General features: G+C 46.3%; 2 protein-coding genes across 2 annotated transcripts; one reads left to right on the forward strand and one right to left on the reverse strand.

Annotated features, from left to right (window-relative positions):
- Positions 1–2,696: 2,696 nt before the first annotated feature.
- On the reverse strand, positions 2,697–24,792 carry LOC137315149 (probable G-protein coupled receptor 139). The gene is made up of 2 exons (XM_067980042.1): positions 24,648–24,792; positions 2,697–3,831 (listed from the first exon to the last, which is right to left on the reverse strand). The coding sequence occupies exons 1-2, from the start codon at positions 24,790–24,792 to the stop codon at positions 2,933–2,935; spliced, it is 1,044 nt and encodes a 347-aa protein (XP_067836143.1). The 3' UTR covers positions 2,697–2,932.
- A 10,997-nt stretch (positions 24,793–35,789) lies between these two features.
- LOC137315146 (immunoglobulin gamma-1 heavy chain-like) lies at positions 35,790–55,029 on the forward strand. Its single transcript, XM_067980039.1, has 9 exons — positions 35,790–35,915; positions 36,039–36,343; positions 37,807–37,858; positions 46,246–46,572; positions 47,413–47,718; positions 50,710–51,012; positions 51,103–51,420; positions 52,411–52,731; positions 54,288–55,029. The coding sequence occupies exons 1-9, from the start codon at positions 35,870–35,872 to the stop codon at positions 54,671–54,673; spliced, it is 2,364 nt and encodes a 787-aa protein (XP_067836140.1). The 5' UTR covers positions 35,790–35,869; the 3' UTR covers positions 54,674–55,029.
- The last annotated feature ends 10,915 nt before the right edge of the window (positions 55,030–65,944 follow it).

The raw sequence follows: 65,944 nt of genomic DNA on the forward strand, positions 1-65,944 counted from the left end.
AGGGATAGGGGGAGAGAGAGAGAGAGATTGGGGGATAGAGAGAGAGAGAGATTGGGGGATAGAGAGAGAGAGAGATTGGGGATAGAGAGAGAGAGAGATGGGGGATAGAGAGAGAGAGAGATTGGGGGATAGAGAGAGGGGGATAGAGAGAGGGGGATAGAGAGAGGGGGATAGAGAGAGGGGGATAGAGAGAGGGGGATAGAGAGAGGGGGATAGAGAGAGGGGGATAGAGAGAGGGGGATAGAGAGAGGGGGATGGAGAGAGAGGGGATAGAGAGAGAGATAGGGCGTCAGAGAGATCGGGGGAGACGGGGATGGAGGGACCCAGTCCTCAAGGTGCAGATTGAATGAGGTTTGTTTTTTTTAATCTCAAAATTTACATTATTTCATAAAATTTAATGATACCCACAGTTCAATGTAAATACACAATTACAATTCAAACAAGACAATACAGATCGGACACAATTTAAAACACAGAGCATATTTCCGAATGCATTCTGTACGATACAGGGTGGGGTGGCCTCACACGGTGACCTCTCCCCGTGCAGCCTTTGCGTCGGCCGCACCTCGCCTCAGTGCGTCCCGCAGCACGGACTCCTGGACCTTGGAGTGTGCCCGTCGGCAACACTCGGTCATGGACAGCTCCTTCAGCTGGAAGACCAGCAGGTTTCGGACGGGCCAAAGGGCCTCCTTCACCGAGTTAATGGTCTTCCAGCCACAGGTGATATCTGTCTCGGTGTGCGTCCTGGGAACAGCCCGTAGAGCACGGCGTCCTGTGTTACCGAACTGTTGGGGATGAACCGGGACAGATACCAACACATCTCTCTCCACACCCTCTGTGCGAAGGGGCAGTCCATCAGGAGGTGGACGACGGTCTCCTCCCCGCCGGAGCCTCGAGGGAGCTCGGGGTGGTGCTGAGATTCTGTGCGTGTTGGAAGGACCGCACTGGGAGGGTCCTTCTCACCACCATCCAGGCTCCATCCTGGTGTCTGTTGGTCAGTTCTGGTGATGAGACGTTCTGCCAAATGGATTCGACCGTCTGGTCAGGAAACTGCCCAATCGCATCATCATCACAGTGCTGTTTGTGGGATCTTGCTGTGCTCATATTGGCTGTTGCGTTTCCAACAACAGCGACGACACTTCAAAACTATTTCATTGGATGTCAAGCACTTTGGGACGTCATGATGTTCTGAAAGGTGCTGCAGAAATGCAAGTCTCTCTTTCCTTCAATTCACCCAGACGGCAATCTCCCTCTGTTGGTGTCTCTCTCTCTCTATCACTGTGCTCAGTCTCACCTTGATCAATCTCCCTCTGTTGGTGTCTCTCTCTCTCTATCACTGTTCTCAGTCTCACCTTTATCAATCTCCCTCTGTTGGTGTCCCTCTCTCTCTCCATCACTGCACTCAGTCTCACCTTTTTCAATCTCCCTCTGTTGGTGTGTGTCTCTCTCTCTGCACTCAGTCTTACCTTTATCAATCTCCCTCTGTTGGTGTCTCTCTCTCTCTCTCTCTCCATCACTGCACTCAGTCTCACCTTGATCAATCTCCCTCTGCTGGTGTCTTTCTCTGTCTCTCTCTCACTGCACTCAGTCTTACCTTTATCAATCTCACTCTGTTGGTGTCTCTCTCTCTCCATCACTGCACTCAGTCTCACCTTTATCAATCTCCCTCTGTTGGTGTCTCTCTCTCTCTCCATCACTGCACTCAGTCTCACCTTTATCAATCTCCCTCTGTTGGTGTCTCTCTCTCTCTCCATCACTGCACTCAGTCTCACCTTTATCAATCTCCCTCTGTTGGTGTGTGTCTCTCTCTCCATCACTGCACTCAGTCTCACCTTGATCAATCTCCCTCTGTTGGTGTGTGTGTCTCTCTCTCTCTCTGCACTCAGTCTAACCTTTATCAATCTCCCTCTGTTGGTGTCTCTCTCTCTCTCCATCACTGCACTCAGTCTCACCTTGATCAACCTCCCTCTGTTGGTGTCTCTCTCTCTCCATCACTACACTCAGTCTCACCTTTATCAATCTCCCTCTGTTGGTGTCTTTCTCTCTCTCTCTCTCACTGCACTCAGTCTTACCTTTATCAATCTCACTCTGTTGGTCTCTCTCTCTCTCTCTCTCTCCCATGGGGGGGTCGGAGATCAATGACACAGACAGTCCTGGGATCTCCTCTCCCTCCCGTCCCATTAACACACTGATCACCGACACCTGCAGTCCTGGGATCTCCTCCACCTCCCGTCCCATTAACACACTGATCACCGACACCAACAGTCTGGATCTCCTCTACCTCCCGTCCCATTAACACACTGATCACCGACACTGACAGTCCTGGGATCTCCTCTTCCTCCCGTCCCATTAACACACTGATCACCGACACTGACAGTCCTGGGATCTCCTCTACCTCCCGCCCCATTAACACACTGATCACCGACACCTACATTCCTGGGATCTCCTCTACCTCCCGCCCCATTAACACACTGATCACCGACACCTACATTCCTGGGATCTCCTCTACCTCCCGCCCCATTAACACACTGATCACCGACACCTACATTCCTGGGATCTCCTCTACCTCCCGCCCCATTAACACACTGATCACCGACACCTACAGTCCTGGGATCTCCTCGACCTCCCGTCCCATTAACACACTGATCACCGATTGCTTGTATTTAGTTTATTTTATTAACATTTTATTTCTCCAATATGGTCAAACTTTTGGTGCGATCAGGAGCCACATATTATTTTACAACTTGTCCTTTCATGAGATATAAACTTTGAGAAACTCTGTAAAATGAGTTGATAAATAGCCTCCGTTTATAAAGGTTTCAGTGATTGCAGAATAGACGGTGTTTCCAGCACCGCGGCCTGGTGGAGAGAGAATCAGACACCGTACGACACAGAACTGACTCTGCTCTTAGAAAGTCTTCAGATCCTCTCATTATTTAATGAATTTCACAATGACAGTAAAAGGATATTTCACCACATTCTTCAACTGCTCTCTGAATTTAGTCTGTGTCACGGCATAAATACAAGTGTTTGTGCAGCAACTCAAGAGCTGGAGCATGAACCCCATTTCTTGTATAACGTTAGGTAGAATTACAGACCTAAACCCCAACCACAACATCCGATTCCACATCGAATACACCATAAACAGGGCCCATAACAGGATAAAGTTCCCTGATATAACAAACAGTAAAATGATGGATTTCCTTCGGCTTTCCATCTCTGGGTCACTGGGGCTCTCCCCACTGCTGTGGCCCCGGAGTCTCCTGCGGGCTCTGTTGGCCTCGAAAATGTGTCTGACGGTGAAAGCATTGAGCAGCAGAACCAGAATAAATGGGACACACGGGGTGAGGATATTATGGAGGAGTTCGAATACTCCCCATATCGGTGAAATCATAACACTGGGTGTTACAGCACAGAACCAGGGCTCATTGATTAGTGTATACCAACGTGTAAACATAAAATACCAGGGAATACTCTTCAAACAGCTCAGCACAGTCACTGTTCCCAGAACCACAGAGGCCGTCCTCTCGGAGCAATATTTAGTTTTCAGCTTCTGGCAACAAATGGCCACAAATCGATCAAAGGTGAAAGAGACGGTGAACCAGACAGAACAGTCAGTGGCTGCGAAAAGTAGGACAGCGTGGATATTACACACGGGGATGGACCAGAGGAAGTAGAAATAAATGTAAAACACAATCGGAATCTGCCTGAGGATCAGATCGGTGATAACGACCAGTAGATCCCCCGCTGCCATGGCAACCAGGTAGAGAGTGACACATTTGGAGAGTCCGCACTTTCCCCGAGACAAGATCACAATCGTCAATAAGTTCACTGGAAGGAAAGGAAAGAAGCAGAAAATTATACATTAGGCTGGATCCCCTGTAAATATTAGTACAATCTCTGGGTCACCTGCAAATATTAGTACAATCACTGGATCATCCCTCAATATTAGTACAATCTCTGGATCCCCTGTCAATATTAGTACAATCTCTCGATCCCCTGTAAAGATTAGTACAATCTCTGGATCCCCTGTCAATATTAGTACAATCTCTCGATCCCCTGTAAAGATTAGTGCAATCACTGGATCACCTGTAAATATTAGTACAATCTCTGGATCCTCTGTAAATATTAGTACAATCACTGGGTCCCCTGTAAATATTCGTACAATCTCTGGATCCCCTGTAAATATTAGTGCAATCTCTGGATCCCCTGCAAATATTAGTACAATCTCTGGATCCCCTGTAAATATTAGTAAAATCTCTGGAACCCCTGTTGTATTCATACAATCTCTGGATCCCCTTTAAATATTAGTACAATCTCTGGATCCCCTCTAAATATAAGTACAATCTCTGGATCCCCTGTAAATATTAGTACAATCTCTGGATCCCCTGTTGTATTAATAAAATCTCTGGATCCCCTGTAAATATGAGTACAATCTCTGAATCCCATGTAAATATCAGTACAATCTCTGGATCCCATCTAAATATTTGTACAATCTCTGGATCCCCTGTTGTACTAATAAAATCGCTGGATCCCCTGTAAATATTTGTACAATCTCTGGAACTCCTGTAAACATTAGTACAATCTCTGGATCCCCAGGAAATATTCGTACAATCTCTGGATCCCCTGTCAATATTAGTACAATCTCTGGATCCCCTGTAAATATGAGTACAATCTCTGGATCCCCTGCTGTATCAATAAAATCTCTGGATCCCCTGTAAATATTAGTACAATCTCTGGATCCCCTATTGTATTAATAAAATCTCTGGATCCCCTGTTAATATTATTACAATCTCTGGCTCCCCTGTAATTATTAGTACAATCTCTGGATCCCCTGTAAATATTCATACAATCTCTGGATCCTGTGTAAATATCAGTACAATCACTGGATGCCCTGTAAATATGAAGTCAATCTCTGGATCACCTGTTAATATTTGTACAATCTCTGGATCAACTGTAAATATTGCTATAATCTCTGGATCCCCTGTAAATATTAGTACAATCACTGGAACTCTCTGTAAATATTAGTACAATCTCTGGCTCCCCTGTAAATATTAGTACAATCTCTGGATCCTCTGAAAATATTAATGCAATCTCTGGCTCCCATGTAAATATTGGTACAATCTCTGGATCCACTGTAAATATTATTACAATCTCTGGATCCCCTGTAAATATTGGCACAATCTCTGGATCCCCTGTAAATATTAGTACAATCTCTGGATCCGCTGTCAATATTAGTACAATCTCTGGATTACCTGCAAATATTAGAACAATCTCTGGATCCCCTCTACATATCAGTACAATCACTGGACCTCTGTAAACATTAGTACAATCTCTGGATCCTCCTTAAATATTAGTACAATCTCTGGATCCCCTGGAAATATTAGTACAATCTCTGGATCCCCTGTTAATATTAGTACAATCTCAGGATCCTCTGTAAATATTAGTACAATCTCTGGAACCCCTGTAAATATTAGCACAATCTCTGGATCCCCTGTTAATATTCGAAAAATCTCTGGATCCCCTGTAAATATTAGTCCAATCTCTGGATCCCCTGTCAAAATTAGTATAAGCTCTGGATCCTCTGTAAATATTAGTATAATCTGTGGATCCTCTGTAAATATTAGTGCAATCTCTGGATCTCCTGGAAATATTAGTACAATCTCTGGATCCCCTGTAAATATTAGTACAATCTCTGGATCCCCTGTAAATATTTGTACAATCTCTGGATCCGCTGTAAACATTAGTACAATCTCTGGATCCCCTGAAAATATCACAACAATCACCGGACCTCTCTGCAAATATTAGTGCATTCTCTGGATCCCCTGGAATATTAGTAGAATCACTGGATACCCTGTAAATATTAATTCAATCTCTGGATCCCCTGTGAATATTAGTACAATCTCTGGATCCCCTGTAAATATTAGTACAATTTCTGGATCCACTGTAAATATTAGTACAATCTCTGGAACTCCTGTAAATATTAGTACATTCTCTGGATCCCCTGTAAATATTAGTACAATCACTGGATCCCCTGTAAATATTAGTACAATCTTTGGATCACTTGTAAAGATGAGTACAATCTCTGGATCACCTGTAAATATTAGTACAATCACTGGAACTCTCTGTAAATATTAGTACAATGTCTGGATCCACTGTAAATATTCGTACAATCTCTGGATCTCCTGTAAATATTAGCACAATCTCTGGATCCCCTGTTAATATTAGTAAAATCTCTGGATCCCCTGTAAATATTAGTCCAATCTCTGGATCCCCTGTCATATTCGTACAATGTCTGGATCCTCTGTCAAAATTAGTATAAGCTCTGGATCCTCTGTATATATTAGTATAATCTGTGGATCCTCTGTAAATATTAGTGCAATCTCTGGATCTCCTGGAAATATTAGTACAATCTCTGGATCCCCTGAAAATATTAATGCAATCTCTGGCTCCCCTGTAAATATTAGTACAATCTCTGGATCCGCTGTAAATATTAGTACAATCTCTGGATCCCCTGTAAATATTAGTACAATCTCTGGATCCTCTGTAAATTTTAGTACAAACTCTGGATCCCCTGTAATATTCGTACAATCTCTGGATCCCCTGTCAAAATTAGTATAATCTCTGGATCCTATGTAAATATTAGTGTAATCTCTGGATCCCCTGTAAATATTAGTGCAATCTCTGGATCTCCTGTAAATATTAGTACAATTTCTGGATCCCCTGTAAATATCAATAAAATCTCTGGATCCACTGTAAATATTAGTACAATCTCTGGATCACCTGTTAATATTTGTACAATCTCTGGATCAACTGTAAATATTGGTACAATCTCTGGATCCCCTGTAAATATCAATAAAATCTCTGGAGCCACTGTAAATATTGGTACAATCTCTGGATCCACTGTAAATATTAGTGCAATCTCTGGATCTTGAGTAAATATTAGGACAATCACTGGAACTCTCTGTAAATATTAGTACAATCTCTGGATCCCCTGTCAAAATTGGTATAATCTCTGGATCCTCTGTAAATATTAGTACAATCTCTGGATCCCCTGAAAATATTAATGCAATCTCTGGCTCCCCTTTAAGTATTGGTACAATCTCCGGATCCCCTGTAAATATTGGTACAATCTCTGGATCCCCTGTAAATATTAGTACAATCTCTGGATCCTCTGTAAATATTAGTACAATATCGGGATCCCCAGAAAATATTAATGCAATCTCTGGCTCCCCTGCAAATATTACTACAATCTCTGGATCCCCTGTAAATATCAGTACAATCTCTGGATCCTCTTAAAATATTAATGCAATCTCTAGCTCCCATGTAAATATTGGTACAATCTCTGGATCCACTGCAAATATTATTACAATCTCTGGATCCCCTGTAAATATTGGCACAATCGCTGGATCCCCTGTAAATATTAGTACAATCTCTGGATCCCCTGTAAATATTGGCACAATCTCTGGATCCCCTGCAAATATTAGTACAATCTCTGGATCCGCTGTCAATATTAGTACAATCTCTGGATTACCTGCAAATATTAGTACAATCTCTGGATCCCCTCTAAATATCAGTACAATCACTGGACCTCTTAAAATATTAATGCAATCTCTGGATCCTCCTTAAATATTAGTACAATCTCTGGATCCCCTGGAAATATTAGTACAATCTCTGGATCCCCTGTTAATATTAGTACAATCTCTGGATCCTCTGTAAATATCAGTACAATCTCTGGAACCCCTGTAAATATTAGCACAATCTCTGGATCCCCTGTTAATATTTGTAAAATCTCTGGATCCCCTGTAAATATTAGTCCAATCTCTGGATCCCCTGTAATATTCGTACAATGTCTGGATCCCCTGTCAAAATTAGTATAAGCTCTGGATCCTCTGTAAATATTAGTATAATCTGTGGATCCTCTGTAAATATTAGTGCAATCTCTGGATCTCCTGGAAATATTGGTACAATCTCTGGATCCTCTGTAAATATTAGTACAATCTCTGGATCCCCTGAAAATATTACTGCAATCTCTGGCTTCCCTGTAAATATTGGTACAATCTCTGGATCCTCTGTAAATATTAGTGTAATCTCTGGATCCCCTGTCATAATTAGTACAATCTCTAGATCCTCTGTGAATATTAGTATAATCTCTGGATCCCCTGTCAATATTAGTACAATCTCTAGATCCTCTGTAAATATTAGTACAATCTCTGGATCCCCTGTCAATATTAGTAGAATCTCTGGATCCCCTGTAATTATTAGTACAATCTCTGGATCCCCTGTAAATATTAGTACAATCTCTGGATCCCCTGAAAATATTAATGCAATCTCTGGATCCCCTGTAAATATTAGTACAATCTCTGGATCCCCTGTAAATATTAGTACAATCTCTGGATCCCCTGTGAACGTTAATACAATCTCTGGATCCCCTGTTAATATTAGTACAATCTCTGGATCCTCTGTAAATATTAGTACAATCTCTGGATCCTCTGTAAATATTAGTGCAATCTCTGGATCCCCTGTAATATTCGTACAATCTCTGGATCCCCTGTCAAAATAAGTATAATCTCTGGATCCTCTTTAAATATTAGTATAATCTCTGGATCCACTGTAATTATAAGTGCAATCTCTGGATCTCCTGTAAATATTAGTACAATCTCTGGATCCTCTGTAAATATTGGTACAATCTCTGGATCGCCTGAAAATTTTTATGCAATCTCTGGCTCCCCTCTAAATATTAGTACAATCTCTGGATCCCCTGCCAATATTAGAACAATCTCTGCATCCTCTGTAAATATTTGTACAATCTCTGGATCCCCTGTCAATATTAGTACAATCTCTGGAACCCCAGTAAATATTAATACAATCTCTGGAACTCTCGGTAAATATTAGTACAATCACTAGATCCCCTGTAAATATTAATGCAATCTCTGGATCCCCTGTAAATATTAGTACAATCTCTGGATCCTCTGTAAATATTCGTACAATCTCTGGATCCCCTGTCAATATTAGTACAATCTCTGGAACCCCAGTAAATATTAATACAATCTCTGGAACTCTCTGTAAATATTAGTACAATCACTAGATCCCCTGTAAATATTAATACAATCTCTGGATCACCTGTTAATATTAGTACAATCTCTGGATCCCCTGTAAATATTCGTACAATCTCTGGCTCCCCTGTAAATATTAGTACAATCTCTGGATCCCCTCTAAATATCAGTACAATCACTGGACCTCTCTGTAAATATTTGTACAATCTCTGGGTCACCTCTAAAAATTAGTACAATCTCTGGATCCCCTGTATTTATTCGTACAATCTCTGGATCTCCTGTAAATATTAGTACAATCTCGGGATTCCCTGTCAATATTAGTACAATCTCTGGGTCACCTTTAAATATTAGTGCAATCTCTGGATCCCCTGTAAATATTAGTACAATCTCTGAATCAGCTATTACTATTCGTACAATCTCTGTAACCCCTGTCAATATTAGTACAATCTCTGGATCCCCTGTAAATGTTAGAAGAATCTCAACATCACCGGTTAATATCTGTACAATCTCTGGATCCCCTGTAAATATTAGTACATTCTCTGGATCCCCTGTAAATATTAGTACAATCTCTGGATCCACTGTAAATATTAGTACAATCTCTGGATCCCTATTAATATTAGTACAATCTCTGGATCCCCTGTAAATATTAGTACATTCTCTGGATCCCTATTAATATTAGTACAATCTCTGGATCCACTGTAAATATTAGTACAATCTCTGGATCCCCTGTAAATATTAGTACATTCTCTGGATCCCTATTAATATTAGTACAATCACTGCATCCCCTGTAAATATTAATGCAATCTCTGGCTCCCCTGTAAATATTAGTACAATCTCTGGATCCTCTGTAAATATTAGTGTAATCTCTGGATCCCCTGTAAATATTAGTACATTCTTTGGATCCCCTGTAAATATTAGCACAATCTCTGGATCCCCTGCAACTATTCGTACAATCTCTGGATCACCTGTAAATATTAGTACAATCTCTGGATCCCCTGTAAATATTGGTACAATCTCTGGATCCCCTATAAATATTCGTACAATCTCTGGATCTCCTGTAAATATTAGTACAATCTCTGGATCCCCTGTAAATATTAGTACAATCTCTGGATCCCCTGTAAATATTAGTACAATCTCTGAATCAGCTATTAATATTAGTACAATCTCTGGAACCCCTGTAAATATTAGTACAATCTCTGAATCAGCTATTAATATTAGTGCAATCTCTGGAACCCCTGTAAATATTAATACAATCTCTGGATCCCCTGTAAATATTAGTATAATCTCTGGATCCCCTGTCAAAATAAGTATAATCTCTGGATCCTCTTTAAATATTAGTATAATCTCTGGATCCACTGTAATTATAAGTGCAATCTCTGGATCTCCTGTAAATATTAGTACAATCTCTGGATCCTCTGTAAATATTGGTACAATCTCTGGATCGCCTGAAAATTTTTATGCAATCTCTGGCTCCCCTCTAAATATTAGTACAATCTCTGGATCCCCTGCCAATATTAGAACAATCTCTGCATCCTCTGTAAATATTTGTACAATCTCTGGATCCCCTGTCAATATTAGTACAATCTCTGGAACCCCAGTAAATATTAATACAATCTCTGGAACTCTCGGTAAATATTAGTACAATCACTAGATCCCCTGTAAATATTAATGCAATCTCTGGATCCCCTGTAAATATTAGTACAATCTCTGGATCCTCTGTAAATATTCGTACAATCTCTGGATCCCCTGTCAATATTAGTACAATCTCTGGAACCCCAGTAAATATTAATACAATCTCTGGAACTCTCTGTAAATATTAGTACAATCACTAGATCCCCTGTAAATATTAATACAATCTCTGGATCACCTGTTAATATTAGTACAATCTCTGGATCCCCTGTAAATATTCGTACAATCTCTGGCTCCCCTGTAAATATTAGTACAATCTCTGGATCCCCTCTAAATATCAGTACAATCACTGGACCTCTCTGTAAATATTTGTACAATCTCTGGGTCACCTCTAAAAATTAGTACAATCTCTGGATCCCCTGTATTTATTCGTACAATCTCTGGATCTCCTGTAAATATTAGTACAATCTCGGGATTCCCTGTCAATATTAGTACAATCTCTGGGTCACCTTTAAATATTAGTGCAATCTCTGGATCCCCTGTAAATATTAGTACAATCTCTGAATCAGCTATTACTATTCGTACAATCTCTGTAACCCCTGTCAATATTAGTACAATCTCTGGATCCCCTGTAAATGTTAGAAGAATCTCAACATCACCGGTTAATATCTGTACAATCTCTGGATCCCCTGTAAATATTGGTACATTCTCTGGATCCCCTGTAAATATTAGTACAATCTCTGGATCCACTGTAAATATTAGTACAATCTCTGGATCCCTATTAATATTAGTACAATCTCTGGATCCCCTGTAAATATTAGTACATTCTCTGGATCCCTATTAATATTAGTACAATCTCTGGATCCACTGTAAATATTAGTACAATCTCTGGATCCCCTGTAAATATTAGTACATTCTCTGGATCCCTATTAATATTAGTACAATCACTGCATCCCCTGTAAATATTAATGCAATCTCTGGCTCCCCTGTAAATATTAGTACAATCTCTGGATCCTCTGTAAATATTAGTGTAATCTCTGGATCCCCTGTAAATATTAGTACATTCTTTGGATCCCCTGTAAATATTAGTACAATCTCTGGATCCCCTGCAACTATTCGTACAATCTCTGGATCACCTGTAAATATTAGTACAATCTCTGGATCCCCTGTAAATATTAGTACAATCTCTGGATCCCCTATAAATATTCGTACAATCTCTGGATCTCCTGTAAATATTAGTACAATCTCTGGATCCCCTGTAAATATTAGTACAATCTCTGGATCCCCTGTAAATATTAGTACAATCTCTGAATCAGCTATTAATATTAGTACAATCTCTGGAACCCCTGTAAATATTAGTACAATCTCTGAATCAGCTATTAATATTAGTACAATCTCTGGAACCCCTGTAAATATTAATACAATCTCTGGATCCCCTGTAAATATTAGTATAATCTCTGGATCCCCTGTAAATATTCGTACAATCTCTGGATCCCCTGTAAATATTAGTACAATCTCTGAATCAGCTATTAATATTAGTACAATCTCTGGAACCCCTGTAAATATTAGTACAATCTCTGTAACCCCTGTCAATATTAGTACAATCTCTGGATCACCTGTAAATATTCGTGCAATCTGTGGCTCCCCCATAAATATTCGTACAATTTCTGAATCCCCTGTAAATGTTAGAAGAATCTCAACATCACCGGTTAATATCTGTACAATCTCTGGATCCACTGTAAATATTAGTACAATCTCTGGATCCCCTGTAAATATTAGTACAATCTCTGGATCCCCTGTAAATATTACTACATTCTCTGGAACCCCTATTAATATTAGTACAATCTCTGGATCCACTGTAAATATTGGTACAATCACTGCATCCCCTGTAAATATTAATGCAATCTCTGGCTCCCCTGTAAATATTAGTACAATCTCTGGATCCACTGTAAATATTGGTACAATCACTGCATCCCCTGTAAATATTAATGCAATCTCTGGCTCCCCTGTAAATATTAGTACAATCTCTGGATCCTCTGTAAATATTGGTGTAATCTCTGGATCTCCTGTAAATATTAGTACAGTCTCTGGATCCCCTGTAAATATTGGTACAATCTCTGGATCCCCTGTAAATATTAGTACATTCTCTGGATCCCCTGTAAATATTAGTACACTCTGTCGATACTCTGTAAATATTAATACAATCTCTGGATCCCCTGTAAATATTAGTACAATCTCTGGATCCCCTGTAACTATTCGTACAATCTCTGGATCACCTGTAAATATTAGTACAATTTCTGGATCCCCTGTAAATATTAGTACAATCTCTGGATCCCCTGTAAATATTAGTGCAGTCTCTGGATCACCTGTAAATATTAGTACAATCTCTGGATCTCCTGTAAATATTAGTGCAGTCTCTGGATCACCTGTAAATATTAGGACAATCTCTGGATCCCCTGTAAATATTAGTACAATCTCTGGATCCCCTGTAAATATTAGTGCAGTCTCTGGATCACCTTTAAATATTAGTACAATCTCTGGATCCCCTGTAAATATTAGTACAATCTCTGGATTACCTGTAAATATTATTACAATCTCTGGATCCCTTTTAAATATGAGTACAATCTCTAGATCTCTCTGTGAACATTAGTACCTTCTCTGGAACTCCTCTAAATCTTAAATCTCACAAACTGAAGATTCCCATGAACATATTTTTACCATCCCCGGTCCCCCTATAATTTTATCTCCCATCCCGGGGATCCCCTCTAATTTTTAAGCTGAATATAGAGACTTACAATCAACTCGAACAGCAGCGAGTGTGGGTCAGGAAATGACCAGGGCAGTAATACACTGAAATATGGTTTATAGAATTAATAACTGGATATGGAGACTTCCCAGGATCTCCAACAGAGGCAAGTGTGGGACCTTAAAATAACAAGAATAATAATACAGTGAAATATGGTTTATAGAATTAATAACTGGAGATTGAGACTTCCCAGGATCTCCAACAGAGGCAAGTGTGGGACTTTTAAATGACAAGAATAATAATCCATTGAAATATGCTTTCTAGAATTAATAACTGGAAATAGAGACTTACCAGGATCTCCAACAGAGGCAAGTGTGGGACTTTTAAATGACAAGAATAATAATCAATTGAAATATGCTTTATAGAATTAATAACTGGGTTTTGAGGCTTACCAGTGACACCGACAGCAGCGAGGAGGGGATAGTAAATTACTTGTATCCCCATAAGCACATAACTTATCCGATTGCTTAATGGTATTGAATCATAATCTTCAAACAGATATTGAATCATCCAGAATGGACTGCGGTGAACTATCCTTCCCAGGTTACGACCCAGTGTTGTAACATTACAATCTATCCTTCCCAGATTACGACCCAGTGTTGTAACGTTACAATCTATCCTTCCCAGATTACGACCCAGTGTTGTAACATTCCAATCTATCCTTCCCAGATTCTGATCCATTGCCGATCCCGATCTATTCTTTCCCTCTCTCTGATCCCTGTTAGTGCCGGAGGTGATGCTCCCACTGACACTCTGTGATAACACGGTGAAAGGAGTCGCTTATTTCTAGCAGAGAGAAACACTCCAGTGACACAATTAGGGCCCATGGAGACTGACATTAATTACAGTCACTGAACAAACAGATTCAGTTTGAACAACTTTAAACCCCACACTTTTTATATCACAACATATATTTAACCAAATATTACACAGATTGAAAGCCCAAAGCCCAGTGTATTATTTTAATAAATATTTGGAAGAGCAGAAACTATGAGACCCTCAGTCTGACAGCACTGATGTGAAGGGAGAACAGTTTCATTTACAGACTGCAGATTTTTTTGTTCAAAAAAAATACTTCATTCATAAAATTTGCTGCAATACATACAATACAGTTGTCATATCACATTCCAAACGTACACAATACAGATCATACAATTTACAGGTTACATCAAGTACAGTTCAATGAAGACATTGGACATAATTACAGTTCATGACACTCGAGGGTGCCTCATTGCATTCCACTCAATACAGATTATTGATAACAGGTACGCTACAGATTATTTCTGAGTGAAATCCTTTAATTTCAGAGAGTTTCTCCCCACTTCTCAAGGGTTGGGTTTACGATCAGAGATGGAAACTGAACCATTTTACAAGTCAGTGTGGAGACCACCCTGTGAATATTGGGGCAATCTCTGGATACCCCGGTCAATATTGGCAAGTCTATGGGTCCTCCTGGAAATATTGGGCCAGTCTCTGGATCTCCCTGTAAATATTCTTACATACTGCAGAAGCCACACTAAAGGCAGCTGGTTCCTTGTGATAATAACCGTGGGCCACTGGGTGTCGGTGTAACAGCACCAGATGTCGAGGGGCTGCTGGGGGTGTCAGTGAAATGACAGCACAGGAGGAGCCCCCTGCGACAGAGGGGCCTGAGCCAGTGGGAGCTCTTCAACTGGGTCTGTCTGCCTCGAAAAGAGGCGGACAGAGGAAGGCCAGGGAATGGGTTAAACAGTTTGTAACTCATTGACAGTGAGGAGCTTTCCGACATCGAGAGAATGTGAAGGGGATTTTATAAATATCGTACTGTCTCTCCCTCTGTCTGCCGATGTTTGTCTCTTTCTCTCACTCTCTCTGTCTCTCTCACTCTCACAATCTCTCACACTCTCTCTTTGTATCTTTGTCTCACTCTCTCTGTTTCCCAATCTCTCTTAGTCTCTTTCTCACCCTCTCTGTCTCCCTCACTCTCTTGGTCTCTCTCCATCTCTCTCTCATTCTCTCACTCCCTCTGTCTCTCTCACTCTCTCCATCATTTTCATTCTGTCCCCCTCACTGTCTGCTTCTGTCTCTCTCACACTCTCGCTCTCTCTCCTGCTGCATCTCTCACTCTAATTCTCTCTCTGTCTGTGGGTATCCAAAAAAATTTATGAAATAAAGTAAAATTTGGGAGAAAAATCAACCTCATTCATTCTACACGTTGAGGACTGGGTCCAGTTCTGGTCAGACTGCACCTTGAGGACTGGGTCCAGTTCTGGTCAGACTGCACCTTGAGGACTGGGTCCAGTTCTGGTCAGACTGCACCTTGAGGACTGGGTCCAGTTCTGGTCAGACTGCACCTTGAGGACTGGGCCCAGTTCTGGTCAGACTGCACCTTGAGGACTGGGTCCAGTTCTGGTCAGACTGCACCTTGAGGACTGGGTCCAGTTCTGGTCAGACTGCACCTTGAGGACTGGGTCCAGTTCTGGTCAGACTGCACCTTGAGGACTGGGTCCAGTTCTGGTCAGACTGCACCTTGAGGACTGGGTCCAGTTCTGGTCAGACTGCACCTTGAGGACTGGGTCCAGTTCTGGTCAGACTGCACCTTGAGAACTGGGTCCAGTTCTGGTGGGACTGCACCTTGAGGACTGGGTCCAGTTCTGGTGGGACTGCACCTTGAGGACTGGGTCCAGTTCTGGTCAGACTGCACCTTGAGGACTGGGTCCAGTTCTGGTGGGACTGCACCTTGAGGACTGGGTCCAGTTCTGGTTGGACTGCACCTTGAGGACTGGGTCCAGTTCTGGTTGGACTACATCTTGAGGACTGGGTCCAGTTCTGGTGGGACTGCACCTTGAGGACTGGGTCCAGTTCTGGTCGGACTACATCTTGAGGACTGGGTCCAGTTCTGGTCAGACTGCACCTTGAGGACTGGGTCCAGTTCTGGTCGGACTACATCTTGAGGACTGGGTCCAGTTCTGGTCAGACTGCACCTTGAGGACTGGGTCCAGTTCTGGTGGGACTGCACCTTGAGGACTGGGTCCAGTTCTGGTGGGACTGCACCTTGAGGACTGGGTCCAGTTCTGGTCGGACTACATCTTGAGGACTGGGTCCAGTTCTGGTCAGACTGCACCTTGAGGACTGGGTCCAGTTCTGGTGGGACTGCACCTTGAGGACTGGGTCCAGTTCTGGTCGGACTACATCTTGAGGACTGGGTCCAGTTCTGGTCAGACTGCACCTTGAGGACTGGGTCCAGTTCTGGTGGGACTGCACCTTGAGGACTGGGTCCAGTTCTGGTCAGACTGCACCTTGAGGACTGGGTCCAGTTCTGGTCAGACTGCACCTTGAGGACTGGGTCCATGTACTGGGAAGACTGCAACTTGAGGACTGGAGAGAGTGGAGCAGTGGGATTGGTGTGAGATTGATACAGGACTATGGGGAGAGAGTGGGGCAGTGGGAATAGTGTGAGATTGATACAGGACTATGGGGAGAGAGTGGGGCAGTGGGATTAGTGTGAGATTGATACAGGACTATGAGCAAAGAGTGGGGCAGTGGGATTAGTGTGAGATTGATACAGGACTGTGGGGATATAATGGGGCAGTGGGATTAGTGTGAGATTGATACAGGACTATGGGGAGATTGTGGGGAATTGGGATCAGTTTGAGATTGACACAGGACTATGGGGAGAGAGTGGGTCAGTGGGATCAGAGTGAGATTGATACAGGATTATGGGGAGAGAGTGGGGCAGTGGGATTATTGTGAGATTGATACAGGACTATGGGGAGAGAGTGGGGCAGTGGGATTAAGGTGAGATTGATTCTGGACTATGGGGAGAGAGTGGGGCAGTGGGATTATTGTGAGATTGATACAGGACTATGGGGAGAGAGTGGGGCAGTGGGATTAGTGTGAGATTGATACAGGGCTATGGGGAGAGAGTGGGGCAGTGGGAATAGTGTGAGATTGATACAGGACTATGGGGAGAGAGCGGGGCAGTGGGATTAGTGTGAGATTGATACAGGACGATGGGGAGAGAGTGGGGCAGTGGGATTAGTGTGAAATTGATACAGGACGATGGGGTGAGAGCGGGGCAGTGGGATTAGTGTGAGATTGATACAGTATTATGGGGAGGGAGTGGGGCAGTGGGATTAGCTCCAGATTGATACGGGGCTATGGGGAGCAGGTGGGGCAGTGGGATTAGTGTGGGACAGACAGAGAAAGGGCCGGGATTCGGTGAAACAGTTAGTTGCTCATTGACAGTGAGGAGCTTTCCGACACCTCGAGGATGTGAAGGGGATTTTATAAATAAAATCTCTCACTCCCTCTGTCTCTCTCACTCTCTCTGTCTCTCTCACTCTGTCTCGTTCATTCTCTCTTTCTCTCACTCCCTCTGTCTTTCTCACTCTCCAGTCTTTTTTACTCTGTCGTCCTCACTGTCCGCTTCGCGCTCTCACTCACTCTCGCTCTCTCTCCTGCTGCCTCTCTCTCTCACTCGAATTCTCTCCCTCTCTCTCTCTCTCTGTATCCGTAAATTTTCAGAAATAATGTAAAATTTGTGAATAAAAAATCAAACCTCATTCATTCTACAACTTGAGGACTGGGTCCAGTTCTGGTCAGACTGCACCTTGAGGACTGGGTCCAGTTCTGGTCAGACTGCACCTTGAGGACTGGGTCCAGTTCTGGTCAGACTGCACCTTGAGGACTGGGTCCAGTTCTGGTCAGACTGCACCTTGAGGACTGGGTCCAGTTCTGGTCAGACTGCATCTTGAGAACTGGGTCAATTTCTGGTCACCGAGATACCAGGGAGACAATCGACTGCTGGAGGAAGCACAGAGAAGAGTCTCGAGGCAGCTCCCCAGTATCAGGGGCGGGTCTGAGTAATGAGGAAAGACTGGAGAGACTTGGGCTTCTGAGAGTGGATGTGAAGTGTGTGAGAGGAGACCTTGGAGAGGGATACAAGATAGGAAAGGGACAGGAAATGACTTTATATTAAATTCCCTCACACTGTGTACGGTCCCACACTGTAACTGTGTTTATGTACAGTTCCCTCACTCTGTGTATTCCCACACTGTAACTGTGTTTATGTACAGTTCCCTCACTCTGTGTATTCCCACACTGTAACTGTGTTTATGAACAGTTCCCTCACTCTGTGTATTCCCACACTGTAACTGTGTTTATGTACAGTTCCCTCACTCTGTGTATTCCCACACTGTAACTGTGTTTATGTACAGTTCCCTCACTCTGTGTATTCCCACACTGTAACTGTGTTTATGTACAGTTCCCTCACTCTGTGTATTCCCACACTGTAACTGTGTTTATGTACAGTTCCCTCACTCTGTGTATTCCCACACTGTAACTGTGTTTATGTACAGTTCCTTCACTCTGTGTATTCCCACACTGTAACTGTGTTTATGTACAGTTCCCTCACTCTGTGTATTCCCACACTGTAACTGTGTTTATGTACAGTTCCCTCACTCTGTGTATTCCCACACTGTAACTGTGTTTATGTACAGTTCCCTCACTCTGTGTATTCCCACACTGTAACTGTGTTTATGTACAGTTCCCTCACTCTGTGTATTCCCACACTGTAACTGTGTTTATGTACAGTTCCCTCACTCTGTGTATTCCCACACTGTAACTGTGTTTATGTACAGTTCCCTCACTCTGTGTATTCCCACACTGTAACTGTGTTTATGTACAGTTCCCTCACTCTGTGTATTCCCACACTGTAACTGTGTTTATGTACAGTTCCCTCACTCTGTGTATTCCCACACTGTAACTGTGTTTATGTACAGTTCCCTCACTCTGTGTATTCCCACACTGTAACTGTGTTTATGTACAGTTCCCTCACTCTGTGTATTCCCACACTGTAACTGTGTTTATGTACAGTTCCCTCACTCTGTGTATTCCCACACTGTAACTGTGTTTATGTACAGTTCCCTCACTCTGTGTATTCCCACACTGTAACTGTGTTTATGTTGAATTCTCCGGTCCGTTATTTTGATAAACTGACCAACACCCTCACACTGTGAAGAGTAAAATTTGCTGCCCAATAACCCAATTTCTTATCCGCACCTGCGGCTGGAAGACCATTAACTCGGTGAAGGAGGCCCTTTGGCCCGTCTGAAACCTGCTGGCCTTCCAGCTGAAGGAGCTGTCCACAACCGAGTGTTGCCAACTGGCACACTCCAAGGTCCAGGAGTACGTGCTGCGGGACGCACTGAGGCGAGGTGCGGCCTACGCAACGGCTGTATGGGGAGAGGCCACCGTGTGAGGTCACCCCACCCTGTATCGTACACCATGAATCATAAGAAATGGACTGTGTTTGAATTGTAACATTGGGATCGTATTGTGTACGATCTGTATTGTATTAGTTTGAATTGTACTGGTTTGGAATTGTGATATTTACATTGAACTGAGTATCTTTAAATTCTATAAAATAAAGTATATTTTAAAATTTCAATAAAGTTTTTGTTCTGAGAGTCTGTCTCCGTTCGGTAAATATAAACCTGTTTATTGGTGCAATGGACAAAATCACAACTGTATTTCCATATCTAAAGCCGCCTGCTTATTCTTTTTAGTAACAAGGCCCCTGTGGGAGGTCCCCCTGCTCAGAATAAGCCTGGCTGTGAAATCTGAGAGGAAGTGGAAGGAGAAGCAACCAGACTTGATGTTATCGTTGAGTTTCGAACATCTGTCAACTGGTAATAACAAATAGTCACTGTGCTTCGAGTAAACCAAGGGCTGGAGAGTGAGAAGCTTCTCAAGCTTTCATTCAGGGTTAATTCCAACACCTGAACCTGCCAGTTGTCTGTTACACATCAAGCAAACATTCCACATTTCAACTACTCCCTCAACACTGTCCCATCAAACACTCCCAGGGCAGGTCCAGGGTTAGATACAGAGTAAAGCTGCCTCTGCACTATCCCATCAAACACTCCCAGGGCAGGTCCAGCACGGGTTAGATATAGAGTAAAGCTCCCTCAACACTGTCCCATCAAACATTCCCAGGGCAAGTACAGCATGGGTTGGATACAGAGCAAATCTCCCTCGACACTGTCCCATCAAACACTCCCAGGGCAAGTACAGCACGGGTTCGATACAGAGTAAAGCTCCCTCTGCACTGTCCCATCAAACACTCCCAGGGCAAGTCCAGCACGGGTTAGATACAGAGGAAAGTTCCCGATACACTGTCCCATGAAACACTCCCAGGGCAGGTCCAGCACGGGCTAGATACTGAGGAAAGTTCCCTCTACACTGACCCATCAAACATTCCCAGCACAGGTACAGCACGAGTTAGATACAGAGTAAAGCTCCCTCGACACTATCCCATCAAACACTCCCAGGGCAGGTACAGCACGGGTAAGATACAGACTAAAGCTCCCTCGACACTGTCCCATCAAACACTCCCATGCAGCTACAGCACGGGTTCGAAACAGAGTAAAGCTCCCTCTACACTGTCCCATCAAACACTCCCAGGGCAGGAACAGCACGGGCTATGAACAGAGTAAAGCTCCCTCCACTCTGTCCCATCAAACACTCCCAGGGCAGGAACAGCACAGGTTCGATACAGAGTAAAGCTCCCTCTGCAGTGTCCCATCAAACACTCCCAGGGCAGGTGCAGCACGGGTTAGTAACAGAGCAAATCTCCCTCTGCACTGTCCCATCAAACACTCCCAGGGCAAGTACAGCATGGGTTGGATACAGAGTAAAGCTCCCTCTGCACTGTCCCATCAACCATTCCCAGGGCAGGTACAGCACGGGTTAGATACAGAGTAAAGCTCCCTCGACACAGTCCCATCAAACAATCCCAGTACAGGTACAGCACGGGTTAGATACAGAGTAAAGCTCCCTCTACACTGTCCCATCAAACACTCCCAGGGCAGGAACAGCACGGGCTATGAACAGAGTAAAGCTCCCTCCACTCTGTCCCATCAAACACTCCCAGGGCAGGAACAGCACAGGTTCGATACAGAGTAAAGCTCCCTCTGCAGTGTCCCATCAAACACTCCCAGGGCAGGTGCAGCACGGGTTAGTAACAGAGCAAATCTCCCTCTGCACTGTCCCATCAAACACTCCCAGGGCAAGTACAGCATGGGTTGGATACAGAGTAAAGCTCCCTCTGCACTGTCCCATCAACCATTCCCAGGGCAGGTACAGCACGGGTTAGATACAGAGTAAAGCTCCCTCTACACTGTCCCATCAAACACTCCCAGGACAGGTGCAGCACGGGTTAGATGCAGAGTAAAGCTCCCCCTGTGCTGTCCCATCAAACATTCCCAGGGCAGGTACAGCACGGATTAGATACAGAGTAAAGCTCCCTCGACACAGTCCCATCAAACACTCCCAGAGCAGGTACAGGGTTTGATACAGAGTAAAGCTCCCTTTACACTGTCCCATCAAACACTCCCAGGGCAGGTACAGGGTTTGATACAGAGTAAAGCTCCCTCTACACCGTCCCGTCAAACACTCCCAGGGCAGGTACAGCACGGGTCCGATCCAGAGTATAGAAGGAGTCGAGAGGTGGTGGTGAGGTGGAGCTGGGTATCGTCAGTGTACATGTGGAACCTGATGTCATGTCTTCGGATGATATCACCGAGGGGCAGCATGTAGATGAGAAATGGGAGGGGGCCAAGGGTAGATCCTTGGGGGACTCCAGAGGTAACGGTGCGGGGGTGGGAAGAGACGCCATTGCAGGTGATTCTCTGGCTACGACTGGAGAGATCAGAATGGAACCCTTGGGAAACACACTTGGGAACGGACGGTCATTGAACTGTTCCACACACACTCCTTAAACCACATCATAGAATCAGAGAATGATACAGCACTGGGAGAGGCCATTCGGACCATCGTGCCTGTGCTGGCTCTTTGGACGAGCGATCCAATCAGTCCCACTCCCCCTGCTCGTTCCCCCGTAGCCCTGCAAATTTTCCCCCTTCAAGTATTTATCCAATTCCCTTTTGAAAGTTATTATTGAATCTGCTTCCACCGCCCTTTCAGGCCGTGAATTCCAGATCATCACAACTCGCTGCGTAAAAAAATGTTTCCTCATCTCCCCTCTGGCTCTTTTACCGATTACCGTAAATCTGTGTCCTCTGGTTACCTTATTTACTCTATTAAAACCCTTCATGATTTTGAACACCTCGATCAAATCTCCCCTTAACCTTCTCTGCTCTCAGGAGAACAACCCCAGTTTCTCCAGTCTCTCCACATCACTGAAGCCCCTCATCCCTGGAACCATTCTAGTAAATCTCTTCTGCACCCTCTCCAAGGCCTTGACATCCTTCCTAAAGTGTGGGGCCCAGAATTGGTCACAATACTCCAGCTGGGGCCCTAACCAGTGTTTTATAAAGGTTCAGCATAACTTCCTTGCTTTTGTACTCCATGCCTCGAGTTATAAAGCCCAGGATCCCGTCTGTCTTTTTAACAGCCTTCTCAACTTGTCCTGCCACCTTCAAAGATTTGTGTACACCCCCCCCCCCAGGTCTCTCTGTTCCTGCACCCCCTTTAAAATTGGACCATTTAGTTAATGTTGCCTCTCCTCACTCTTCCGACCAAAATGAATCACTCGCTGGTCAGTCGAGCTCGGGGCAGCCTTGGGTTGTTCTGGGCAAGACTTCCCAACACGGCCTGACTGAGGTGTGGGGTAAACAGTGAAGGAGGTAACAGGATGGGAAACACAGGGGAGGGGGGAGGGAGGGAGGGGCATCCAAGGCTGGGGAACACTTTCAGCTCAGAAACAATTTGCTGGATGTGGACCCGGCCCAGTCAGCAAACACTGAGTGCGGTTTCCATCAATCATTGCTGACGGGGTGAGTTTAGTTCTGGGTGTGTGTCGCTGCGTGTTGCTGATAAGGCCTCGGTCCAAACAGGCTCTTCCACTGTTTATCTCAAACGGAGCAGCAGACCGGTTCTGTGAGCAAACCCACTGAGCTGTGTTCGGGGGCCGGTCAGTAAAATCAAACGGAGCCCCTCCTGGTTCTGAGCCCCCTGTACAGCTCTGGAAATCAGGAACAGAGACTGGAGGAGAAACTGTGAGACTGGAATGGGGAACGTTCCACAAAATGATTCAAGTATACAGAGAGAGAGATTTTATAAATATATATATCAATATATATAGAGAGAGAGATGGAGATAGACAGAGTGGGGGATAGATAGACTGCTGGAGATATAGGACCAATACTATAGATGGTGTTACTGGTGTGGGTGTGTTATTCAGACATCTGATGGTGTTACATAGAGAGAGAGAGATGGAGAGAGACAGAAGAGTGTTAGATAGATATCGAGATAGAGAGATAAATAGATAGACAGACAGACTGCTGCTGGGATTGGACTAATACTGGACATTATTCTGGCCGCACTCCCGAAACCTTCACACATGAATTTGAATCACTGGAACTTTCTGAAGCCGCTCTTTCCCGGGGCTCTGAGGTATTTCCCACTCCCCGCTAAAGACCCCCGCCCACTGTTGAGTTCGGGACAAACCTCCCCCCTCCTCTCCCTTTCCCTGTCTCTCCCTCTACCTCTCTCTCTCTCTCCCTCTCTCTCTTTCTCCCTCTCTCTCTCCCTCTCTCCCCTTCTCCCTCTCTCTCTCTCTCTCTCCCTCTCTCACTCTCTCCCACTCCCACTCCCTGTCTCTCCCTCTTCCTCTCTCTCTCTCCCTCTCTCCCTCTCCCTCTCCCTCTCTCTCTCCCCTTATCTCTCCCTCTCCCTCTCTCTCTCTCCCCCTCTCCCTCTCTCACTCCCTCTCTCTCCCTCTCTCTCTCTCTCTCCCTCTCCCTCTCTCTCTCTCTCCCTCTCTCTCTCTCTCCCTCTCCCTCTCTCCCCGGGCCCCTCGTGCTTTTCCTGTTGGGGTTTGAAGGCCGAGCTCGCGAAGCCCGTCCTTCACTCACCTTCACTCACTCGGGCTCCTCCGTCCCGCAGTTGAACACCTTTTAAAATCACCTCAATCCATCAGAAAAAGGGAGGAGGGGAAAAGCAGAGTGGGTTTGAGGGGGAGAGGCCCCCCTTCACCCCCTCCCCTGTCCCACCCTCACCCCCTCCCCTGTCCCACCCCACCCCCTCATTAAATAAAAAGGAGCAGAAACAGGAAGGCTGAGAAAGAAAGAAAGAGCTGAGAAAAAGATGAGAAGCAGGTCAGTGGTTTGGGCCCAGAGTTGTGTGGTGACAAGTGGCCCTGGGGTTTTTACCCAAGACAGGCCTCAGGCCCAAGTCATTGGCTCCACATGTTGAGGCAATGGTGCAGGCCGAGAGGTGCCCGGTATCGGGGAGCAGCAGCAGCAGGGAATCAAATCTCAGGCTCAGTAAGTACGGCCATCGTTTCTCTTCATCCATTTCGATTAGAATAACATTTCGCTGAATGTGGCCCAGGTCAAGTGAGGGGATCTCGGATCAGAGCCCGTCACAGGGAATGAGATCAACTCCCCTCCTTTATACAGTGTTACTAGTGTGGGTGTGATACACGGACACCTGGTGCTGTTACTGCTGCAGGTATAGTACTAATACTTCACATGGTGTTACTCGTGTGGGTGTGATACACGTACACCTGGTGCTGTTACTGCTGCAGGTATAGTACTAATACTTCACATGGTGTTACTAGTGTGGGTGTGATACACGGACACCTGGTGCTGTTACTGCTGCAGGTATAGTACTAATACTTCACATGGTGTTACTAGTGTGGGTGTGATACACGTACACCTGGTGCTGTTACTGCTGCAGGTATAGTACTAATACTTCACATGGTGTTACTAGTGTGGGTGTGATACACGGACACCTGGTGCTGTTACTGCTGCAGGTATAGTACTAATACTTCACATGGTGTTACTAGTGTGGGTGTGATACACGTACACCCGGTGCTGTTACTGCTGCAGGTATAGTACTAATACTTCACATGGTGTTTAGTGTGGGTGTGATACACGTACACCTGGTGCTGTTACTGCTGCAGGTATAGTACTAATATTTCACATGGTGTTACTAGTGTGGGTGTGATACACGTACACCTGGTGCTGTTACTGCCGCAGGTATAGTACTAATACTTCACATGGTGTTACTGGTCTGGGTGTGATATACGTTCACCTGGTGCTGTTACTGCTGCAGGTATAGTACTAATACTTCACATGGTGTTACTAGTGTGGGTGTGATACACGTACACCTGGTGCTGTTACTGCTGCAGGTATAGTACTAATACTTCACATGGTGTTACCAGTGTGGGTGTGATACACGGACACCCGGTGCTGTTACTGCTGCAGGTATATTACTAATACTTCACATGGTGTTACTAGTGCGGGTGTGATACACGTACACCCGGTGCTGTTACTGCTGCAGGTATAGTACTAATACTTCACATGGTGTTACTCGTGTGGGTGTGATACACGTACACCTGGTGCTGTTACTGCTGCAGGTATAGTACTAATACTTCACATGGTGTTACTCGTGTGGGTGTGATACACGTACACCCGGTGCTGTTACTGCTGCAGGTATAGTACTAATACTTCACATGGTGTTACTCGTGTGGGTGTGATACACGTACACCTGGTGCTGTTACTGCTGCAGGTATAGTACGAATACTTCACATGGTGTTACTAGTGTGGGTGTGATACACGTACACCCGGTGCTGTTACTGCTGCAGGTATAGTACTAATACTTCACATGGTGTTACTCGTGTGGGTGTGATACACGTACACCTGGTGCTGTTACTGCTGCAGGTATAGTACTAATACTTCACATGCTGTTACTAGTGTGGGTGTGATACTCGTACACCCGGTGCTGTTACTGCTGCAGGTATAGTACTAATACTTCACATGGTGTTTAGTGTGGGTGTGATACACGTACACCTGGTGCTGTTACTGCTGCAGGTATAGTACTAATATTTCACATGGTGTTACTTGTGTGGGTGTGATACACGTACACCTGGTGCTGTTACTGCTGCAGGTATAGTACTAATACTTCACATGGTGTTACTGGTCTGGGTGTGATATACGTGCACCTGGTGCTGTTACTGCTGCAGGTATATTACTAATACTTCACATGGTGTTACGAGTGTGGGTGTGATACACGTACACCTGGTGCTGTTACTGCTGCAGGTATAGTACTAATACTTTAGATGGTGTTTAGTGCGGGTGTGTTATTCTGACATCTGATGGTGTTCCTGACGGTGTTTCACTCCTACACTAGATGGCATTATTGGGACATGTCGTCCTGCCAATGGAAACAGTCTATTGACGGTGACCTTGCCTGTTCATTTGATCATTTTGAACACCTCGATCACATATCCTGGGTTCCAATTCGAGTCTGACATCGATCCCATCTCAGGTTCAGGGTCTCCACTCCCGTTAAGCAGTCTTGGAATCTTAATATTGAGGCAGTTGATTCCCGCTGCCCTGGATCGACTCGTCCCACAGTGAGACCCGGGGATGGAACAGTGATCTCCCCCTTGTGATCCCCACCCCACACTCATGTCTTCTGCGCCTGGATCTCCTGAGCCTGGGCTCAGTGGGGATCACTCTCGCCTCAGAGTCAGAAAGGTCATGGGTTCAAACCCCATTCCAGAGACTTGAGCCCATAATCCCAGCTGACACTCACTGAGGGAGAGCTGCACTGTCGGAGGTGCCGTCCTTCGGGTGAGACGTTAAACCGAGGCCCCGCCTGCCCTCTCAGGTGGGTGGAAAAGATCCCATGGGACCATTTCGAAGAAGAGCTGGGAAGTTCTCCCCGGTGTCCAGGGCCAATATTTATCCCTCAACCAACATCATTAAATAACAAATTATCTGGTCATTTTATCTCATTGCTGTTTGTGGGATCTTGCTGTGCGCAAATTGGCTCCCGCCTTTCCTACATTACAACAGTGACTGCACTTCAGAAAATCCTGAATTGTCTGTAAAGCTCTTTGGGAGGTCCTGAGGTTTGTAAAAGGCTCTGTATGAAGGAAAGTTCCCGGGAGTTACTGTGAGAGGAGGTGAACTTTGGTTCGATTTGTTTGCTGCTTTATTCCAAAGCCGGGTGAGATGTTCAGAACAACAGGGACAATCAGAGTCACTTCATTCAATCAGTCCAGCTCACATTCGAGTGATGAAAGGGTCTCGAGAATCCACTGTCCTCCCACCACCTGGGAGGGGAATCTTGATCCAAACAGAATAACTCCTCTGCAGAACCTCTCTCTCTGCAGTTCCCCCGTCTTCACTGAACCTTCGAGCAGCACTCGGCTGCCCGCCTGACTGGGCAGCCTTCTGTTTCCAAAAGCCTGACTGCCTCTCTTGGTGTCTGCGTCCCGCTCCTAAAAGCTCTGTGTTAAAAGACCCCCCTCTCGCAGACTGACAGAGATCAAAGGGTTTTCGAACACAATGTGGGGAGAGGCGTCTTTCCCAAAACCCAGACAAATGAAACACTTATTGTCTGGTCTCTGGGAGAGACAACTCCCGATCAGCAAATTACCCACCGGCCGTCTAGGAGTCTCTGTTTCTTTGATTAATTCTCGGGGTGTGGGGCACCGCTGGGCAAGGCCGGCATTTATTGCCCGTCTCGAGTTGCCCTGAGAAGGTGGGGGTGGGCCTTCATCTTGAACCGCTGGTCGTGGTTTCATGCAAATTAATATCTTGCTCGTTCACTTCAGAGGGCAGCTAAGAGTCAACCAGGTTGGTGTGGGACTGGAGTCACGTATAGGCCGGACTGGGGAAGGACGGCAGGTTCCCCACAGGTAGTTCCTGAAGCAGTTGGGTCTTTACGATGATCCGACAGCTCCACGGTCACTTTTCCTGATCCAAACTTTTTATTTCCAGATTTATTCCGGGTTCTACCATCGGGGCCGTCTCCACCTGTCCCTCAGCCGTCTAGACCAGGGAACCGCACCCATGGAATGACATAACATGTCCCCGTCTGTCTGTGCACCATGTGGGCTCCCATGTCTCCTCTCCCTTGAGCAGGTAAGACACATAAAGCTGGTTCCTCCTGCATGCTTTTGGGGGCAGGCCTCAGGGCCCAAACCCCCTGTTACCCCCTGGGGATCTTAACCCACCCTCTCTGAATATGGAGCCTTTTTAAATTCAGCTCTCCCTCTCTCTGAGCCCTCAGGCGGGGCTGGGAGTTTGCCCCTCCTCCTTGGTTTGTCCGTCCCGAGCTGGAATCTCAAGGTCGAGGGGGAAATGGTGAATCTTTATAAACCGACAGTAAGACCACAGTCGGAGCACTGTGTGCAGTGTGGGGATCCACACTGTGTTGAGGCAATCGAGACGGTGCAGCAAACATTCATTAAGATGCTGCCTGGTGTGAAAATAAAAACAAGAACAAAGCTGTTTCCCCTCACGGTCTCTCCGATTCCCCTCACGGTCTCTCTGATTCCCCTCGCGGTCTCTCCGTTTCCCCTCACGGTCTCTCTGATTCCCCTTGCGGTCTCTCCGTTTCCCCTCACGGTCTCTCTGATTCCCCTCGCGGTCTCTCCGTTTCCCCTCACGGTCTCTCCGATTCCCCTCACGGTGTCTCCGATTCCCCTCGCGGTCTCTCCGTTTCCCCTCACGGTCTCTCTGATTCCCCTCACGGTGTCTCCGATTCCTCTCACGGTCTCTCTGATTCCCCTCACGGTCTCTCTGATTCCCCTCACGGTCTCTCTGATTCGCCTCACGGTCTCTCCGATTCCCCTCATAGAATCATTGAATGGTTACAGCACAGAAGGAGGCCATTCTGCCCATCCAGCCCGTGCTGGCTCTTTGTAAGACCAATCCAGTTGGTCCCATTCCCCCGCCCTTTCCCCGTGAGTTTACAAATCGATCCCAAGTTCCCCTCCTCTTCCTGTAACTGGCAGTAACTTCCATTCATACAGTGCCTTTCACAACCTCAGGACCAAAGTGATTTACAGACAATTAATTACTTTTTGAAGTGTAATCACTGTTGTCATGTGGGAAACGCGGCCGCCATGTTATGCACAGCAAGATCCCACAAACAGCAATGAGATAAAATGATCAGATAATCTATTTTAATGATATTGGTTCAGGGATAAATATTGGCCCAGGACACCGGGGAGAACTCCCCTGCTCTTCTTCCAATAGTGGCCGTGGGATCTTTTCTATCCACCGGAGAGGGGCAGACAGGGCCTCGGTTTAACGTCCCATCCGAAAGACGGCACCTCCGGCAGTGCAGCACTCCCTCAGCACTGCACCGAAGTGTCAGCCTAGATTAGGGCCTCAAGTCTCTGGAGTGGGCCTTGAACCCACGACCTTGTGACTCAGAGGTGAGAGTGATCCCCACTGAGCCCAGGCTGAGAGGCCCAGGTGGAAAAGACATGAGTGTGGGGTGGGGATCACAAGGGGGAGATCACAGTTCCATCCCCGGGTCTCACTGTGGGACGAGTCGATCCAGGGCAGCGGGAATCAACTGCCTTAATATTAAGATTCCCAGACTGCTTAACGGGAGTGGAGACCCTGAACCTGAGATGGGATCGATGTCAGACTCGAATTGGAACCCAGGATATGTGATCGAGGTGTTCAAAATGATCAAATGAACAGGCAAGGTCACCGTCAATAGACTGTTTCCATTGGCAGGACTACATGTCCCAATAATGGCATCTAGTGTAGGAGTGAAACACCGTCAGGAACACCATCAGATGTCGGAATTTATTTTAATATTTCAAAATATACTTTATTTCATCAAATTTAAAGACACCACAATTCCAAGGCCACACATTTCAAAACAATACAACACGGATCGTAAACAATACGATTCCAAATATTACAATTTAAAAACACAGAGCACATCTCCGAATACATTCTGTACGATACAGGGTGGGGTGGCCTCACACGGTGGACTCTCCCCATACAGCCATTGTGTTGGCCGCATTAGTAACACCATGCAAAGAAGGGACTGAGAGACACCAGTCAGTGTACAGATATCATCCTGAGAGAGAGAGGGACTGAGAGACACCAGTCAGTGTACAGATATCATCCTGAGAGAGAGGGACTGAGAGACACCAGTCAGTGTACAGATATCACCCTGAGGGAGAGGGACTGAGAGACACCAGTCAGTGTACAGATATCACCCTGAGAGAGAGGGACTGAGAGACACCAGTCAGTGTACAGATATCTCCCTGTTCACAGAATTGATACCAGATCTCGACCAGTAATACTGTCAGGATTAGAAATACCAGATGTAGACCAGTAACACTGTCAGGATTAGAAATACCAGATCGAGACCAGTAACACTGTCAGGATTAGAAATACCAGATCCAGACCAGTAAAACTGTCAGGATTAGAAATACCAGATCTAGACCAGTAACACTGTCAGGATTAGAAATACCAGATCTAGACCAGTAACACTGTCAGGATTAGAAATACCAGATCTAGACCAGTAACACTGTCAGGATTAGAAATACCAGATCTAGACCAGTCATACTGTCAGGATTAGAAATACCAGATCTAGACCAGTGACACTGTCAGGATTAGAAATACCAGATCTGGACCAGTAATACTGTCAGGATTAGAAATACCAGATCTGGACCAGTAATACTGTCAGGATTAGAAATACCAGATCTAGACCAGTAATACTGTCAGGATTAGAAATACCAGATCTCGACCAGTAACACTGTCAGGATTAGAAATACCAGATCTAGACCAGTAATACTGTCAGGATTAGAAATACCAGATCTGGACCAGTAACACTGTCAGGATTAGAAATACCAGATCTAGACCAGTAATACTGTCAGGATTAGAAATACCAGATCTGGACCAGTAATACTGTCAGGATTAGAAATACCAGATCTGGACCAGTAACACTGTCAGGATTAGAAATACCAGATCTAGACCAGTAATACTGTCAGGATTAGAAATACCAGATCTAGACCAGTAATACTGTCAGGATTCGAAATACCAGATCTAGACCAGTCATACTATCAGGATTAGAAATACCAGATCAAGACCAGTAACACTGTCAGGATTAGAAATACCAGATCTCGAACAGTAACACTGTCAGTATTAGAAATGCCAGATCTAGACCAGTAATACTGTCAGGATTAGAAATACCAGATCTAGACCAGTAATACTGTCAGGATTAGAAATACCAGATCTAGACCAGTAACACTGTCAGGATTAGAAATACCAGATCGAGACCAGTAACACTGTCAGGATTAGAAATACCAGATCTAGACCAGTAATACTGTCAGGATTAGAAATACCAGATCTGGACCAGTAATACTGTCAGGATTAGAAATACCAGATCGAGACCAGTAATACTGTCAGGATTAGAAATACCAGATCTCGACCAGTAATACTGTCAGGATTAGAAATACCAGATCTGGACCAGTAACACTGTCAGGATTAGAAATACCAGATCTAGACCAGTAACACTGTCAGGATTAGAAATACCAGATCTAGACCAGTAATACAGTCAGGATTGGAAATACCAGATCTAGACCAGTAATACTGTCAGGATTGGAAATACCAGATCTAGACCAGTAACACTGTCAGGATTATAAATACCAGATCTGGACCAGTAATACTGTCAGGATTAGAAATACCAGATCTAGACCAGTAACACTGTCAGGATTGGAAATACCAGATCTAGACCAGTAATACTGTCAGGATTAGAAATACCAGATCTCGACCAGTAACACTGTCAGGATTAGAAATACCAGATCTGGACCAGTAACACTGTCAGGATTAGAAATACCAGATCTAGACCAGTAACACTGTCAGGATTAGAAATACCAGATCTAGACCAGTGACACTGTCAGGATTCGAAATACCAGATCTGGACCAGTAATACTGTCAGGATTAGAAATACCAGATCTGGACCAGTAATACTGTCAGGATTAGAAATACCAGATCTCGACCAGTAACACTGTCAGGATTAGAAATACCAGATCTAGACCAGTAATACTGTCAGGATTAGAAATACCAGATCTGGACCAGTAATACTGTCAGGATTAGAAATACCAGATCTAGACCAGTAATACTGTCAGGATTAGAAATACCAGATCTCGACCAGTAACACTGTCAGTATTAGAAATACCAGATCTGGACCAGTAATACTGTCAGGATTAGAAATACAAGATCTAGACCAGTAATACTGTCAGGATTAGAAATACCAGATCTGGACCAGTCATACTGTCAGGATTAGAAATACCAGATCTAGACCAGTAACACTGTCAGGATTGGAAATACCAGATCTAGACCAGTCATACTGTCAGGATTAGAAATACCAGATCTGGACCAGTAATACTGTCAGGATTAGATATACCAGATCTAGACCAGTAATACTGTCAGGATTAGAAATACCAGATCTAGACCAGTAATACTGTCAGGATTAGAAATACCAGATCTAGACCAGCGACACTGTCAGGATTAGAAATACCAGATCTAGACCAGTAATACTGTCAGGATTAGAAATCCCAGATCTAGACCAGTAATACTGTCAGGATTAGATATACTAGATCTGGACCAGTAACACTGTCAGGATTAGAAATACCAGATCTAGACCAGTAATACTGTCAGGATTAGAAATACCAGATCTAGACCAGTAATACTGTCAGGATTAGAAATACCAGATCTGGACCAGTAACACTGTCAGGATTAGAAATACCAGATCTAGACCAGTGACACTGTCAGGATTAGAAATACCAGATCTCGACCAGTCATACTGTCAGGATTAGAAATACCAGATCTCGACCAGTAATACTGTCAGGATTAGAAATACCAGATCTAGACCAGTAATACTGTCAGGATTAGCAATACCAGATCTAGACCAGTGACACTGTCAGGATTAGAAATACCAGATCTGGACCAGTCATACTGTCAGGATTAGAAATACCAGATCTAGACCAGTCATACTGTCAGGATTAGAAATACCAGATCTAGACCAGTAATACTGTCAGGATTAGCAATACCAGATCTAGACCAGTGACACTGTCAGGATTAGAAATACCAGATCTAGACCAGTGACACTGTCAGGATTAGAAATACCAGATCTGGACCAGTAATACTGTCAGGATTAGAAATACCAGATCTGGACCAGTAATACTGTCAGGATTAGAAATACCAGATCTAGACCAGTAATACTGTCAGGATTAGAAATACCAGATCTAGACCAGTGACACTGTCAGGATTAGAAATACCAGATCTAGACCAGTAATACTGTCAGGATTAGAAATACCAGATCTAGACCAGTAATACTGTCAGGATTAGAAATACCAGATCTAGACCAGTAATACTGTCAGGATTAGAAATACCAGATCTAGACCAGTAATACTGTCAGGATTAGAAATACCAGATCTAGACCAGTGACACTGTCAGGATTAGAAATACCAGATCTAGACCAGTAATACTGTCAGGATTAGAAATACCAGATCTAGACCAGTAATACTGTCAGGATTAGAAATACCAGATCTAGACCAGTAATACTGTCAGGATTAGAAATACCAGATCTAGACCAGTAATACTGTCAGGATTAGAAATACCAGATCTAGACCAGTGACACTGTCAGGATTAGAAATACCAGATCTAGACCAGTAATACTGTCAGGATTAGAAATACCAGATCTGGACCAGTGACACTGTCAGGATTAGAAATACCAGATCTGGACCAGTAATACTGTCAGGATTAGAAATACCAGATCTGGACCAGTAATACTGTCAGGATTAGAAATACCAGATCTCGACCAGTAATACTGTCAGGATTAGAAATACCAGATCTAGACCAGTGACACTGTCAGGATCAGAAATACCAGATGTAGACCAGTAATACTGTCAGGATTAGAAATACCAGATCTAGACCAGTAATACTGTCAGGATTAGAAATACCAGATCTAGACCAGTGACACTGTCAGGATTAGAAATACCAGATCTAGACCAGTAATACTGTCAGGATTAGAAATACCAGATCTAGACCAGTAATACTGTCAGGATTAGAAATACCAGATCTAGACCAGTAATACTGTCAGGATTAGAAATACCAGATCTAGACCAGTAATACTGTCAGGATTAGAAATACCAGATCTAGACCAGTGACACTGTCAGGATTAGAAATACCAGATCTAGACCAGTAATACTGTCAGGATTAGAAATACCAGATCGAGACCAGTAATACTGTCAGGATTAGAAATACCAGATCTAGACCAGTAATACTGTCAGGATTAGAAATACCAGATCTAGACCAGTAATACTGTCAGGATTAGAAATACCAGATCTGGACCAGTGACACTGTCAGGATTAGAAATACCAGATCTAGACCAGTCATACTGTCAGGATTAGAAATACCAGATCTGGACCAGTAATACTGTCAGGATTAGAAATACCAGATCTAGACCAGTAATACTGTCAGGATTAGAAATACCAGATCTAGACCAGTAATACTGTCAGGATTAGAAATACCAGATCTAGACCAGTAATACTGTCAGGATTAGAAATACCAGATCTCGACCAGTAATACTGTCAGGATTAGAAATACCAGATCTGGACCAGTAACACGGTCAGGATTAGAAATACCAGATCTGGACCGGTAATACTGTCAGGATTAGAAATACCAGATCTAGACCAGTAACACTGTCAGGATTAGAAATACCAGATCTAGACCAGTAATACTGTCAGGATTAGAAATACCAGATCTCGACCAGTAATACTGTCAGGATTAGAAATACCAGATCTAGACCAGTAATACTGTCAGGATTAGAAATACCAGATCTAGACCAGTAATACTGTCAGGATTAGAAATACCAGATCTAGACCAGTAATACTGTCAGGATTAGAAATACCAGATCTCGACCAGTAATACTGTCAGGATTAGAAATACCAGATCTGGACCAGTAACACGGTCAGGATTAGAAATACCAGATCTGGACCGGTAATACTGTCAGGATTAGAAATACCAGATCTCGACCAGTTCGGAGACAAACTAGAGAAAGATGTGAGTTCAGGGCTTGGGCAGGGGGGATCCTTCGGGGAAGTTTCGCTCGGTGGGCGAGGGGAAGGGAGGGAAGTGGCAGAGGCAGCTGAACGGACGGTCTCAATCTTAGTGACAAAGTCGTCCATGAGCCCCTCGGACTTGTCGTTGGAGGTGAGGGTGGAGGGGGCAGGGGAGAGGGGTTTAAGGAGATGGTTTGTGGTGGGGAAGAGAAGCCGGGGATTATCTTTGTATTCCTCGATCTTTAATCCAGATCTTATTTTTGCCGCCAATCTGCCGCCTGATCTATAAATAAATCCCTTTAAGAGAATTGAATTCGCTGCTGGGGGCGGGGACAGGAAGCTGTGCCCCTGGTTTCTGTGGGTGGGGCCACTGTTCAATCCGTGGGCCCCTCACTCCCTCACTCACTCACTCACTCCCTCCCTCCCTCCACTTCCCTATTTAAACAGCACTGAGTTCAGCTCCAAACAAAGCCCTGAAGCAGCCGATTGCTGCTGTTTTGCGGAGTGTCTGAGTCTCGGTGAATACACAGGGCGATGGAGATTGTTTCTTATCTCTGTGTCCTTCTGGCCTGTCTAACATGTGAGTGTCCCCGTCGCCTTATTCCCACTCAGTGCGGCTGATTATTCCCAGTCTCTTTGACCCGCGGTTTGTTCAATTGGTTTATTAAAGTGCGCTCTCTTTTATTTCTCTCTTTATTAACAGGCGTCCGGTCCGTCATCGTGCTGACCCAGCCTGAGTCAGTGGTGAAAAAGCCCGGGGAGTCTCACAAACTCTCCTGTACAGTGAGTGGGTTCGATATCAACAGCTACTACATGGACTGGGTTAAACAGGTCCCTGGGAAGGGGCTGGAGTGGTTAGTTTCTTATGCTAACCCGTCAAGCACAGATTATTACGCGCCTGGAGTCCAAAACCGATTCACGGCTTCCAAGGACAGCAAAACGTTTTATCTACAAATGACCAATCTGAGAGCTGAGGACACCGCCATCTATTACTGTGCGAGAGACACAGTGAGAGGAACCAGGGCTGGGCTGCTACAAGAACTCAGCGAGAGTCTCTGCACTCAGGGGAATCAGTGAAAGGGGGGAGGGGAGAGAGGAGGGGGGAGGGGAGAGAGGGAGGGGGTGGGGGTGAGAGGAGGGGGGAGGGGAGAGAGGAGGGGGGAGGGGGTGAGGGAATGGAGTGGGAAGGGTGGTGGGAGGGGCACTGCAACGGGCAATTTAAATTGCTGATCACCCGGGGCTGCTGGACTCAGCGCTCGGGGGGAGGTATCCCCGATTCCGGGAAACTCCCAGTCATTCCGGGAGGGATGGGAACCCTGTGTAAGACTGGAGTCACCTATAGGCCAGACCAGGTTTCCTTCCCTAAAGGACATGAGTGAACCAGTTGGGGTTTTGAGGACAATCCGACAGTTTGAGGGTCACTTTTCCTGATCCCAGCTCTTTCTTTCCAGATGATGAAACCCAGGCCTCCGGATCACTGGTCCAGTGACAGATCCACGAAACCACCGCCCCCCAACCCATCGCCAGTGTGAATCAGAGAGCAGGTTAGTTCACTTGGAGCAGTGCAGTGTGGTTTAAATGTGAAGTGACTGGGCTCAGTGAGAGTGAAAGGGGTGGAGGTTAGTGTACGGGTGTGTATCACAGTGTCTATACAGTGGGTGGCACAGTGTGAGGAACGGGGACTCTCTCCATTCACAAACCTGCCTCACCACAACTGTTTAAATTGGACTCTTGGGGACAAATCACCGGCCTTCACCTCGTGTCCCGTGGATATAAATCAGCTCCTGATTAAATAATCTGGGAGGGCAAAGCAATTTTCTTTGAAGATGTTACTGAGAGATCGCAGTGCGACAAAGGACAGTGAAAGCTCCTTGTGGATTTTATCATCTCCCTTTAAAGTCCTGAAACCCCCCGAGTTTGCCACCTGGATGTGTGGGGGACACACGGATACAGACTGAGGAGGAGTTAATGAACCTACTGGCCGGTTGTTTGGTCCATTTTGTTTGGGGCTGGATCTTATGAGGGTGGTTTATGACATGGAGTGAAGCACTGTGATATACTGGGACCACAGTAGTATAGAGTGTGACAGAAACTCCCCCCGGGACAAGTGACCGTGTGTATCAGAGCCTGTGCCCATCGATTCCCCACTCGTGCATCCCAGAGTCAAATATCGAAACACTGACTCGGACTGTGGGAGGAAAATGTCGATTCCTGGGAAAAGAGAAGGCAAAAAGGGGTGGATTCTGTCCCTCTGGAACGTGCAGGAGTTGGTATCTGCAGACAGGAAAAGTCCAAAAATACCTCATTTATTAATACACTTGGGAGAGGTTCAGGATGGAATTTGAGATCAAAATCCAGGAAGCAGCTGCTCCCAGGTTAAAAGAAGCTTTATTTTGACCCCAGCCTGAGATTATTACATATCATGGGCAAGTTAAGTTACTGCATTGGGTGAATGAGGAGAGGGAGCACAGTGTGACTATCTTGACTACTGGGGGAAAGGAACCTTGCTGACAGTGACTTCAGGTAAGACAAACTTCTCAATTCCTTCCTTATCTGAGATTTATTTTCTGAATTTGCGTTATTATTAGTGAATTCGATAATTGAAGTGCAGTGTGTGATTCCCCTGAAATCAGTGAGATATTTACAACAATCACATGAATCTCTCCGAGACGGGAGGATTTCTTTCGAGTCGAGAATCCCCCCCAGTGACTGGAGCTGAAATCTGATAACTGGATGGACTCTAAAGGGTTAAGATTTAACCCCACTGATCTCGAATGCATTTGCAATCGTTACCGCAGAGATCTATGAAATTAGGAGTTAGTTGGAGTCCAGGATATGTTTAATACGATCTCGATCCAGAGTATAATTTTCAGGACACTTGCGATGTTGGTTTGGGTTTTGGTCATTTGGAGTTTCGGAGATTGCAGGCGGTTTCGGATTTTGTTCTAATCTGAGTTAAAACACATTCTCCAACTGCGTTGTGATTTAACACTTGGTGTCACAGACACTTGTTTCCAGTTGGATGTTTTGCAGTTAAAAACATTGATGGGACGGCTTCTAGATGTTGAAAAATAAGTTCCATGTTTCACTTGATAAATGAGTGCTGATGGAAAGCAAGTAGTTTGTAGAGAGTGAGAAACGGGGAATTGTGTTTATTAAAAACTCCTCGGCCCAACAAGCTCGCAGCAATAAACCAGCCACCTGTTGATCCAAACAGGAAACAGATTGCATGTGTAATAAGCTTCGATCTTGTTCACAAAGGATTTTATTGTGCCTTGACAATAGCTGTTTCATGATCACAAACTTCCAACAGAGTGTTTAGTTCATCTCCCCTCTGAAATCTCAGCTTGAACTGAAGCCACATTCAAGGGTTGAGGACTGTAAGGGTTTCTGTGCAGTTTAAACTGGTCCTCGGCAATAACAGCGATGGACCTGTTAATTGTCAACTTACTGCCATCAGATTTTTCTGTTCACTGTTTTAATAATTGGATTAAAACATTGGACGAGCCAATTCCATCCAAATGAATGAACTGGTTGATGGTGAAATCTCCCCATGAGTGCGAGTCCAATGGGTGGGAGTAAGATCCCTTATTGCAGTGTTAGTGTATCAAGGTTTAACACTGGGGTTCATTTCTAGAGGGATAGAATTGAAAAGCAGGGAAGTTATGTTGAACTTGTATCGAACCTTGGTTAGACCACACTTGGAGCACTGTGAACAGTTCTGGTCTCCATATTATAAAAAGGATACAGAGGCACCAGTGAGGGTGCAAAAAAGATTCACTCGGATGATACCAGAACTGAGAGGTTCTACCTGTCAGGAAAGGCTGAATGGGCTGGGGCTTTTTTCTCGAGAAAAGAGAAGGCTGAGGGGTGACCTGATCGAGGCCTTTAAGATTATGAAAGGGTTTGATAGGGTAGACGTGGAGAAGATGTTTCCACTTGTGGGGGGAGATCAGAACTCGGGGCCATAAATATAAAATAGTCACTAATAAATCCAATCGGGAATTCAGGAGAAACCTCTTTCCCCAGAGAGTGGTGAGAATGTGGAACTCGCTCCCACAAGGAGTAGTTGAGGTGAATAGTGTAGATGGATTTAAGGGGAAGCTCGATAAACACATGAGGGAGAAAGGAATAGAAGGACATGCTGATAGGGTGAGATGAAGTAGGGAGGGAGGACGCCCGTGTGGACCATCAACACCAGCATGGACCTGTTGGGCCGAATGGCCTGTTTCTGTGCTGTACGTTCTATGTAAGGAGGTCAATGATGGCTTCAATATGTCACCCAGAGGAATCGCACCCAAATAGACAAACACTTTCCAAATAGCACACAGTGGAGTTTGATTCCACCTCGTGTATCTGTCTGGACTTGGAGTGTTTGGTTCTAACACGGACTGTGCAGTGGGGAACATCACACATTACAGAGCACAAACACTTCCAAGAAGTTAATTTAACTGGAGTGAAACACCTCAGTCTGTGAGCTTCCAATTCACATCCTTCTTTGTGAGAAAGACTTTGAAAATTGGACACCCAAATATGTCGTGTGCCCGGGTGATTGAGACTCGTTTGTCACGGTGGTTATTGTAAAGTATCTTGTCTGAATTTGCTCACGGATTGGGTTCTCCCTCCTTTCTTCATTTCTTTCTTTCTTCCTTTCTTTTCTTGTCTTTATAGCCTCCTTTCTTTCTTCCCTCCTTCTTACCTTCCCTTCTTTAATTTCTTTTCTTTCTCCCTCTCTCTCTCTCTTGCTCTCTTTCTTTCTCGCTGTTTTCTCTCTCTCTCTCTCCATCTCTCTCTCTCTCTCCGTCTCTCTCTCTCTCTCCATCTCTCTCTCTGCATTTCCCTCTCTCTCTCTGCGTTTCTCTCTCTCTCTCTCTCTTCCCGTCTCTCTCTCTTCCCGTCTCTCTCTCTTTCCATCTCTCTCTCTTTCCGTCTCTCTCTCTCTGTCTCTATCTCCATGTCTTTCTCTCTCTTCATGTCTTTCTCTCTCTCTCTCTGTCTCTCTCTCTAATTCTGTCTCTCTCTCTTTCTCTCCATCCATCTCTCTCTTGGTGTCTCTCTCTCCTTCTCTCTCTGTCTCCATCTCTCAATCTCCCTCTCTCCGTCTCTCTCCCTCGGTCCGTCTCTCTCCCTCTCTCTGTCACTCTCCGTCTCTCTCTCTCTCTCTCTCTCCCCGTCTCTCTCTCTCTCTCTGTCTCTCTCTCAGTTTCTCTCTCGATCTCTCTCTCCCTCTCTCTCTCCTCTCTGTGTCTCTCAGTTTCTCTCTCTCTCTCACACTCTCCGTCTCTCTCACTCTCCATCTCTCTCTCTCTCTCGTGGCATCTCTCTCTCTCTCTCTGTCCCTGTCTCTCCATCTCTCTCTCTGTCTCTCTCTTTCTCTCTCTCTCTCTCTCCGTCTCTCTCTTTCTCTCTCTCTCTCTCTCCGTCTCTCTCTATCTCTCTCTCTCTCTCCATCTCTCTCTCTCCGCCTCTCTCTCTCTCTCTCCGTCTCTCTCTCTCTCCGTCTCTCTCCCTCTCTCCGTCTCTCTCGCTCCCTCTCTCCGTCTCTCTCTCTCTCTCTCTCCGTCTCTCTCTCTCTCTCTCTTCGTCTCTCTCTCTCTCTCTCTGTCTCTCTCTCTCTCCGTCTCTCTCCCTCTCTCCGTCTCTCTCGCTCCCTCTCTCTCTCTCTCTCTCCGTCTCTCTCTCTCTCTCTCCGTCTCTCTCTCTCTCTCTCCGTCTCTCTCCCTCTCTCTCTCTCTCGCTCTCTCTCTCTTTCTCTCTCTCCGTCTCTCTCTCTCTCTCCATCTCTCTATCATACAAGTTTGATCGATCAGTCCTACAACCTATCAATCAGGGTAAAGATTGAAGAGTTCTGGAGAGATGTTGAAAGAACCAGTTCAGTGTGAGGTTGTGTCCTGTGCTCCATTAACAGAGGGGTAGAGCAGGATGCCTGTACTGGACTGTAATGTACTGTATGAGGCCCATCCCGGTGCAATGCCCGGCCTCGGTCAGCATTGAATGGATATTTAAAATATCTCGCCATTAATTGGTTGGATTAAGGAAGTTTCAGGTTTTTTTTAAGGGGGGAGGTTGTTTTTAAAATTCGAAATGGAATTTGATAAAACAGGTGTCGGGTATCAGGGAGCAAATTAAAAGCAGAAGAGAATTTCACGCATTCGGGAAGGGAGGGGAGGGAATTGGTTTTGGGCGGTTTTGTAAAATGGCCCATCAAACACTCCCAGGGCAGGTACAGCACGGGTTAGATACAGAGTAAAGCTCCCTCTACACTGTCCCATCAAACACTCCCAGGGCAGGTACAGGGTTAGATACAGAGTAAAGCTCCCTCTACACTGTCCCATCAAACACTCCCAGGGCAGGTACAGCACGGGTTAGATACAGAGTAAAGCTCCCTCTACACTGTCCCATCAAACACTCCCAGGGCAGGTACAGCACGGGTTAGATACAGAGTAAAGCTCCCTCTACACTGTCCCATCAAACACTCCCAGGGCAGGTACAGCACGGGTTAGATACAGAGTAAAGCTCCCTCTACACTGTCCCATCAAACACTCCCAGGGCAGGTACAGCACGGGTGAGATACAGAGTAAAGCTCCCTCTACGCTCTCCCATCAAACACTCCCAGGGCAGGTACAGCACGGGTTAGATACAGAGTAAAGCTCCCTCTACACTGTCCCATCAAACACTCCCAGGGCAGGTACAGCACGGGTGAGATACAGAGTAAAGCTCCCTCTACACTGTCCCATCAAACACTCCCAGCTCAGTTACTTTGAACACATGTCGTTCTTTCGATGTTAAAGCAAATTGCTGCAGTTTGATTCGAAAACAGAAACACAAAACAAATAGACAGTTTAACCAAGAGCGTTCTCTGGGGTCCTAATTGTGGGAGTCTGCTCGTCAGTTATTATCTCTGAAAGAAATACAAGCTTTGCTGAATTTAAATATTCGGTGACGCTCAGCGACTGAATAAATGTTTCCTTCATTTTGAAGTCAGTGACTGGTCCGGGTTTCGATTCTGAGCCAAATTACTTTCCGTTCCTGATGTGTTCTCGAGCTTTACTTTCCTAATGAGCTGCTCGTTCTCAGTTCAGCAGACAAGGAAGTGCGGGACCAATTCCATGTCGTCCTTTATTGTCCCACTGGCTAAGATTTCAAATCTCCTTTGTTATTATATTAACCAGGATTGGTTGTCGTGCATTAAAAGTGGTTGTGAGAGAAAGGTCTTGCATTTATATAGCGCCTTTCATGACCTCAGGACGTCCCAGGGTGCTTTACAGCCTGTGAAGGACTTGTTGAAGTGCAGTCACTGTTAGAATGTAGGGAACGCTGCAGCTAATTTGTGCACAGCAAGATCCCACAAACAGCAATGTGATAATGACCAGATAATCTGTGCTTTAGTGATGTTGGTTGAAGGATAAATATTGGGCGGGACACCGAGGAGAACTCCCCTGCTCCTCCTCCAATAGTGCAGTGAGACCTTTCACATCCACCTGAGAGGGGCAGACGGGGCCTCGGTTTAACGTCTCATCCGAAAGACGGCACCTCCGACAATGCAGCACTCCCTCACCGTTCCCTGTCCCCTATTTCAGTGGATGCAGTCACCCATTAATTAGTGAACAAAGTGATTTGATACCAGTGGGGGAGCTCATTAATACCCCACTGGTAAAAATAACGAGCTCATTAATAGCTTCCAGGCTCCCAGTCTTCCCGTATCCAGCTATATTTTTCCCCATTTCCACTGCCTCCTTTTCCTGTACAACAGGCAAACTTGAGGGGAATTCTCAGGAGAACCTTTTCCAGAAAATAACATTTGGGGAGAGAGTCTCCGAGTAATTTGGGGACATGAGGTGCGGGAAGTGGAACAGGGCTCGGGAGGAACAGGTGACTTTGGACCAATGGCTCCCCAAAGCTCTCCACCACTGGGGGTTTTCCTCACCTCATGTCTGGGTCTGTTGGAGACTAATTGATGGAGATCGATTGCTCTGATTAGTCAACAACTCCATTATCGTCGTATCACACGGCGACCAGGGTGGGAGAAGGGGAACCAGACGGCCCTTGGTCTTTCTCGGTCCACCAATTCCCATGTCCCTAAGCCGCTCATATCAATGACAAATAGCAAGATTCCCAAGACCGCCGACTGGATCTCCCCTTCATGAGTCACTTCAAACCCTGAGAAGCCGTCAGTGGATACTGGGTGTTCCCAGATTGTGTATCAGGCACCGTATCTTCTGGTTTCTGTTCTGTGACACTTTCCCTAAAGTACGGATTGGTTTGTGTGTCTGATTAACAGAAGCTGTATCGCCAAGGGCCAGAATTAGATGAGTGATTTACTGCTCCGACACCGTCAGTTTTAGCCTGTGTAATCGAAAAGAATAAGGAGAGAGAAAGAGAGAATTCCTCTCTCCCGCCCTCCTTTCTATCCCCGTCAATCACGCGCATTAACCCAATAGTGCAGTTTTTTTATGGAACGATGAACATTGGTCACTGAGAAAACGGATTCTTCAAAATGCAACTGGAAATAGTCACTTTTTTTACACATTGTTATTTGCAGCTTTCTGTATTTTCCAGTTTTATCCCAAAAAACAAGATTTCAACAATCCTGCACAACTTGGAAATCTCTCTCCATCTCTATCTCTCCCTCTCCATCTCTCCCTGTCTCTCTCTGTTACTCTCACTCCATCTCTATCTCTCCCTGTCTCTCTCTGTTACTCTCTCTCCATCTCGATCTCTCCCTGTCTCTCTCTGTTACTCTCTCTCCATCTCAATCTCTCCCTGTCTCTCTCTGTTGCTCTCTCTCCATCTCTATCTCTATCTCTCCCCATCTCTCTCTTACTCTCTCTCCATCTCCATCTCTCCCCATCTCTCTCTGTTACTCTCGCTCCATCTCTATCTCTCCCCATCTCTCTCTGTTACTCTCTCTCCATCTCCATCTCTCCCCATCTCTCTCTGTTACTCTCTCTCCATCTTTATCTCTCCCTGTCACTCTCTCTCCATCTCTATCTCTCCCTGTCTCTCTCTCTTACTCTCTCTCCATCTCCATCACTCCCTTTCTCTCTCTGTTACTCTCCCTCCATCTTTATCTCTCCCTTTCTCTCTCTGTTACCTCACTCCATCTCTATCTCTCCCCATCTTTCTCTGTTGCTCTCTTTCATCTCTATCTCTCCCTGTCTCTCTCTCCATCTCTATCTCTCCCTGTCTCTCTCTCTTACTCTCTCTCCATCTCTATCTCTCCCTCTCCATCTCTCCCTTTCTCTCTCTGTTACTCTCACTCCATCTCTATCTCTCCCTGTCTCTCTCTGTTGCTCTCTCTCCATCTCTATCTCTATCTCTCCCCATCTCTCTCTTACGCTCCCTCCATCTCGATCTCTCCCTTTCTCTCTCTGTTACTCTCTCTCCATCTCCATCTCTCTCCATCTCTCTCTGTTACTCTCTCTCCATCTCTATCTCTCCCCATCTCTCTCTGTTACTCTCTCTCCATGTCTATCTCTCCCTGTCACTCTCTCTCCATCTCTATCTCTCCCTGTCTCTCTCTCTTACTCTCTCTCCATCTCTATCTCTCCCTTTCTCTCTCTGTTACTCTCCCTCCATCTTTATTTCTCCCTTTCTCTCTCTGTTCCCTCACTCCATCTCTCCCCATCTTTCTCTGTTACTCTCTTTCCATCTCTAGCTCTCCCTGTCTCTCTCTCCATCTCTATCTCTCCCGGTCTCTCTCTTACTCTCTCTCCATCTTTATCTCTCCCTTTCTCTCTATGTTACTCTCTCTCCATCTCTATCTCTCCCTTTCTCTCTCTGTTACTCTCTCTCCATCTTTATCTCTCCCTGTCTCTCTCTCCATCTCTATCTCTCCCTGTCTCTCTCTGTTACTCTCTCACCATCTCTATCTCTCCCTTTCTCTCTCTGTTACTCTCTCTCCATCTCTATCCTGCCCAATCTCCACACTTGCTCCTTAGTTTTCCAGCGAGATCCCCGGTCAAAATCTGGGGAATTGAACGTTCTGTGATGAACATTGTGTCATTGTTCATATCTCTCTGTCGGGTCAAACTATTGCCCTTCCAATCCTCGCCTTGTGTCTGAGTTCAGTAACAACAGCCATTAATTGCCTTCTTGCTTTCCTGTCCTTGACCTCATCTCGTTGCACCTCCACCACCTCAGCTCACATTTTCTTTCTAATTCCTTAGGCCAGTGTGGCCGCCATTTATTTCCCACCTCTAGTTGCCCTGAGGGGGGATTAAGAGTCAGCCATGTGGTGTGTGGGACTGGAGTCACGTGTAGGCCCAGACCAGGGAGGGGCGGCAGATTCCCTTCCCTCAAGAACTTTAATGAACCAGTTGGGTTTTTTTTACCAGGTCATTTTATCTGGTGCCAGCCCAGAAATCACCAGATTTAATGGCCTCGATTTCCCAACTTGCTGTGGTGGGATTTGAACTCGTAACCTCTTCCACAATGTATCTCTACGGGTCCTATTTGCCCTCTTACCCAGATTACCATTCCCACCAGGTTATGCCTGTCACTTGTGTGAGACTCTCTGGGATTTCAATCTCCCGATCAATGTCACCCCAAAACAAGTCTCCGTTATTCGAATAACTTGGTGCCAAATCCTTCCATTTCTGTAAACTCCTGTCATCTGGTGCTAACAGTTATATGGGAAACATTAATTGGTTTCGGGAGGGCAGACAGGGCCTCGGTTTAACGTCTCACCCGAAAGACGGCACCTCCGACAGTGCAGCACTCCCTCAGCAGTGGAATGGAGTGTCGGCCTAGATTATGCGCTCAAGACTTCAAAACATAAGCCCCTTGCGTAGCAGTGTAATCGTTTTCGGAAATGGCTGGTTTTATACAGAACAAAATCCCTCCTGCTGCGGACGCCTGTAATGTATTTGTTGACTGGACTTATCCGTCTGCACCTATTTACCTTTCAGATGTCCAGTCCGCACCCTCCGTCTACATCGCCAACCCTTACTGCGGCACGAGCTCCGACCAAGATGAGATCAGCCTCCTGTGTCTGGTCAAGGACTTTCGGCCCGAGAGCATCAGTCAGATATGGTCCACTGACAGTGGAGACATCTCCACCGGAATCAAGAAATATCCGGCAGCCTTGGGGCAAAACATGAAGTACACAATGAGCGTTGTGCTCAAAGTCTCTGCCTCAGATTGGAAAACCAAAAGCTTCTACGCTTGCAAGGCGGGATTCAAGCCGGATGAGATGGTGGAAGCTCAGATCATCCCCAAAAAACCTGAACCGAAACGTGAGTACAAGATATTATTTACCATTTAAAACTGCACTGGTGTCGGGGTGAAATTGGACAAGGAAACTTCGAATCATAGAACGGTTACATCACAGAAGGAGGCCATTCGGCCCGTCGAGCCCGTGCCAGCTCTTTGTAAGAGCGATCCAGTTAGTCCCACTCTCCCCCGCTCTTTCCCCGGAGCCCTGCTAATTTTTTCCCTTCAAGTATTTATCCAGTTCCTTTTTGAAAGCCACGATTAAATCCACCTTCTCTGTCAGGCAGCGCATTCCAGATCAGAACCACTCGCTGCCTCAAAAAGATTTTCCCCACGTCCCCTTTGGTTCTTTTGCCGATCACCTTAAATCTGCGTCCTCTGGTTACCGACCCTCCCGCCGATGGGAACAGTTTTCTCTTTATTTACTTTATCCGAACCCTTCATGATTTTGAAACACCTCTCTCAAATCTCCCCTTGACCTTCTCTGCTCCAAGGAGAACAACCCCAGTTTCTCCGGTCTCTCCACGTAATTTCCCCCCAACCAATGTCACAGGTCGTTGCACGATAGAACCTGCCTGAATTCTCGTGCCCATATATTCTATCCCTGTCGGCCAGCGGTGCTGATGGGAATGAAATAAAGGACAACGAGAAATCACGTGAGATTGGACACGGGCGGGGAACGCAAAATCGGCGGGATCGCATTTGCCGCCCGTTATACGACACGCCCGATAATCAGTTCCATTAAAGTCAATGGGACTGAGTATCGAGGGGAGAGGATGACGGGGTTCCAACTTGGGGAATGGAGTCCACCTTCACTGTGGCCAAAACAATCTCCTCATCTGAAATATTCCAATGTCTTCCAGCTCAAGCTCCAAAGCTCATCTCCCTTGTTCCATCCCTGGAGGTTGTCTACAATCAAACCACTGCTGTCCTGGGCTGTGTAATATCGGAATTCTATCCCGACGCTGTGAAGGTTTCCTGGAGGAAAGCCGGAGTGCAGCAAGAGGCTGTTGTTCTCCCTTCAAACACGAGAAAAGACGGTGACTTCGAAACGGTCACTTTCCTGACGGTGCCGACGGTGGAATGGACCGAAAGGGATGTCTACACTTGTGAAGTGACCCACGCACCTTCGAACTTCAATGGGAGGATCAGCATGTGGTATCGAGGGGGTAAGTGGTGTCTGAGGGGGAAAAGGACGTCCTGTGGGGAATTCCACCTTATATTAACTTAATGCACTGACCCCTGGCCTTCAATCTGTTAACCACTGTCCCTAATATCCACCTCGTTGGGAGAGGCGAGATTTTCAGTCTTGTGTGTTTTGATATTGAACCCACATTTAAAAGGGGGTAAATTTAACCTGACGCACGGGGCGGGGAAACTGCCTGGATTGGGTCGACCCTCTCCCCGATTTACCCACTTGCCCGATTTTACTCTCCGCTCCCACCGTCTCCCTCGGGAGCCTGTTCCATAGATTGACCACTCACTCACTGAAATATTGGTTCCCAATTGACCCTCCCCGCGCCCTCCCGCTCCCCCCACTTCGAGCGCAGGCCGTGTCCTCTGGTTCTACTGTTCTGGACACGGTGAAACAGCTTGTCGTGGTCTCCACGATCGAGAGCCTTTCGCAGCCGAAAAACTCAGGACGGAGCAGAGTTCAGGGGCCCGTGTGGAGCTCCCACTTTCCCAGCACAGGGGAGGGGGAGATGAGAATGTTTAACACTTAAATCTGCAACTCTTCCATTTCCAGGTGGGAACTCCACTTGTTCTTGTTCTGGGTGTATGCCGAGATTCATCCAACAGACTCAGCTTAATATGATGCTCGCCGATGGGACCGAGCGCGAATATCAATGTCGCCATCAAATGTGCACAATAAAATGATTGGTTGTGAATTGAATTGGCCGTTGGATTTCATTACAAACCCGTTTGGGGGGTTCAAATCCTGCCCAGGGTGTCCGTGGGGATGAAAGTGCATCGGAGAGCCAGCATCTTTGTCGGAGATGCGGAGAGAGGGGGGAAAGTGTTTCTTTTTAATTCCCCCCCCCCCCCGCACGGGGAAAACAGAATTAACCTCCTGTCACTCAATATCAGCATTTTACAATAATAAGGGGAATTCACCCGACCCTGTGAGGTTTTATGATGGGAGACCACCCTTCACCAGGGACTGTTAAACCTCGAGACTCGGTCACCAATGTAGGGCTGGGCTGAGCACCTTACAAAAACTGCAATAATTAATGTCAGCAGAGTGTAGATTAAATGTAAATTTACAAATCATTGACTGTAAACGGTGTATATTAAACCAAAGTTTACAAATCATTGACTATAAACGGTGTATATTAAACCAAAGTTCACAAATCATTGACTGTAAACGGTGTATATTAAACCAAAGTTTACAAATCATTGACGATAAACGGTGTATATTAAACCAAAGTTTACAAATCATTGACTATAAACGGTGTATATTAAACCAAAGTTTACAAATCATTGACTATAAACGGTGTATATTAAACCAAAGTTCACAAATCATTGACTATAAACGGTGTATATTAAACCTAAGTTTACAAATCATTGACTGGATACGGTGAGAAGCTTTAATGTGACCAATCCCAAATTTTGGAAGGAAGTTGCTGACCATTTTGTTCAAACAGAAGGGGGAGATAACATCTTAATTTAATAAAAGACACGGTCCTCTCAGGCAGACACGGTCTGCTGAACATCGGCTCCAACTGCAGACGGAGCAATTGATTCGAGATGTTCATTAAAGGTTTTGATCCTGACACAAAGATAGTCGTCCCTCCCCAAGTGTTAACTTCACATTATATCACGGTAGAACAGCTGCTGTGGACCAAAGCAGACAGCTTAGTTGTGATTTGCACAGTGAGTGTGTGTGTTAATCGTGCACTGAACACACGGAGAGCTGTGGGATCTCTGACGTGAGGTTGGTCCTTTGGGAGACGAGTGACAATGGAGATAATGGGTGAAGAATTCGATAAATCCTCCTCTTCCTCGTCCAATGACTCAGGGACATGAAACGGGGAGGAAGTACAGGTTATGGAGAAAAGATCCCCAACCAGTAGCAAGAGGGGGGACCTTCTGTCACCTCCTCTGATTCATGGGTTGCTCTGCCGTTACAAACTAACGTTCTTCCTTGACAGGGAGTCATGAACAACACCCTGCATTTATATAGCGCCTTTAATGGAGCAAAACGTCCCAAGGGGCTTCACAGGAGCGTAATCAGACAGAAATTGACATTGAGCCAAAGAAGGAGATATTAGGACAGGTCAAAGGGGCAGGTTTAAAGGAGGGTCTTAAAGGACGAGAGAGAGGAGGCAAATCATTGAGGTTTAGGGAGGGAATTCCAGAGATTAGGGCCCAGACGGCTGAAGGCACGGCCGCCAATAGTGGGGCGGAGGGAGTGGGCCATGTCCAAAAGCCCAGAGTTGGAGGAAGGCAGAGATCTCGGAGGGTTGTAGGGCTGGAGAATGTCACAGAGATCGGGAGGCGGGGGGCGAGGCCATGGAGGGGGGATTGGAACAGGAGGAAAGAATTTTAAAATCGAGGCAATCCCGGGGCTCACTCCGAGTGGAGAAGAGGGGTCCTCATTGACTCAGTGTGCTCAGTGTCACAAATCAATCCACAGCTCACACCAGGTGTCTGAGCAAACAAGCTTTTATCCAATTGTTTCTTTTGCTAACCAGTCTGCATCTCTCTCTCGCTCCATCCCACAAACCTGAGATTGCATTTTATTAACATCACTGGAACTAAATGTCACTCAGCCCCGCAACTCAATCGCAGTCCCCATTGTGGATCCAGTGGGCACGGTTACGGGAAACGCATTAAAATCGCATCCCGACAGTTCTTGATGCTTTGATGATGTTTTCTCGGTCAAAACATGCAAACCAAGAAATGCAAGATATATTTTAAACAACCCTGGGATTTGCTAATGTTCGATTTGCTACAAATTTAGCTCCAGTACAGTTTGATCCAACAACAGCCCAAGATATTACAGGTTAAAAAGGACTCAGGTTAAAACTGTTTACAGTCACTTCTGTCTTGACCTTCCATCACTGATCACCAATAGAAAAGGCTCTCCTAAAATTCTGAAGCCCCTTGACACCAGATATTGTCCATTCTTCTGAAGGTTTCCCCTTTCTCATTCCCAGGAATGTCTGTCTTTATCCGAAATCCTTCTATTGAAGAGGTTTGGATCAACAACACTGCTACCCTGGTGTGCGAGGTGGTCTGTGCCGATCCGAGCCAGGTCCAGATCTCCTGGGAGGTGAACGGGAAGGAGAGAAGTGAAGGGATTGTGACCCAGGGGCCGAGAGAGGAAGGGTCCCAACGCACGGTCGTCAGCCGACTCCGAACCAGCGCGATGGAGTGGGCCAGTGGGGTAGAGTACGTGTGCTCTGCCCAAGGTCCTTCCTCATCCTCGCCCGTGTCCAAACGGACAAGAAGTGCAAAAGGTGGGCAAGAGATCAGAAATTAAAGGCCTGCCTTTGATAACCTTGAGGGGAAAGAGTTTAACACTTTCTTTGTTTGCCCGTCTGTTCCAGTCGAGCCCAAGAGTCCCACGGTCAGACTGCTGCCTCCACCAGCCCAAGAGACCAAGAGTAAGAACACGGCCACACTCGAGTGTATGATCACGGGATTCTACCCGGACCTCATACACGTCTCCTGGGAGAAAGACGGCTCCCCGATCTCCTCCAACACCAGCGCTGCACCCACCGCCCTGGAACAGGCGAGGACTTTCAGCGCCAGGCACTACCTGACCGTGAGTACAGAGGAGTGGAAGAAAGGCTCAGTCTTCACCTGTACAGTGTCTCATCCACCCACCAACTCCACCACCAGCCAGGAGGTGAAGGACGTTCAAGGTAAGGTCCTGGGCCTGACTCCAATATTGACATCCTTTGTCCCCACTGCTATAAACTCTACTCGGGCCAGACAAGTTCAACACTGACGCCATAGATATGGGAACGGAGTGGTTAATGTGACGGGACTAGTAATCCAGAGGCCTGGGCTAAGAAGGAAAGAAACACTTGCATTTATGCAGCGCCTTTCACAACCTCAGGACGTCCCAAAGCGCTTTGCAGCCAATGAAGTCCTTTCTTTTAGTCACTGTTGTAATGTAGGGAACGCGGGAGCCAATTTGCGCACAGCAAGATCCCACAAACAGCAACGTGATAATGACCAGATCATCTGTTTTAGTGCTGTTGGTTGAGGGATAAATATTGGCCCCAGAACACCAGGGAGAACTCCCCAGCTCTTCTTCGAAATAGTGCCATGGGATCTTTTCGATCCACCTGAGAGGGGCGGACGGGGCCTGGGTTTAATGTCTCAGCCGAGAGACGGCACCTCCGACAGTGCAGCACTCCCTCAGTACTGGCACCGGGGATTGTCGGCCTGGGTTATGGGCTCAAGTCTCTGGAGTGGGGCTCTGGGCCCACAACCTTCTGACCACAGAGGCGAGGGTCCGACCCACTGAGCCAAGGCTGACACTTACAGTTAATAATCCACAGAACTAAGTTCAAATCCCACCAGGGCAGTTGGAGAATTTGAAATCAGTTTGAAAAGTGAAAACTGGAAATGAAAAGTTGGTCTCAGTAAAAGTGAGCGTGAACCAGGAAAAACCCAACTGGTTCGTTAACGTCCCTTTGGGGAAGGAAACCTGCCGTCCTTCCCCTGTCTGGCCTACACGTGACTCCCGTCTCACACCAAAGTGGTCGACTCTTAATTGCCCTCTGAAGGGGCCCAGCAAGCCACTCAGTTGTATCTCTGGAGATGAGCAAGACATGGCGGCCTTGCCAGCGACGCCCACATCCCATGAGGGAATCATGAAATAATAATGATAATATTTCTCCCAGATCAATGTTTGGACACCGGCATCTCAGTCACCTTAAGCAAACCTTCCTTCGAAGAGATCTGGAGGAACAGGACGGCAACCATTATTTGTGAGGTGCTTCACGGTGATTTAGAGGGGGTGAGGGTAACCTGGCAGGTGGACGGAAAGGAGCGAGAAGATGGGGTGAAGACTCAGGGGCCCGAGAGGAATGGAGATAAAGAAAGGATCTCCAGCAGACTGACGGTCCCCGCCGCAGAGTGGGAGAGTGGGGTCGAGTATTTGTGTTTGGTGGAGGACGAGAGTTTGCCAACGCCGGAGAAGAGGGCGATCAAGAAGATGCAAGGTAGGTGTGGACAGAGCTCGGTGTGAGTCTGATCTTAGCAAATGAAGGGATTTATTACCATCTAGAGGGAAGCTGTCTCGCACAGGGGAGTGATTTATTACTGTCTCGAGGGAAGCTGTCCAGTACAGGGGAGTGATTTATTACTGTCTAGGGGGAAGCTGTCCAGTACAGGGGAGTGATTTATTACTGTCTAGGGGGAAGCTGTCTCGTACAGGGGAGTGATTTATTACTGTCGAGGGGGAAGCTGTCTCGTACAGGGGAGTGATTTATTACTGTCCAGGGGGAAGCTGTCTAGTACAGGGGAGTGATTTATTACTGTCGAGGGGGAAGCTGTCTAGTACAGGGGAGTGATTTATTACTGTCGAGGGGGAAGCTGTCTCGTACAGGGGAGTGATTTATTACTGTCCAGGGGGAAGCTGTCCAGTACAGGGGAGTGATTTATTACTGTCTAGGGGGAAGCTGTCTAGTACAGGGGAGTGATTTATTACTGTCGAGGGGGAAGCTGTCTAGTACAGGGGAGTGATTTATTACTGTCCAGGGGGAAGCTGTCTAGTACAGGGGAGTGATTTATTACTGTCTTGGGGGAAGCTGTCCAGTACAGGGGAGTGATTTATTACTGTCTAGGGGGAAGCTGTCTGGAACAGGGGAGTGATTTATTACTGTCGAGGGGGAAGCTGTCTAGTACAGGGGAGTGATTTATTACTGTCGAGGGGGAAGCTGTCTAGTACAGGGGAGTGATTTATTACTGTCTGGAGGGAAGCTGTCTCGTACAGGGGAGTGATTTATTACTGTCCAGGGGGAAGCTGTCAAGAACAGGGGAGTGATTTATTACTGTCTGACGATGGGAAATGGATTTACCTCTGGTGTTTCTCGTAGAATCAGACGGCACAGAAGGAGGCCACTCGGCCCATCGTGCCTGTGCCGGCTCTTTGAAAGAACTTTCCAATTAATCCCACTCCCCCGCTCTTTCCCCAGAGCCCTGCAAATTTTCTCCTTTTTAAATATTGATCCAATTCCCTTTTGAAAGTTATTATTGAATCTCCTCCCACCGCCCTTTCAGGCAGTGAATTCCAGATTGGAACAACTCACTGCGTCAAAAATTCTCCTCATCTCCCCCTCTGGTTCTTTCACCAATTCTCTTCAATCTGTGTCCTCTGGTTCCCGACCCTCCTGTCACTGGAAACAGTTTCTCCTGATTTACTCTCTCAAAACCCCCCATGATTTCGAACCCCGCTATTAAATCTATCATTGGAAGAGCAGCCCGTCCCCTTAACCAGTCGGACTCTCTTTCTGCAGAGTTCCAGTTGTTCACTGGCTCCAGATGTTTAAACGGGACACACTAACCTCACTGGAGGTTATAAAATCAGCAAGATTGAAGATTCCTCCTCTCCCTCCCCCCAACAATAAACAAACGGAGAAATGCCTTTAGTTTCCGAGATAGACGGGGGTCTCTGGGGATGTAAAAGGTGCCCAGGGTTTGTGTAAGAGTAGAACGTCTCAGGTAAATCCAGGATGGGTGAAAGTCTCAGTCTAACCAAGGTTGTCTCTGTTTCCAGTGGACGCGCAGACTCGCCCTCAAGTCTACATCCTCCCCCCTTCACCGGACGAGATGGAGACGGATCAGACGGCGACCCTGGTGTGTCTGGTCACCCGATTCTCCCCCGCAGAGATCTACGTGGCCTGGATGGCCAACGACACCCTTCTGAAGTCGGGCTTCGTGAACCAGCCGGTGACCGAGGACGGCGGAAGGGGCTGGAACTCGGCGGGCAGCCGGTTGACGGTCCCCGCAGAGGAGTGGAACAGCAGCACCACTTTCTCCTGTGTGGTGGGACACGAGTCGCTCACAACCAATCTGTTCAGAAGCATCAATAAATCTCACAGCAAACCCACCCTGGTGAACATCTCACTTGTTCTAGCCGATAGCTTGAAATCCTGTTTCTAACATCGAATGATTCAATGAGTGACCTTCAGATAGAAAATAATCCCTGTAAATGTACCGTTAACCCCACCAGGGGGGTCTTGTGCTCACTATCAAATCTCCCTTTTGGTAACAGAACACTTAAAACGTCATCAAAATCAGACCTTGTTCAGTAATTGAGAAAAATATCGAAATGATCGAATCAGGACACAAACATTATTGGCTCCAAATCTCACAAGGTCTGGACTCCCTCCTGAAAACCTTTTTTGTGCCTCGTTTGACTGAGTTTGAAACCTGTGTGAGACCCTCACGAAGGGTTAAATGCCTGTTGTACAATGTCAATGTACCAATCCAATATCAATAAAGGAGATGGGAAAAGGTTTGGATTTCCGGGTCTTCATTGTGGGTGTTGTTTCGGGAGAGAGTCTCCGAGTAATTTGGGGACATGAGGTGCGGGAAGTGGAACAGGGCTCGGGAGGAACAGGTGACTTTGGACCAATGGCTCCCCAAAGCTCTCCACCACTGGGGGTTTTCCTCACCTCATGTCTGGGTCTGTTGGAGACTAATTGATGGAGATCGATTGCTCTGATTAGTCAACAACTCCATTATCATCGTATCACACGGCGACCAGGGTGGGAGAAGGGGAACCAGACGGCCCTTGGTCTTTCTCGGTCCACCAATCCCAATTTGCACCCAGCGAGTTCCCACAAACAGCAATGTGATAATGACCAGATCATCTGTATTTTAGTGATGTTGGTTGAGGGATAAATATTGGCCCAGGACACCGGGGAGAACTCCCCTGCTCTTCTTCCAATAGTGGCCATGAGATATTTTACATCCACCTGAGAGGCCTCCGTTTAACGTCTCACCCCAAAGACGGCACCTCCGACAGTGCAGCACTCCCTCGGTACTGGCACCGGGGAGTGTCGGCCTGGATTATGGACTCAAGTCCCTGGAGTGGGACTTGAACCCACAACCTTTGGACTCAGAGACGAGCGTGCTACCCACTGAGCCACAGCTGGCACCCGTGTTAGGTGGTGGGGTGGGGGTCCCTGTTTGAGGGGTCCCCGTGCTCAGGCACCCCAGTGCTGCTCGACCAGGTGTGGATGTGTGAGGCTGAATAACAGAAGAGGCGTGTCTGGGCATTGGTGACTTTTCTGGACCAATGGTCCAGTTAAACGTCTGTCTGTCAGCACCCAAAGTAAATCTCAGCTGGGCCGTAACTCTTGAGAATGAAACAATCCTGTGGGAAAGTAGAGTTAATGGGCTCACAATGACAGAGGGCCCTGGATCAATGAGGCTGGAAGACCCCTTCACATTTGCCCACTGACCCTCACTGGATCACTTCCCCCTTATTCCATCCCAGTGAGCCGTGAATCACAGGCTTTCCCATCCCATTCAGCCCCTCACTCCCTCACATCACCAATCACAAGAGATTGTCTCATTGAGCGGAGCTGCTCAGTGCTGAACCTGGTGACTCCTTCCGATTTACAAGTTCCGCTGACACTCCAGTGCAGTACTGAAGGAGTGCCGCACTGTCGGAGGTGCCGTCTTTCGCATGAGATGTTAAACCGAGACCCCCGTCTGCCCCTCTCAGGTGGACCGAAAAGATCCCACGGTCACTATTTTGAAGAAGAGCAGGGGAGTTCTCCCCGGTGTCCTGGGCCAATATTTATCCTTCAACCAAGAAACAGATTATCTGCTCATTATCACATTGCTGTTTGTGGGATCTTGCTGTGCACAAAATGGCTGCCATGTTTCCTACATGACAACAGTGACTACACTTCGACAGTACTTCATTGGCTGTAAAGCACCTTGGGATGTCCTGAGCTCTTGAAAGGCGCAGTATAATCGAGAGATACAGAGAGAGAGAGAGGGAGAGACAAAGATCGAGAGAGAGAGGGAGAGACAGAGAAAGAGAGAGACAGAGGGAGAGAGACAGGGAGAGAACCAGAGGGAGAGAGAGAGACAGAGAGAGAGAGATGGAGAAAGAGACACAGGCAGACACACTGGAACACAAAGAGAGAAGCAGACAGAGAGAGAGAGGCAGAGACAAATAGAGAGAAAGAGGGAGGGATGAAGAGCGAGACAGAGAGAGCGAGACAAAGAGAGAGACAGAGAGAGGGAGAGAAGACAGAGAGAGAGAGACAGAGAAAGGGACACAGACAGATACACTGAAACACAGAGAGAGAGATTGAGCAAGAGAGAGTGAGACAGAGAGAGAGAGAGATCGAGAGAGAGCGAGACAGAGAGGAAGAGAGAGAGAAAAATAGAGAGTGAGAGAGAAAGAGAGAGAGAGAAAGAGACAGAGAGAGCGAGAGAGACAGAGAGCGAGAGAGAGAGAGGGAGACTCTCTAATGATTCTCTGCTCCCAGTGCCACTCCCCCCTCACTGTGTTATCTCCAAACTATTGAGATATTGTCGATGGTTATGAAACATCCACAGGAAACTCTAACAGCCCCAATTTCTCATTCCTTTCAGAATTCCCTCCAGACGAGGCAGGAGAGGAAGGGAAGGAAGAAGCAGGAGATTGGGATGGAGACGACAATGTGTTAACAGTCGCTGCCTTCGCCATCCTCTTCATTCTAAGTTTCCTCTACAGCACCTTCGTCACCGTTATCAAGGTAACCAGCCTTTGACTATCAAATGAGCAGCAGCACAGACATCCCATAATGCCCACGGTTTGACCTTCAATTTCTCCCCACATCTTATGATGTGACTCTGAGATTCCAGCCATCACCCGAGGGCCAGACTAACAGTGCAGTGTGGAACCCTTCACCACCTCTGGCACCTTGAACCTTTCCCCTTTTCTCCTGTCCCCAGGGCCTCGATTCAGCACCGCTGGTGACTGGGGGTGATGGGAATTTGGGTCAACGCTCCTGGGCTGGGACGGGGAAATCAAAGAGGGTTCAGATAGACTCAGGTCACCAGCCGTGACCCTGACCAACACTGGGCTCTGTACCCATGGGCCTGAGCCCAACTGAGGGCTTATTCTGTAGGCCCCATCTCCGAGAGTAAGGACAGACCGCCTGTCCTTTTGGGTCAATCTCCGAGAGGAAGGACAGACCGCCTGTCCTTTTGGGTCAATCTCCGAGAATAAGGACAGGCCGCCTGGACTATAACTTGGTGTTGTAAAATTGTTTACAATTGTCAACCCCAGTCCATCACCGGCATCTCCACATCCGAGAATAAGGACAGACCGCCTGTCCTTTAGGGTCAATATCCGAGAATAAGGACAGACCGCCTGTCCTTTAGGGTCAATCTCCGAGAATAAGGACAGACCGGCTGTCCTTTAGGGTCAATCTCCGAGAGTAAGGACAGACCGCCTGTCCTTTAGGGTCAATCTCCGAGAGTAAGGACAGACCGCCTGTCCTTTCGGGTCAATCTCCGAGAATAAGGACAGACCGCCTGTCCTTTAGGGTCAATCTCCGAGAATAAGGACAGACCGCCTGTCCTTTCGGGTCAATCTCCGAGAATAAGGACAGACCGCCTGTCCTTTAGGGTCAATCTCCGAGAATAAGGACAGACCGGCTGTCCTTTAGGGTCAATCTCCGAGAGTAAGGACAGACCGCCTGTCCTTTAGGGTCAATCTCCGAGAGTAAGGACAGACCGCCTGTCCTTTCGGGTCAATCTCCGAGAATAAGGACAGACCGCCTGTCCTTTAGGGTCAATCTCCGAGAGTAAGGACAGACCGCCTGTCCTTTCGGGTCAATCTCCGAGAATAAGGACAGACCGCCTGTCCTTTAGGGTCAATCTCCGAGAATAAGGACAGACCGCCTGTCCTTTAGGGTCAATCTCCGAGAGTAAGGACAGACCGCCTGTCCTTTCGGGTCAATCTCCGAGAATAAGGACAGACCGCCTGTCCTTTAGGGTCAATCTCCGAGAGTAAGGACAGACCGCCTGTCCTTTCGGGTCAATCTCCGAGAGTAAGGACAGACCGCCTGTCCTTTAGGGTGACACTACCTGTTACAGCTTGACACACACAAGCAAATAACTCTGCTGTCTGTATTCCAGGTCCAGCAGTGACCAGCAGATTCCTGTGCCTCACATTCAGACCAGTCCGAGATGCCAATTGTCCAGAAATGTCCCCGTGAGGCGGCCGATATTTGGGAATGGAGCCTCCCCATCGCACACTGGGGAATGCTCGGCTACTGCACTGCAACTGCTCATTCCGGGAGATAAACCTTTCAATGGACCGGGGGAAGGTTGAGAGGGTAGAGGGAGGAGTGGGGGGAGGGGAGGGGGGGGCGAGGGCCGTTTCTCGGGATCTTGTGATTGAAAATATTGTAACAAGAAACGTGGTTCCAATTACTGCCTCTCACTTTTCTTCACGTTTTCCACTGGTGTAAAAGTTTTGATTTGAAATCAGTTCAATAAAAAAGCTCAGAGTTGAAATGAGATAAGTGGAGGTGTGAAGGGATGGAGAAGGATGGGGGAGGTCGTTCGGCCCATCTTAGTTCTCTCCCCACAGCAGGGGCTTCGCCTGCACGACTTATCTGGGAGAGTCCATTCCCCGTGTGAGGAACTCCCTGGCATCACTGGAGAGAATTACACCCAATCTACAGCAATAGGAACAGGCCAATCGGGAATCACCCCAGTACAGTCATTGGGGAATAAACCCCAGGACCAGATATTGGGGAGATTCCCAGTCCCGTGTATGAGGGAATCCCCCCAGTACAGTCATTGGGGAATAAACCCCAGGACCTGACATTGGGGAGATTCCAAGTCCCGTGTATGAGGGAATCCCCCCAGTACAGTCATTGGGGAATAAACCCCAGGACCATTTGAGGGGAACAAAACTGGACACACTATTCCAACTGAGCATCGACATGGCTGCACTCAGTCTCACCTTTATCAATCTCCCTCTGTTGGTGTCTCTCTCTCTCTCTCCATCAGTGTACTCAGTCTCACCTTTATCAATCTCCCTCTGTTGGTGTCTCTCTCTCTATCACTGTACTCAGTCTCACCTTTATCAATCTCCCTCTGTTGGTGTCTCTCTCTCTCTCTCTCTCTCTGTACTGAGTCTCACTTTTATCAATCTCCCTCTGTTGGTGTCTCTCTCTCTCTATCACTGTACTGAGTCTCACCTTTATCAATCTCCCTCTGTTGGTGTCTCTCTCTCTTTCACTGTACTGAGTCTCACCTTTATCAATCTCCATCTGTTGGTGTCTCTCTCTCTCTGCACTCAGTCTCACCTTTATCAATCTCCCTCTGTTGGTGTCTCTCTCTCTCTCTCTCTATCACTGTACTCAGTCTCACCTTTATCAATCTCCCTCTGTTGGTGACTCTCTTTCTTTCTCTATCACTGCACTCAGTCTCACTTTTATCAATCTCCCTCTGTTGGTGTCTCTCTCTCTATCACTGTACCCAGTCTCACCTTTATCAATCTCCCTCTATTGGTGACTCTCTCTCTCTCTCTCTCGATCACTGTGCTCAGTCTCGCCTTTATCAATATTCGTGGTTATTGGAGGCCAATCATCTCAGCCCCAGGGCATTGCTGCAGGAGTTCCTCAGGGCAGTGTCCTCGGCCCAACCATCTTCAGCTGCTTCATCAATGACCATCCCTCCATCATAAGGTCAGAAATGGGGATGTTCGCTGATGATTGCACAGTGTTCAGTTCCATTCGCAACCCCTCAGATAATGAAGCAGTCCGAGCCCGCATGCTGCAAGATCTGGACAATATCCAGGCTTGGGCTGATAAGTGGCAAATAACATTCGCGCCAGACAAGTGCCAGGCAATGACCATCTCCAACAAGAGAGAGTCTAACCATCTCCCCTTGACATTCAACGGCATTACCATCGCCGAATCCCCCACCATCAACATCCTGGGGGTCACCATTGACCAGAAACTTAACTGGACCAGCCATATAAATACTGTGGCTACAAGAGCAGGTCAGAGGCTGGGTTCTGCGGTGAGTGACTCACCTCCTGACTCCCCAAAGCCTTTCCACCATCTACAAGGCACAAGTCAGGAATGTGATGGAATACTCTCCACTTGCCTGGATGAGTGCAGCTCCAACAACACTCAAGAAGCTCGACACCATCCAGGACAAAGCAGCCCGCTTGATTGGCACCCCATCCATCACCCTAAACATTCACTCCCTTCACCACCGGCGCACTGTGGCTGCAGTGTGTACCATCCACAGGATGCACTGCAGCAACTCGCCAAGGCTTCTTCGACAGCACCTCCCAAACCCACGACCTCTACCACCTAGAAGGACAAGGGCAGCAGGCACATGGGAACAACACCACCTGCACGTTCCCCTCCAAGTCACACACCATCCCGACTTGGAAATATATCGCCGTTCCTTCATCGTCGCTGGGTCAAAATCCTGGAACTCCCTTCCCAACAGCACTGTGGGAGAACCTTCACCACACGGACTGCAGCGCTTCAAGAAGGCGGCTCACCACCACCTTCTCAAGGGCATTTAGGGATGGGCAATAAATGCCGGCCTCGCCAGCGACGCCCACATCCCATGAATGAATGAAAAAAATAAATAAACACTGTTGCAGTGTGGGAATATACAGAGTGAGGGAACTGTACATAAACACAGTTACAGTGTGGGACTGTATACAGAGTGAGGGAACTGTACATAAACACAGTTGCAGTGTGGGAATACACAGAGTGAGGGAACTGTAGATAAACACAGTTACAGTGTGGGAATACACAGAGTGAGGGAACTGTACATAAACACAGTTACAGTGTGGAAATACACAGAGTGAGGGAACTGTACATAAACACAGTTACAGTGTGGGAATACACAGAGTGAGGGAACTGTACATAAACACAGTTACAGGGTGGGAATACACAGAGTGAGGGAACTGTACATAAACACAGTTACAGTGTGGGAATACACAGAGTGAGGGAACTGTACATAAACACAGTTACAGTGTGGGAATACACAGAGTGAGGGAACTGTACATATACACAGTTACAGGGTGGGAATACACAGAGTGAGGGAACTGTACATGAACACAGTTGCAGTGTGGGAATACACAGAGTGTGAAAACTGTACATAAATACATTTGGAGTCTGACCAGAACTGGACCCAGTCCTCAAGGTGCAGAATGAATGAGGTTTGTATATTTTTATTGCAAATTTTACATTATTTCATGAAATTTAGGGATACCCACAGACAGTGAGAGAATTGGAGTAAGAGAGGCAGCAGGAGAGAGAGCGAGAGTGAGAGAAAGAGAAAGAGTGAGAGAGACAGAGGGAGTGAGAGAGACAGAGTGAGAGAAACAAGAGAGTGAGAGAAAGAGAGAGAGTGAGAGAGACAGAGTGAGTGAGAGAGACAAAGTGAAAGAGACAGAGAGAGTGAGAGAAAGAGAGAGACAGTGAGAGAGACAGTCAGACATTTATAAAAAACCCTTCACATCCTCTCGATGTCAGAAAGCTCCTCACTGTCAATGAGTTACTCACTGTTTAACCCATTCCCTGCCCTTTCTCTGTCCGTCCTTTTTCGAGGCAGACAGACCCAGTTGAAGAGCTCCCACTGGCTCAGGCCCCTCTGTCCCAGTGAGCTCCTCCTGTGCTGTCATTTCACTGACACCCCCAGCAGCCCCTCGACATCTGGTGCTGTTACACCGACACCCAGTGGCCCACGGTTATTATCACAAGGAACCAGCTGCCTTTAGTGTGGCTTCTGCTAAACTCCTGTATCAATCTCACAGTAATCCCACTGCCCCACTCTCTCCCCATAGTCCTGTATCAATCTCACACTAATCCCACTGCCCCACTCTCTCCCCATAGACCTGTATCAATCCCCAAACTAATCCCACTGCCCCACTCTCTCCCCATAGTCCTGTATCAATCCCCAAACTAATCCCACTGCCCCACTCTCTCCCCATAGTCCTGTATCAATCTCAGTAATCCCACTGCCCCACTCTCTCCCCATAGTCCTGTATCAATCCCCAAACTAATCCCACTGCCTCGCTCTCCCCAGTCCTCAAGGTGTAGAATGAATGAGGTTTGTTTTTTTTTATCTCAAATTTTACTTTATTTCATAAAATTTAAGGATACCCACAGACTGAGAGAGAATTAGAGTGAGAGAGGCAACAGGAGAGAGAGCGAGAGTGAGAGAGATACAGAAGCAGACATCTGGTGCTGTTACACCGACACCCAGTGGCCGACGGTTATGATCACAAGGAACCAGGTGCCTTTTGTGTGGCTTCTGCTAAACTCTCTCTCCATCGTCCTGTAGCAATCTCACACTGATCCCACTGCCCCACTCTCTCCCCATAGTCCTGTATCAATCCCGAACGAATCCCACTGCCCCACTCTCTCTCCATCGTCCTGTATCAATCTCACACTAATCCCACTGCCCCACTCTCTCCCCACAGTCCTGTATCAATCTCACACTAATCCCACTGCCCCACTCTCTCCCCATCGTCCTGTATCAATCTCACACTAATCCCACTGCCCCACTCTCTCCCCATCGTCCTGTATCAATCTCTCACTAATCACAATCCAATACAATACATATAGTACAAACAGTTGTTCAAGAACAAGTGAAAGGGAAAAGCGTAGAGCAGCAGAAAGAAAGTGTACTTTAGGCACGACAGATAAAGTAAAAACTAGAAGGCGTAAGGCGATTAACCCAGCATCAAAGCTGAAGGTCAGGCCAGGGTGTGTGGCCCAACTAAGAGTTCTATATACAAATGCACGGAGTATAAGGAATAAATTAAATGAACTACAGGTTCAAATTCAAATTGGAGCGTATGACATGATAGCTATTACTGAGACATGGCTGCAGGATGGTCAGGATTGGGAACTAAATATACCAGGTTATAAGGTCGACAGGAGAGATAGGGAAAATGGAAGAGGGGGAGGAGTAGCCTTAGTGATTAGAGATTAAATCACTTCAATGATAAAGGAAGATATAACGAGAGGTAAGCAGCCAACAGAGACCTTATGGGTTGAATTGAGAAATACGAAAGGATCTAAGACTATAGTGGGAGTTGTATATAGGAGCCCTGGCAGCAGCTCTGAAGTGCTAGATTGTATAAATGCAGAGATTAGACAAGCGTGTAAGAAAGGCATAGTGGTCTTAATGGGGGACTTTAACCTTCACATAGATTGGGGAAAGCAGACTAGCAACTGTCAGAAAGGTGGTGAATTTCTTGAGTGTGTCCGGGATAGTTTTCTGCAACAGTTTGTCCTGGAGGCAACAAGGGGGCAAGCCATACTAGATTTAGTAATGAGTAATGAACCAGATTTAGTTAACAGCTTAACTGTGCGTGAACATCTATCCAATAGTGATCATAACATGATCGAGTTCAAGGTAGTGTTTGAAAGGGAAAAAAGTGAATCAGCTGCTAAGATTGTAGACTTGGGCAAGGCCGACTTCAATGGGATGAGACAGAAACAGTCCACAGTAAACTGGGCAAATCTGTTAATGGGTAAAACGACTGACGATCAGTGGGAAATGTTTAAAGAAACATTTAACGTGATACAGAATCGGTATATACCCCTGAGGGGCAAGAACTCTACTTGCCAAAAAAAACAGCCATGGACAACTAAAGAGGAAATGGACAGTATAAGACATAAGGAAAGGGCATACAAAAAGGCAAAAAATGGCACAGATCCTGGTGAATGGGAAAGATACAAAGATCAACAAAGGGTCACAAAACAGATAGGAAGAGCTACAAAAAGAGAGTCTGAAAAGAAACTTGCAATGGATATCAAAACCAATACGAAGAACTTTTACAGTTATATCAGGAGCAGTGTTGGCCCCTTAAAAACTGAAAGTGGGGATATTGTCATTGACAATGGGGAAATGGCGGACATTGGCGGCCGGGCCTTCAACTGCCTAGGCCCGAAGCTCTGGAATTCCCTCCCTAAACCTCTCCCCCTCTTTCCTCCTTTAAGATGCTCCTTAAAACCTCTCTCTTTGGCCAAGCTTTTGGTCACCTGTCCTAATATCTCCTTACGTGGCTCGGTGTGAAATTTTGTTTGAAAATCGCTCCTGTGAAGCACCTTGGGGACATTTTACTACATTAAAGGCGCTGTATTAATGGGAGTTGTTGTTGTTGATCTGTGTCTTAACTCCATTTACCCGCCTTGTTTCCGTATCCCTTAATTCCCAAAAAATCGATCAATCTTAGTTTTGATATTTTCAATTGACCTCCCCAAAAGCCAAAACAGCTTTCTGGGGGACAGAGTTCCAGATTTCCACTCTCCTTTTATGGATTTACACTCTAGAGAATCAAACCAGACACTAACTGAGACGTAATTGACCCCAATTCTCAGATGGATCCCCAAGGCCTGGAGTGGGCCTCGAACCCACGACCTTCTCGGCAAGTGGGTCATACCGGCTGAGCCAAACTGGCATTTTACAATTGGCACTAGGGAACGGGACTGGGAGTTCCAAGTCTTAACAACCACATTTTTGTTTAAAGCATATGCTTTTTTATAAAAATGATATAACAGTGATTATTTTGAGATGGTGCAGGAGAGATTTCCTAGAATGGTTCCAGGGATGAGGGACTTCAGTGATGTGGAGAGACTGGAGAAACTGGGATTGTTCTCCTGAGAGCAGAGAAGGTTAAGGGGAGATTTGATCGAGGTGTTCAAAATCATGAAGGGTTTTAATAGAGTAAATAAGGTAACCAGAGGACACAGATTTACGGTAATCGGTAAAAGAACCAGAGGGGGAGATGAGGAAACATTTTTTTACGCAGCGAGTTGTGATGATCTGGAATTCACTGCCTGAAAGGGCGGTGGAAGCAGACTCAATAATAACTTTCAAAAGGGAATTGGATAAATACTTGAAGGGGGAAAATTTGCAGGGCGACGGGGGAAAGAGCAGGGGGAGTGGGACTGATTGGATAGCTCGTCCAAAGAGCCAGCACAGGCACGATGGTCCGAATGGCCTCCTTCTGTGCTGTATTATTAACCCAAGTGCCAGGAGAATACATTTAACAGCCACATATATTATTTCTTATGACATGTTTTTCTTTTTAAATATTTTTTTACAGTAATCAGAAAGTGTTTCCTTCTGGAACTGGATGATTCCCCATTGGTAGCAAAAAGGAGACTCTCCTTTACCAATATGGCGACCTCGCAGCCTCAGTTGAGGTCAACCCGACAGGCGGTCATTGTTTCTCCTTTACGAACATGGCCTCCGCGCAGCCTCAGTTCAGAAAAAATCGACAGGCAGCATGTCTACTTCCTTCACCAATATGGCGGCCGCGCAGCCTCAGTTCTAGTCAACCCGAAAGGCGGCCGTTGTACCCCCTTTACAAATATGGCCGCCACTCAAGCGCCTTCACCTCCTTTACCAAGATGGCGA

Source organism: Heptranchias perlo, unplaced genomic scaffold, assembly GCF_035084215.1.
Source record: "Heptranchias perlo isolate sHepPer1 unplaced genomic scaffold, sHepPer1.hap1 HAP1_SCAFFOLD_539, whole genome shotgun sequence".
Lineage (NCBI taxonomy): Eukaryota > Metazoa > Chordata > Chondrichthyes > Hexanchiformes > Hexanchidae > Heptranchias > Heptranchias perlo.

Excerpts from the sequence above, each read along its gene's own strand:
- LOC137315146 (XM_067980039.1), top strand. The coding sequence starts at position 35,870 with ATGGAGATTGTTTCTTATCTCTGTGTCCTTCTGGCCTGTCTAACAT. Across the intron at positions 36,344-37,806 it reads ATTACTGTGCGAGAGACACA|TGTGACTATCTTGACTACTG; the intron begins GTGAGAGGAACC and ends GAGGGAGCACAG. Across the intron at positions 51,013-51,102 it reads ACGGACAAGAAGTGCAAAAG|TCGAGCCCAAGAGTCCCACG; the intron begins GTGGGCAAGAGA and ends CGTCTGTTCCAG.
- LOC137315149 (XM_067980042.1), bottom strand. The coding sequence starts at position 24,792 with ATGGATGAAGAGAAACGATGGCCGTACTTACTGAGCCTGAGATTTGAT. Across the intron at positions 3,832-24,647 it reads GGGCCTGAGGCCTGTCTTGG|TGAACTTATTGACGATTGTG; the intron begins GTAAAAACCCCA and ends CTTTCCTTCCAG.